General features: G+C 34.4%; 1 protein-coding gene and 5 pseudogenes across 1 annotated transcript; 2 read left to right on the forward strand and 4 right to left on the reverse strand.

Annotated features, from left to right (window-relative positions):
* The first annotated feature begins 17,784 nt into the window (after positions 1 to 17,784).
* Positions 17,785 to 19,462, forward strand: LOC143574799 (putative calcium-transporting ATPase 13, plasma membrane-type pseudogene; annotated as a pseudogene).
* Positions 19,463 to 20,606: 1,144 nt separating this feature from the next.
* LOC143574800 (calcium-transporting ATPase 12, plasma membrane-type pseudogene) lies at positions 20,607 to 23,667 on the forward strand (annotated as a pseudogene).
* A 7,557-nt stretch (positions 23,668 to 31,224) lies between these two features.
* Positions 31,225 to 34,654, reverse strand: LOC143574806 (calcium-transporting ATPase 12, plasma membrane-type-like; annotated as a pseudogene).
* A 1,048-nt stretch (positions 34,655 to 35,702) lies between these two features.
* Positions 35,703 to 39,240, reverse strand: LOC143574801 (calcium-transporting ATPase 12, plasma membrane-type pseudogene; annotated as a pseudogene).
* A 4,411-nt stretch (positions 39,241 to 43,651) lies between these two features.
* On the reverse strand, positions 43,652 to 46,814 carry LOC143574794 (calcium-transporting ATPase 12, plasma membrane-type pseudogene; annotated as a pseudogene).
* A 6,318-nt stretch (positions 46,815 to 53,132) lies between these two features.
* Positions 53,133 to 54,404, reverse strand: LOC143574807 (uncharacterized). Its single transcript, XM_077059331.1, has 4 exons — positions 54,139 to 54,404; positions 53,862 to 54,019; positions 53,569 to 53,646; positions 53,133 to 53,281 (listed from the first exon to the last, which is right to left on the reverse strand). Exons 1-4 carry the CDS (start codon positions 54,212 to 54,214, stop codon positions 53,144 to 53,146), a joined length of 450 nt encoding a protein of 149 aa, XP_076915446.1. The 5' UTR covers positions 54,215 to 54,404; the 3' UTR covers positions 53,133 to 53,143.
* Positions 54,405 to 60,948: the final 6,544 nt, after the last annotated feature.

The raw sequence follows: 60,948 nt of genomic DNA on the forward strand, positions 1-60,948 counted from the left end.
GGGCGTGAAGGGCGGGGAGTGCTATCCCATTCTTAAACGTCATCGCTATCGGGACGACGCGAGCGGAGATATAAAAAAACTCCCTCTTCCACGACCGAAGACTGCGCTCGGTTGCGCAGATCTTCAGCCCCTTGATCCAGTTGACCAAGGTGTACCACCCCTGGATGCACCTCCAAGAATAGAAGGTCATCAACCGGTCAACATGGGGCTCCACGCCCAGAATGAGGCACACCCACTCAAAGTGGCGGATCTTGGCGATCGCCATCGGGTGTACCTCCGTCAAATGCACCCCGTGCCTCTCCAAGACACGGTATACAAACTTCGTTAATGGGAACCCGAGATTCCCATAAACGAAGAATGCAGCGTACACCCCTATCTTGCCCTTGGGGGCATCGTACACCGTCTGGTGTGGCTCCGGAAACTCAGGCTCGAACGGCTCGAGCATGAACTTCCGGACGATGTACTGAAAAAGCTCAGTGGGAAGAGCACACTGGCATTCGCCAGCAGTGCTCTTATCGTCTTTATCAGACGTAGACGTCGGGATCTCGACGTGCACGTCAGATTCCTCGGCAGCAGCTTCGAAATCGTGAGTAGAAGACATGGTTTGGAGGTAAAGGAATGATTTCAGGAGAATGCTTGGCAGAAAGTATTCGCCGGAAATCGTTTACAAGAAGAAGAGTGAAAGTGTGAATTACAAAGGACCCTCTCCCCCTTTATATACTCATCGCAATTAATGCGATGAATTTAATGCGGAAGAGAGAGAAATTACAGGTGCAATGAAACTATGACACGTGGCAAAGTGCAAGCTGGCAACAGCTGTTGAAAGGACGCGTGCCATTAATTTCGCGGCCACGCGCCCGAAAAATCGCGCCCACGCGCCTGAAAAAGCGTCTGGAATGACCATGTACTGTCACGTTGCCATAACTTTCTGCACGTCCTGACACAGTCAGAAGAAACCGTCGGACGACATTTCAACAGTTTGGACTGTTCTTATCCTTTCACCAACTCTTCGAATTTCAAAATTTCAAAAAGATTCAAAAGTAAGCGGGAAAATACCCCTTACCTCGGCGACCAAGTAACTATAAGACGGGTGCGGGTACAGTGTTAAGGCAAAACCCTTCACATACTTAGCACCCGCAGGGAATTGACGCCAGGAATACCTTGGAAGTAAAGTAACCGTAAGACGAGTGCGGGTACAGTGTCAAGGCAAAACCCTTCACATACCTAGCGCTCCGCATGGAATTGAAACCAAGAAGGATCTTCTGGGCCATGCTTGCGGAAACGGGAATAACATCCCCGCATAGCGGGAACGTCGAGAACTATATTGTTTGAAGCTCCAAGATGGAATTGGTGGTTTTAATATAATTGATCACTATGTTCAAAACTACCAAAACCCATGGAGAATCCACACAAGTGGGACTCAACGCTCCTGACTTGCGAGGGGGTTACAGACCTACCCGCATCATACCCAAAGATCAAGCAGGAAAGTCGGGAATTTCTGCAAGTGACATTAGGACTTCCGCGGGAAGAATCCCCATGGAAAACCTTAAAACTAAACCCTTTTCAAAAACCCTTTGCTTAAGTCCAAAAGTTCACCTCACTTATTTAACATTCATGAGAAGAACATTGGACTGGGAGGACTTGAAGAGGTAGGTCCCAGCAGAGCCCAGTTGGACCCGCAGGACTCACCTTGAAGAGAGACGTCTGCGCAGAAACCAACTGGATCCGCAGGACCCACCATGCTCAGAGACGTGACGTTCTTACGCGCAGTACGCAAGCTGTTCCCGCAGGAAATGCCTCCCAATGGTGAAGTACTCCGCCTGTTCCCGCAGCTGCGGATACAAGCCATCAGGGAAGGCCACCCGCGCAGCAAGGCTACACGCACAAGGCACTTAGCTCTCAATAATTCAGTAGTCACCTGAAGGAATGAGCAAAGCCGGGAACAATCCCGCACAAAGGCGGGAGGGGGAATACTCCCGCCCAAATGAGCCAGTCCGTACGATACTGGAGGATCTTTTGTACTGTACCTGACGAGGTATGGGCAAAAGATCTGACCAGAGATACGACAGCTCATTGACAACAGTATGGCGAGCAGCATGCTCTTGTACTGTAGGTCACTATTAGCCGCTGCCTACTCACCAACTCCTGTCATACCACGTGCATAGCCTGCAGTTGGTGGAAAAGGAATAGTACACAGCAGGCCTGGTCACTGTCGGCCGCTGCCTACCCACCAACTACCAGCATGGCACGTGCGTAGGCCACAGTTGGTAGAACAGGAATACTATTCAGCCGGCTACACCTTCTTGGAAACCTACCTTCGGCTATAAATACCCCAAATGGTATGATCATCTCATCTTATCTTGTATCTTATATCTTATACCTGATATCTGCTCTAGCAATCTCTTAATATACACTTATATTCAAGAGCAATCTAGTCTGATTCTCACGCCGGAGGGTGGTCACAAGGAGGTACCCCCCCCTTCTCAGTGACGAGCTCACGGTGTCTGTTTTGCAGGTTATCAGAAGAACCATCTTTGCCGGGTCTAACCCCTCGTGGGAAACATCTATTTAACCCCCAGATTATCCGTAATCTGCCCGGGGTCAATTAGTGTTTCTTTAATAATAATACCTCCATATTCCTCTAGTCATTCTAAAAATTATATATTTCGCAAACAAACAAACAAATAATGATAATAATAATAATAATAATAATAATAATAATAATAATAATAATAATAATAATAATAATAAACGATGCATGCAGGCAGGCAGTTTGGTGAAGATGCTGTAACAAAGTATATGGTCCCCTCATAAACTCCATGGACGTCTTTCTCATTTATGGGTGTGTTTACTTTAGTAGATGTTACAAAACACTATCTGGGAATCAATATCTTCTTTTCCAACTACTTACCTTACCTGTATTAAGGTTGTCATCTTCAAACTACGTACCATAAACAAATTCATTCTTTTTTTTTCATATCATTAAAATTCCACTAAGACCATATGTATAAAATTCAGTTTTATATAGCTCCTATTGTCGTGTTAACGATTCCTAAAACAATAATAAGTAAATGTTAATTATTACTACACTAAACAAAAGAGTATCGCTGACTGCCAATTCTGTTGATAATCAATCAGTGTAGGCGATTACCGACGAACTCCATTGGTAACAACTAGTTGGAAATATAGCAATGGGTAATCTAGCTCATTTGCAAAATGTTATTGATGAATTTTGCTGAGGGAGTACCAAAATGCATCACTGACAGATCACTAAAAGCATACTAATGGTCGTCTAATGTGGTATTTTAAGCCTAAATTAATACTGATGACTGCAGTAGCAACAAAGTCTTTAAGTTCCTCTAGAGCTACACTCATTAATCCGTAGTAATTAAAATGAAATTTTATAAATTAAGTTAATATTTATTTTTCTTGGTTTGCAAAAAAATGGTTTAGATGTTAATGAGTAAACAAGAGCAAATGCTAGAGAAAGTAACTAAAACATTTACCAAATTTCTCTTATGTTGCAAGACATTTACCAACATTTACCAACTTTCTCATATGTTGTAATATTACTTAGTACATTAATTGTATATTTATATATGTATATTAACTCATCCCTAAGTATATATCCTTAATCTATAGGTTATATAAAACTTTAATTTATAATTTATTAATTAATAATAACTTATTAATTACTATATAAATAACACAAAACTATAGGAACATAATAGAATCATAAATGCTCTCAAATAAATCATGGACTGTTTTTAAATATTACAGCTATGGTCTGTGTTCTGTGGTGTTTTATCATTTATGTGTAAGTATAACTGTACTTTAGAGCTACTCTGTGATTATTTTAAAAATTTTATTGTGCTTTTATCACTTATTTAATTTGTAATCTATCAATAATTCCATTACCAGTTATAACACATACACATGCACATGCACATGCACAGCTGCGTTAGTTTTATAGTCTCCACAAAAAATAGAAAACGAACAAAAAGTATTGCAAGTGACCAGATGGATGACCAATAATGGGGATGTACTTTTATGACCCGTTGTTTATTAAATTTTATAAATTTATTTCTTAAAAGGTTTGTATATGGCTAGGTAATTATATCGGTCATTTATTCGTTGAATCGTTGGTGAAGTCTTTGCCAATAGTTTTTTCTTCGTACTCTCACATGCTAATACTCTCTTTAGTGACGGATAAACGACATATCTCCCCGTTGATGAAAGGCAATATAGTGGCTTTCTTTGTCTATATGATCCTTGTGTAGTACAAATGTACAATTTAATACATGCGAAGAAAGTATAAAACAACTGGAAAGTAGTAAAAGTAAAACATGCCAGTTAACATATATGTTGTCTTGTTAAAACAAAAGCAACAATAATATTATAATTATATATATTTAAATTAATTTTAAAACGTTTATGTTCCTTTTTCTTATGATACTATATTTTTGAAAAGGGAAAACCTTAATAAAAAATCATATTTAGGAGGCAAATCATATGCACAACTTAATTTCTTGATAAATAGATTCATACCTTAAGCATAGTTTTTTTTAAGTTTTAAGGAAATACTATAATGTGTTAAAATACGATCTTTCATATTTAATCAAGAAAACTTTCTTTTTTACATTTTATCATGTAAAGCGGGTTTCCTCATTATAAAAAAAATAAATGAACGTCTTTTCTTTTGTAGTTCCCAATCATGATACATCCTACCACAAACTTACATTTATATTAAAAAATGATTAGTAATTTTATTTTATTTTTTATTTACTCATTTGAGAATCTTCATTCTATATTTAGGAGCATGTCTATTATATGTGATTTGTGAATCCCTTAGCTTAACTTGAAACCTCTTATTTTTTGTCACACATATAAGACTTAAACTTAAGATCTTTCTTTTCTTAAACTTAAATATTTGAATGTCTTACTTCAAGCACTTGAGCTAGGACTATTGACGGAAAAGATAGTTATCTTGTTTTCTCTTCACATTAATTATTATATTAATGTGTATTTATTAAATTTTTGTTTACTAAAATATTAATAAAATATTCCAATTACTTAAGAATATTGTAATTAAGATCAATATTCCAATTACTTAAAATATTCCAATCACTTCAAGCACTGTATATCAACTTAAGAAAATTGTAATCATTAATGAAGGAATAATACTTACAAAAAGTGTGTGAACTTTATAATATTGTTACATTTAGTGATCATCAAAAGTTCTTCTAATATACGATCTGGAAATTAAACTAAATATGTTCTATCAAGTAGAAATGCTATATGTTAAAAATAATTATGTATAACTCTTATCACGATCATCTTTTTTTAACGACATCATGATCATATTTTATTTATACAAATTCTAACATCAAACAATTCAATTACTGTTAAGATCAAATGAAGAAAGACCACAACCATATATAGCTTGTGTATTCTCGAAACTAGTAAGAAAAAAAGATGAAACTATATATCGTTCTGCCTTTCAGAGAAAAAATAGAGTGGACAACGAGAAGAGAGGATATCTGTTATTCATTTATCCTATTGCAGTTTTAATTAAGGCTTTCATTATATTCGTTTAGGGATTGTTTGATACGCTATATCTTTTTCTAATTTGACATGTTTTTTATTTAATATTTGATCTATAAAACAGTTTCAAAATACTTGAACTATAAATAAAGTATTTGAATCCACCTTTATCCTATCATATTATTAGGATTTCCTTCAATATTTTACTTTAATATGATGTATTTAGTTGATTTATAATTATAGATACATCATACATAGATGGTCCCAACTAAAGATGTAAAGATAATTAAAAAAAAGCTGTAATTATAGAGAAGGTCGCTAAGTTGTCTGCATGGGGGCGAGGGTGGCGTGGGTGTGACAATATTCAACTTGTCTCCCTTTGGACCACTGTTTCTCTTTAGTTATAAAAATTCATTAATAAATTAAAATACCTTTTGATAGTTTATATGTAACAGAATATATTTTATTTAAGCAAATTATATTGTTTTTTAGAAGTTAGAAAGCAGAAAGAACACAATATTCTATGTTATGTACATTTTATGACAACATGTTAGGATTTAACTTCTAATATATGAATTATTTGATTTTGTTTTTGATAGTTCAATTATGTGCAAGAGTATGAAAGGTAACCGAGTTTACATTAGTTTTTTAATCTATGCTAATCGATCCATGACGAGTCATAGATGATAAGGTGATCACACAACTATGACTATTGTGATCGGACTCCTTCCAAGTAAGATCATACTTGTTGTTGCCTTTAATCTGAGTGTAGCCACACTAGTAATTACTAAGAATTGGGTTGTCATATAATCATATAAAAACTAGTATATTAACTGTCAATTGGTAAGTTCGGTGATGCACGCATATTGAAATGTAGTTGGGGAAAGGGGTTCATTGAGGAAGAAGAAGACAAAGAAAAGAAGCAGTTAGCGCATGTAAAGGTAACCGTTCAACATAAACGATAACACAATAATCAGTTACAACAAAAAATGCAACAAATAGTGATTCTCATGCTATTAATTCCAAATTACAAACATCCCTAGAAGTGTACAAGAACAAATAAATACAATATGGAACAATAAATAACAAAAAATTGATCACTAACACAATGAATTAGCAATCAAACGAGTACATTGAAATCACATAACCTGACAAGAATCATCTGCTTGAAGAAGCCCTAAATCAAACAGAAACGAAGAAAAGTGATTACTTGAGAGACAAAATGAGATAGCGAGATCCAAGATCATTTTTGGTGGATGTCTTCATCTCTTCCTCTCCTTTTTCTTTTAATAGATCACAACCCAAGATCAAGATGCCAAGCCCACAAGGAGTCTAAGTCAAGTCCACAAGCGCAACATCAAATGCGAGTAAATCTCAAAATTGATTGATAGGTGTTTCCTATAGAAGTTATGTGTAATGATGCAAAATAAATAGCCAAGTTAAATGTTACGTAGACAATGTGGCTAGCTTACTTACCCCACTCTTTAAAAATTCTTTAGTGGTTTTAACTTGGGTTTCTAAAGTTACCTCTAACATCCTCAAATTTTCAATCCAAAAATGAAATGTTAGTAAAACTAAAGAGGTTTAAAAATAAAAATAAAAATCCTGATTAATTGACCCATCGCGGTTTGCGATGGGCATAGCCAAAGAGGCCATCTCGATACGCGATGGTCCTCGATGACTCATCAACACGTGTCACCCGGAGGTGACACGTGGCATACCTGCCACGTGTCAACACGTGGCAGAGTGTAGTTAAGACGGTGACACGTGTCCGCCACGTGACGACACGTGGCACTCTCAGAATAACGCGTGTCATCGCGGTACGCGATGACCAAAAAGAAAGGTTCCATCGCGTACCGTGATGGGACCAAATTTCAGCTATAAATAGGACGTCCCATGGCTCATTTCCATCACACCACCCCACTCTCTCTCTAGAAACTTTCTCTCTCTACCTCGTTTTCTGTGCCACCGACCCAACAATTATAACCTCGTAATCCGCACCCTATACCGACGACACCTCGAAGTTCGTACCGACTATCCCGACAGTCGGCGCACCTCGTTTTGCATGCCGACCTCGTAACGCATGACGACCTCGTAAACCGTGCCGACCCGAGACGACCCGACATTCTGCCTGGAAGTACGTTCACGACCCGGCAACCCCCGAACGTTGCCTCGATTTGCGTGTCGAGGAGTTGTTGATCAAGATTCTCAAAGTACGTGCAAGCGTCGAAGTGCTGCCCGAGAATCTTGAAAATAATAAGTTAAGCAAGGTAAGAGTTTTGTTCGAATAAAATATTAATAAAATAATAAAGGCTTAGACCCTAGTCAGGGGTATAGCCTAAACCTTGATCAAAGAATTATAAATATAATGAATAAATTAAAATAATGTTTCTTTAAATATAGAATTTTTAAATGATATAGTTAATACATTATTTCTTCATTTTTAAGAAATATAAGATATTAACAAATGATAGAGAAAATTGACGTTTCTTCTTGAAGAAGAAACGTAGCACATGGTTAGCAAATATAGAGAAAGATTTCATATAAAAAATATTTCATTCAAACAAAAGATTAATCAAGGTTTAAGTTATCAAACTAGACTAAAGGTCTGTAGCCGGATTAAGAGACGATCCGGATATTTACATAAACCTATTTTATTATAGGTCAATCGTTCAATCAATCAATCATTCAATCAATCATTCATTCATTCACAAAGGTTTTCAAACGAGATCACCACATCATTCAGAACAGACAGTCACATGTGAATACGTTCAAACCTTTTATAACGTGAATACGTTAAACCTTTTTCAATTAGTCAAGATAAACGGGTTGTTTATCTTAAACAAAGACAGTCAAAAAGAGATTTATGGGATTACGTGATCCCTATTAAAATACAAGATAGAAAATAAAAACAACTCAGACCGAGTATACATGTGTCTGGATCCAAACATAATCAATCTAGTCTATCAGTCAAGGCTATGTGGCCGCAGACTAGAGGTCATAACAAAAGTTCTCCAAAGGGTATCAACTCCTGGAGAACCGTAATTGTGTGTGTATGGCAGTGGCACAATCCCAGAAATAACAGACGTTTCTGCTGAGATTGTTTCATGAAAACTATCTAGTTAGTTAAAGAAAGATTTATAAAATGTTTTTAGAGTCAACGATTCACTAGCATATCGCTGACGTATTTCCCCCCCATGATTACAGGAAATAAAAGTTAGTACAGGGTGCAAGGAATTAGAGCCATTCAAGGAGATAGACGCTCACAAGGTAGAGATGGCTCAGTTTTAAAATTATTAAAATATTGTAAACAACATTGAAACAAGTTTTATAAATCAAACGAGGTTTATAAATCAAACTCTCGAATATTTATTATTCGAAAGGCTTTCTAATAAATCAAATATTATTATTGTTATAAATAAAGAATTTACGAATAAACTAATGTTACAAAATATAAATTAATATTTTATTATAAACTAAAGACTTCCGCTAAAACTCTGATATATTTACAAAACATGTACCAACTATTGATCACACGCCTAGGCCCTAAGTGCGGGCGTGACATTACTACACCCTCACCCCAACTTGCCGCCTTTCTTTCTTTCCTTTTCACGCTCATTAAAGCCTTGGCGGAGGAATGTGTGGCACTATTGACGGCCGGTTAGAGGTTTTCACGCCCGTTGGGGCTGACACAGGTGTCACTTGGAGCCTAAGAAGTACTCCACTACACAGTCTAGGTACACACTCACGCACTCGCGCACTGCGCACTGTCTAGGTACATACTCACACGCGCGCACGTACACACACATATATACATATATGTACATATATATATATATATATATGCATATATATAACCATACATATGCCCGGTCTTTTAAGGAGTGGCCCCCACCGTGGGGCCCCGTGGTGACTGCTCCGAACGTCGTTGGAAGGCTCAAATGGCGACCACAATGGCAAAGCGTCATATCGTGTCCAGATTCTCAACAGTGTGGACACGGTTTCTTCAAGTGGGAGGGATTGTTGTGTGCCACGATCTGGCCCCACACCCATGTTTCCATAACTTCAACTTAATGCCATGCGATGCAACTTTTCTATGTTCTTTGTATTTGTTTAGATTGGTAATTGTCCGTTTAATATCTTTGTAGTGGCCTAGTGGGTAGTTAATTAAGTAGTGGGTTTGTATCTTGGCTATATAAGCCACTAGTTTTATGTGTTAGGATTATGAATGAAATATTATGATTTGATTAAATCAAAGTCTCTTCCAAAAATCTATGAATTCTATTCTGGTTTCCGTCTATTTTCTTTGAACCATTTGATTAACGAACGAGGTTCGTAACATGTGTGTGTATATATATATATATATAATATTTGTTTGTTTGCTTATTTGAATTAACAAAGTTCCCCATATACCAACAAAACGAAATCAAAAATTGTACAACTATCCTACCAAAATGGAAACAAAATATTGGGAGTATCTTCTTTCTTTATTTCTCAATATTTTATTTTATTAATAATTACAGCCAATTAAATTAATTTCTTTATTATTTTTTATCTCTATATATACCCCTCAATCCTTTCCACCATCTTACATGCTCTCTATCTCCTCTCTTTCTGTATCGTAACACAAAGTCACAAGAAGATCAAAAGTGAATCACTAATTGATGAAGCTGCCAGCATGATCTAAACTTTTCTTATAACGAAATGATCAGATCATGTGGTATCTTCATCTGTTGCTATGTTTCACAAACACTAAAACTACAACATTCCTTCTAATATCTTCATATGAATTTATATGTAAGTCACATCAATTCTTCATCCTTTGCTACATATTTCACACGCGCTCTAATACTACAATTACATTCATCCATACTAAATTCTTGTATCGTCTAAGTTTTATCTGATTGAGTATTTAGAGAACCACCAAATAATTTTAATTTAAAGGTACTGTACAACTCTCAGATTATCCAAGAGTTTATCATGAAATTCCCCAACAATGTTTTCATATAAGTCATACACCTGTAAATTATTTTATACATTATATTATTTTTCAAGTTGATAAAAGAATTATAAAAGTTAAATATTTTGTAAAAAATGTGGAATGGAGGAGTGCAAGTACATGAATGGCGTGGGAATCTTAGTTGTTGATGTTAGAGTTATTAGTGACAGGATTTCTCGTAAGTCTCAACACTTTCATCCTGCTTTTAAGATTCTCCTTTTCACATTATTATTATATTTAATAACTGTCATTATTATAATTAATAATTGTCATTATTATTTTATCTTCAAATTATTGTTATAGCCATAGTATATATATATATGTTTAAGTTCAAGAAAGAAATGAAATTACTGCAAAAAATACGAGAAATGAATATGAGCCACTAGTTTTATTTTAGGTTTTAAAATTTTAAATATAAATGAAAAGCATATAAATGTAACAATAAATGCACACACTCTCTCCAATTAATACAACTAATATAACCATAATAAATCTTTCTTTAATTAATATATCTACATAATTTAACTAATATAATTAAAAAGATAAAAACACTAATTTAGTTTTCACAAATAATAAAAAAAATGTCATACAAATGTGTCATTAAATATAAACAATAAATATACAACATACACATAATTATATAACCTACACTTGTTTTGAGAAATAATCACGTACAATATACAAAAAAGCATACAACTTATATATTAAATTCGACATCGACAATTATATAAACTACTCAAATATACACATATTCTACACGTGTGTAGGTTATATGTTTTTCGTGTAGGTTATCTTTTCTTATTCTTAGAACAACTGTGAGTTATATGTTATTGTGTAAGTTGTATATTTCACATTTAATGCAAACATATGTAAGATAGGTTTTTGTATTATTCATCACAATGTAACTATGTGTTGATGGATATTGATAAGTTGAGTTGAAAGAAATTTGTTTTAAATAGAAATTTTTTTAATGTATGAATAAATTATATTTGTGTAGGATAAAGTTTTCATGTGTAGGTTATATGTTTTCGTGTGCGTGTATATTTTATTGATGATGAATTTTGTGTATATGTTATATGTTTTTTTATTGTTAGAACAAGTGTAGGCTATATATTTTTGTGTATGTTGTATTTTTTGTTGTTGATATTTAATGCTAACACATGTAAAATAGTTTTTTATATTATTTATCACAACGTAACTATGTGTTGATGGATATTTATATATTGAGTTGGAAGAAATTTGGATAGAAAGAAATTTTAACGTATGAATAAATTGTACTTGTGTAAGATAAATTGTACTTGTTTAGGATAAAAATTTGGATAGAAAATAAATGAATTCTTAATATTTTTCAATTACAGTAATTTGATTAGTTATATTAATTTAATAGATATATTAATTGAAGAGAGAGATGCATTTATAGTTTCTTAATTAATCTTGAAACTTTTAAAACCTAAAATAAAACTAGTGACCCATATTCATTTCTCGTAGTAATTTCATTTCTCTCTTGAACCATCCCATATATATATATATATGCAGGTGTATAACATGCGACTAGACGTGTTATTCATATAAATGATATATTCCAAGGATCGATAAAACCCAGGATAATCTATCTACTTAACCATTAGTATTAATAAATACTTCATCAAATGGTTATATAAAACAGGTTAAGCTACGTTAGGATTATATATTTGTACGTCTGGGGAAAGTTAACTTATGAATGAAATTAACGTGCTAAACGTGTGAATCAAGTAGAGTAATTAACTAATTATACATACAAATAGAGTAATTATGTAATATAATCATTGAGTAATATATACAAGTATAGTAATTATGTAATCACATCATAGAATAATAATTATTTTATGATGTAATTACATAATTATCCTAGTTGTATATATAATTATTCTGCTTGATTAGCACGTTAATTTCATTTACATTTGATCCAAACCCTATATATTTATATGTATATTTGTATTTGTTTATGACATCTAATATGATATTGGTCGTTATTCTTTTCATTTATATATCTCGCTTTCACCTCACAACTATCAAATCTTACAAGTTACAACAAACATTCTGCATTGATGTCCAAATCGACTTTTGTTATCGTATTTTAATTTAAATTTAACATATATGTATTTAATAATTTTACCTACAATTATTTGACAAGTCTAATTCTTTTACCTAAAATAACCTTCAAAACTCTTGAAAATCAAATTTTACTTTCTTAGTTTCTTTATACAGTTATACATTTATTACCATGGTCTACATATATTGTTTGCAAAATTGTGAATATATTACTATGGTCTATGTTTATTACTTTGGTCTACTTCGGACGGCAGGTTTTTCTCGAAATAGGACATACTTTTCGAACCCCACATGAAAATCGTGAAAGTGATTAGGACAACTTTATGCTGTCATGATGTATTTGCAAACCCCATGTGATATTTAATTTAATTGTAAGTTTAAGACCAACAATTTGTTTAGTAATTTGTAGTACTTTACAATCAGAGATTATGGATGGTTAATGATTAGTAATTATTGAACAAGTTTTATTTCTCTATTGATTTATTCTTAACAGTTTATTAATTAAAACAATAAACAAATGTTAGAATCCTGTGGTTGTAAATTAGAATCTGAGAGTAGAGGCTGATGAAGATCTTAACTCTCACTAACATCAAGTACAACTTTTGATGTCACATTAATTTAAGTCATTTTATATTGTTTAAAATATTTTCTTACATATTTTAAATATTTACATAAAAAAGCCTAAAAACTATAAATATACATAAAGTTAATAATAATACAGAAACTTTATTATTAACACACTCATTTTTACATGTTGCTGAAAACCCTTAAATAAATGTGCCGACTTTGCGTATATCGTTCAAAATTTTAATTTGTGCGTGAAGATTTGGCTTTTGAACGAAAATATACACAACACGATATATCTAAACTTATGATTATACTTTCACAATTACTAGTTCGCGTGTGATATCTACAAAGAACTAGAGAATTAATAATGAAATATGAGTTTTGTTGAATTGTTTACACAATATCAAATCGATCAAATTTATACGTTGGTTCATAATCAAAGTTATGAAGAACCTTACTTTTTGGTTAATTTTGACCCAAATAATTACTTTTTCGTAACTATACCATAACTTATATAAATGTTATACTTAAGATAATATATCAAATATATTTTATATTTATTTATGTCATTGACATTATAACGTGTTGTAACTTTAGTATAAAAATTGACTTATGGACCTATGGACTATGGTTGCATAGTGTTTAGGCTTCGGTCTGTATAGTGTATACGCTCCTTTCTTTTGGGCTCATGTATGGTTGTTTTCTATGGGCTAATAGTTAGCCGCTAATATACTTAATAACTTATGGAGCGTAGATTTTATACCATATTGAACATCAGACCATTTTAGAAAATTAAAACTTAATGTAGCTTAGGGATGAGCTCGGTATTGTACCGGTACTGGTACCGAAAATGCCGATCCCGAAATTTGCAAATTTTCTTGGTACATGTACCGAAATATTCTGTTCGGTACCAGTATGGTACGCCGGTACGGTACCGGAATAGTACCGGTACCGAAGGTAAAAATTCAGTAAGCTCCAACAAATGTGTAAAAGATTAACTCGTTTAGTTAACATCAAGATCCTAAGTTTATCGTTTTAACCACAACGAAACCTTCATTAAACATCATTCTTAGCATAACCTGATGTTATCATGCTAAAGAGAACGTAAAGTTCTTATCTTTTTGTCTAACCAAACCCTAGAGTTTGACGATGATGACGATGATGATGATGCTCGGTGTCCCAAACGTGCTTTCGACCTCTACGCAATCACCACAACATGATCTTTTATTGACCTAAGTTAGAAAAAACCGAAACTTGGAGCTTTGCCCAATTTCTATCTCTAACACACTCTCTAAATGTTGCAAAGTAAGGAAATGAAAAGATTTGAGTTTGTGACCACCAAATGATCCCTTCTTGTTGCCCTTTTAACCCTACACAGTTCCATCTTTCATTTCTAACCTAAGATTTTATTATTGAATTCTTTCTTTTAGACCTTGGGATGTTGCATAGGGTTGGAGATGATAAAATGTAGGCAAATCATGCTTCTATGATTCTATCTCAAATGATAGGTATGTTGCCTTTGGAGAGATGCACATATCCAAAAGGCCTACATGAAAATGAAAGTATGATTGAAACATAGAGTTCTTCACATGAAATCTAAACAACATTAAAAAGAACTAAACAGATTAAAAAAATTATTAATAAGTGACCAATAATAATAATAAAATAAAAGAACGTATCTAGTGTACTGGGCTCCAACGTTTGCGTAGGGTCCTGTGACAGGCGGGGCCGCTTCACAATCCAATGTACGCAGTCTTACCCTACAATTTTTGTGCAAGAGGTTGTTTTCACAGTTTGAACCCGTAACCTCTAGCTAGGTCACAAAATAATAACCTTACAAGTTGCTCTAAGGCTCGCCCTCAATAACAATAATAAAACGACGGAAAAGTATAATAATAGTATGGATAAACATTCTATAAATTGGTTGTCTTCTTGCAAAAAGGGGTGTGGGGAAATGGTGGATCCTTTCATATAAAACATTCTTGCCGTATGTCCGCCGGTCACGAATGAAAAATGTGTCGTATGTCTTTGGAATTTGTTGAAATTTATGTATCACACAATACTTACTATGGTCAGATTCCTTATAGTTGAAGTGGCGATGAATAATTTGAAACAATTATACTCGTAATGTGGACAACTTAGTATGAAATTGTAAAGAAAAAGTGACAATTTAACTAAAAAGGTAAAAAACCATATATTTTGTTGTTACACGGCTTTGTTGTACTACACATTTTTATATCATCTATTATTTTTAAAAGCCACTACTAAATATTCTGTTATTGAAACGATCAACTATGGTTAAGTTTTATGGATTTTTATATTTTAGATTTTGTCATTTTGAAATTTAAGAATTTTATTAATTTTAATGCATATTTATGGTACAACACTTTATGCCTTTATTTTAAGAAATGAAAACTTTTTCAAAAGGTAATAGCCTTTAAGTTGTGTTTTCTTTTGCATTGAGTAAGCTCCTCTACATGTATATATTATGTAAACCTAATAAATTATCTAATTCAATCACTATCATCTATTACTTTTAAAAGTTACTACTAAACATTTTGTTATTGAAACGATCAACTATGGTTAAGTTTTATGGATTTTATTATTCTAGATTTTGTCATTTTGGAATTTTAAGAATTCTATAAATTTTAATCAGCGGGGCTTGCCCCAATGGCCAGGAACATGATGGATGACCCGTTATCCCGGGTTCGAATCCTGATTCTAGTCGAATTTTACCAGAACATTAAAACCTGTCGTGCCTTAGGCGGGGTGAGCCAACTGGGTTTTACCGGGAACGTCAGGCCAAACTCGGATGCCTGCGTGGATCCCGATCATGTCAACATAGTTGGCCTGGGTGGGGTGGCGGGTGCGACGTGTTCACACATTGAGATAACTTAATTGTGAAAGTTATCGTTTAAAAATAAAAAATAAAAAGAATTCTATAAATTTTAATGCATATATATTGTACAACACTTGATGCATTTATTTTAAGTAATAAAAACTTTCTCAAAGGGCAATAGCCTTTAAGTTTCACTTATGCGTCGCGTAAGCTCCTCTACATGTATATATTATGTAAACCTAATATTTATCTAATCCAATCACAAAAAAAAAATTTCTACGACGACTTATTTCAAGCAGTGGGTGGGGGTGGATGGCCGTATTATTCAAACAACTCGTATTGACCTGAATTTGTTTTGCTTAGAGCTCATTTTAATTGAAACTCAATTTGCTTAGAACCGTTTTCACCAGAACCTGTAGTTAAGGGTGCAAACGAGCCGAGCTGCTCGCGAGCTACTTGGGATCGGCTCGTTAAAAAGCTCGAACGAGCTGAGCTTAATCGAGCCCGAGCCCGAGCTCAAGCCTAAAAGTAAGCTCGTTTAATAAACGAGCCCGAGCCCGAGCTTCACCTATCGAGCTCGAGCCGGCTCGCGAGCCTAAACGAGCCTGTCCTTTATATAATTTTTTAAATCATATATTTAATAATTACTAATTAATATATATATATATATATATATATATATTGTTAATAAAAATAACTAAATAATATATATATATATATATATATATATATATTATTTTATACAGAAAATTATAATAGAAAATAATATATAAAAATAATTATATTATTTAAAAAATAAAAAAATAAATGATAAACGAGTCGAGCCCGAGTCGAGCTCGAGCTTGAACATCTACTCACGAGCCGAGCTCGAGCTTTGGAAATAGAGCTCGAAACAAGCCGAGCTCGAGCTCTGTGTAAGTTAAATGAGCCGAGCTCGAGTGTGGTCGAGCTCGGGCTTGGCTCGGCTCGGCTCGGCTCGTTTGCACCCCTACCTGTAGTGTCCCATAGCCCGACCCATCCAGATTGCCAAACCTAACGCTCATTAATGTTTGAAATCATCAATATTAATATATTACCCACCGACAAACACTAAACTATATTTGTAATTTCCAGAAAATATGCATCAAACTTATAATATGGATGCCAGGATGTACCACATAGGCCAAATGACTAATCTTAATATCTTTGTCAATATTACATATTATAATAATATTTCTCAGTCATACTAAATCCATAAACTAATGAGTTTCCATGTTGTTTCTAGGCAGTTTCCTAGAGTAGTTAATTTAGTAATTAGTATATAAGTTAAGTAAGGTGCTTCATCAAGCAGGACATAAATCGATTCTTGTATCATTGAAAACATTCGTATCATGCTTACCCTTACCAAAGCCAAGAAACGATGGCAGTCGCGCATACTTGATCATATGTTTCACAAAAACCATTGCCAAAAACGTTATATCACCCGTTACTCAAGTCCCGACATGTTCTGTTATTGATATCATCCCTTCTAATTGTTTAGCAAAAACCTTTGACACTGATCTTGATCATGGGATCACAGTCAGGTGTTTAAACAAAATGAGATTAGTTGTGTTCGGTTCCAGTTTCTGTGAGATATCGAGTCCAGTGAGTTTGTTTTATTTTAAGGTCGAGACTCTTTGCAAAGATGTCAAGATTCGCAGCCCACAAACTGCTGTTCCTCTGGTTGGTATTAATATTGAACAGATGTCTGGCAATCAAGCATACAATGTTGATCAAACACAACTCAGTACTCACGGAAATCATACGAAGCAAAGACGTGGAAAGGCTTAACAGGTTCGATGGTGTCACGGGCTTAGCAAACGCCCTTCACACTAATCTTGAAGATGGAATCAATGGTCAAGATTTAAATAAAAGACGAAGTGTGTTTGGTTCGAATACTTACCAAAAACGGCCTCCAAAGGGTTTCTTTTCCTTTCTTACCGAAGGTTTCAGCCACAAATTGTTTCTTATACTAATGGGGTGTGCGGTTCTTTCTCTTGGTTTTGGTATCAAACAAGATGGAATCAAAGAAGGATGGTATGAAGGCGGAAGCATACTTCTGGTTGTCTTTATGGTTGTCGTTGTATCTGTGGCTAGTAACTTCAGACAGGCGAAACAGTTTCACTGGCTCTCAGAAATACGAAATGGTATCACGATTTTCGTTGTTAGAGAAGGAAGGAGACAAAAGATATCGCTATTCGATATTGTTGTTGGAGATGTTGTGCTTTTGGATGTTGGAGATCAGATACCAGCAGACGGGTTGTTTATTGATAGGCATTCTTTGCTAGTTAGCGAGTCGAGCATGACGGGTGAGAGTGGGCATATAGTCGTAAACACAATCAATAATCCGTTTTTGTTCTCGGGTTCTCAAGTGGTTAGTGGACATGGCCGGATGCTAGTGTTATCAGTCGGAATGAACACCAACTGGGGCATGTTGATGAGTTCTAAACCCAGTGATTATGATGAGGAAACACAATTACAATCATGCGTCAACGAACTAACTTCTTCAATCGAAAAGGTAGGTCTTGCAGTTGGTTTCCTGGTTCTACTAGCTATGTTGATTCGTTACTTCACCTGACACCCAGAATACGAAAACGGTAACCAAGAGTTTTATGGGAAACACACGAGTTTATGCGAAGCACTAGATTCCTTGACGGGTATCTTGATGGCAGTAGTATCCATCATGGTGGTGGCCATACCTAAAGGCCTGCCTCTAGCGGTCAGATTCACATATGCATATTCAATGAAGAGAATGATGGGTGATCAAGCCTTGGTTCGGAAGTTGTCCGCCTGTGAGACCATGGGTTCAGCCACGGTTATATGCACCCATAAAACCGGAATCTTGACTATGAACCAAATGACCGTAGCAAAGTTGTTTCTCGGTCTCGAGTTCATGGAACCAAGTTCTTCCAATGTTCCTATTCAAGTACTTGAACTTCTCCACGAGGCAATCGGGTTCAACACTACTGTTACGGTTTTCAAACCCGCTTCAGGATTTGTCCATGAATACTCCGGAACCCCAACTGAAAAGGCGATTTTATCGTGGGTGGTTGATGTTTTGGGAATGGATATGGGGAAAGTGAGACAAAGTTCGACTGTTCTTCATGTCGAGCATTTTAATTCCGAGAAGAAATGAAGTGGGGTTTCGGTTAGGAGAAAAAATGACAACAGGATTCATGTTCACTGGAAAGGAGCCGCAGAGATGGTACTAGCAATGTGTTCAAAGTATTATGATAGCAATGGGCGTAAAATGATAATCGATAGCAATTCAAGGACACTGTTTCAGAATATAATCGAAGGAATGGCTGCAAGTGGTCTCAGGTGCATTGCTTTCGCGCATAAGAAGGTTCCAGAAGGCACGAGCTACCAAACATTTCCAGAAGAAGGGTTTACTTTGCTCGGGATAGTCGGGTTGAAGGACCCATGTAGACCCGGCATCAAAGAAGCTATTGAACTTTGCAAGTTTGCTGGAGTTCAAGTCAAGATGATAACCGGAGACAATGTTTTCACAGCAAAAGCCATAGCCACCGAATGTGGGATACCAACTACAATACCAATCTACATAAACAATGATTTATAATAACAAAGAAAAAAACCTAAAATTACAACAAAAGAATCAAAATCAATAACAAGATAATAACAGCAAATACCATCAAATACTTATAACAACAAAAGAAAAAAAAGTCTAATATTAACAACAAAATATAAATTAACAAATATTTATAACGTCTTATAATCGAAAATTAGCAAATACGAACCAAAAATAACAGCAAACACCTATAAAATAAACCCTAATCATAACAGCAAATTGATTTTTACTGTTTTAATGTTAAGAAAAAAATGTATTTTTTCATGTTTTTATAAAAGCATGCTACTTTCTAGTATATTTATATAGAAGTGCATATTTTGCTCAGATTGACTTTTACACCTATAATTATATATATATATATATATATATATATATATATATATATTAATAGTTCATGTATATGACAGTAAACTGAGTGGCCCGAAGGTCTTTTTTACCTAAGAAAAGCATTTGTAATAGAGCCCTATGAAAAAAAATTGCAAACACATAATGCTTAAGGGACTTGAGCATGCTATCATGAGACAAAATAATTTGATAGAAATCCTAGAGTGAGTTAGGTTTCAAAAACAAGAAGAAAAAACGAAAAACTGCTTTGAGGCAAATTTTATAATTATTTTTCTTTTTTTTTTCTTAAACGAAGAATATTGAAAAACTAAAGCATATAAAACTAGGAAAATATAAAACAATAATGAAATCTAGTTAGAATTTACCAAGGAAACTAAATAATAGATAAACTTAATTCATATATATTAAACTTATAAATATTTAATAATTTATTATATATAAAAGAAAACTAGATATTATAGCCAACTCAGTCTTACGATATTACAAAGTTTCCCTCCTTTTTATGTATAAAATGAGGTTGGCGCCTTTGAACCACAACATAAACATAAATCGTTACCAGTTTTAGTTACATTAATAATATCTGTTCTTACTTTGCAAAGACACCAGTACTCGAAAATGGTTGTAGAAGTTCAACCCTTGCATGATATTGGCAACATGTTCTACAACATAAGCACTGCAACCTTTACCACAGCTAAGAAACGATGGCGTCGCGCTTACTTTACTATACATTTCTCAAACACCATTGCCAAAAACATCATCTCCAAGGCACTACTACCCGTTTCCGAATTCCCCAAGTATTCGGTTATCGAAATCGTCCCAGATATCGATGTTCCTAAGGTGTCTGATAATCAATATTTCCATGGTATTGATCAAACACAACTTGTTAATATCGTACAAAAAAAAGACTTGGAAACGCTACACATGTTTGATGGTGTCAAAGGTTTAGCTAAAGCACTTGACACTCATCTTGAAAATGGAATCGATGGTCAAGATTTAAACGAAAGGATAGCCGTGTTTGGTTCCAACACGTATGAGAAACCCTGTCCCAAGGGGTTGTTTTATTTTGTGGCCGAGGCTTTTAAGGACGTCACGATTCTTATACTGATAGGGTGTGCGATTCTTTCTCTTGGTTTTGGTATCAAAGAATACGGGATTAAAGAAGGATGGTATGAAGGTGGAAGCATACTTCTCGCGGTGTTTCTAGTTATTGTTGTGTCAGCGATTAGTAACTTTAGACAGGAAAAACAGTTTGACAGTTTGTCAAAGATAAGCAATAATATCAAAATTGATGTTGTTAGAGAAGGAAGAAGACAAAAGATATCCATATTCGATATAGTCGTTGGAGATATCGTGGTTTTGAATGTCGGAGATCAAATACCAGCGGACGGATTGTTTATTGACGGGCATTCGTTGCTAGTAGATGAGTCCAGCATGACGGGCGAGAGTGAGCAGATAGAAGTTAATTCCAACACTAATCCGTCTTTAATCTCGGGCGCTAAAGTGGCTGACGGGCACTGTCAGATGCTAGTGTTATCGGTCGGGATGAACACCGCGTGGGGGAAGATGATGAGTTCCATCACCGGTGAAAATAACGAGCAAACGCCATTACAGTCACGCCTCAACAAACTAACTTCCTCAATCGGAAAGGTAGGTCTTGCAGTTGCTTTCCTAGTTCTTGTCGTTATGTTAATTTGTTATTTCACGGGAAACACGGAAGATGAAAATGGTAACAGAGAGTACAATGGAAAACAGACTAGTGTAAACAAAATACTAGATTCGGTTACAGATATATTCTCGGCAGCGGTGACCATTGTTGTGGTGGCCATCCCAGAAGGCTTACCGCTAGCTGTCACACTCACACTTGCATATTCTATGAAGAGAATGATGGCTGATCAAGCCATGGTCCGGAAGCTATCTGCTTGTGAAACAATGGGTTCAGCAACGGTTATATGCACTGATAAAACCGGGACTTTGACTATGAACCAGATGACAGTAACAAAGTTCTGGCTCGGTCTCGAGTACATGGAACAATATTCTTCAAATGTTATCTCCCAAAATGTCCTTGAGCTTCTCCATGAGGCGGTCGGATTCAACACCACGGGTACGATTTTCAAACGCTCCCCACGGATGGAACCCGAATACTCCGGGTCGCCAACTGAAAAAGCGATTTTATCGTGGGCGGTTGAGGATTTGGATATGGATGTGGAGAAGCTGAAACAAAGTTCAACCATTATTCATGTCGATACTTTTAATTCAAAGAAAAAACGAAGTGGGGTTTCAATTAGGAGGAACGACAACACTATTCATGTTCATTGGAAAGGAGCTGCAGAGATGGTACTAGCAATGTGTTCAAAATATTATGACAGCAACGGGTGTAAAATGATAATGGATAACGATTCAAGAACACAGTTGGAGAATATCATCGAAGGAATGGCAGCAAGTAGTCTCAGGTGCATTGCTTTCACACATAAGAGGGTTTTAGAAGGCACCGATTATCAAAAGTTAGCAGAAGAAGGCTTAACTTTGCTCGGGATAGTCGGGTTGAAGGACCCGTGTAGGCCTGGATCCAAAAAAGCTATTGAAACTTGCAGGTTTGCAGGAGTTGAAGTCAAGATGATAACTGGAGATAATGTTTTCACAGCAAAAGCCATAGCCACCGAATGTGGAATACGTGAATCGGGCCAAGAAGTACGTGAAGACGAAGTGGTGGAAGGTGTTCAGTTTCGTAATTTCACAGACGAAGAAAGAATGCAAAAGGTTGATAAAATCCGTGTGATGGCAAGATCTTCGCCTTTTGATAAGCTTTTAATGGTAAAATGCTTGAAACAAAAAGGACATGTTGTGGCAGTTACCGGTGACGGGACAAACGACGCACCAGCACTCAAAGACCGGATATTGGACTTTCAATGGGAATTCAAGGAACCGAAGTGGCGAAACAGAGCTCAGATATTGTCATCTTAGATGACGACATTGCCTCTGTATCAACTGTATTAATGTGGGGCCCGATGCGTGTACAATAATATCCAAAAATTCATCCAATTTCAGCTCACGGTAAATATAGCAGCTCTTGTTATTAACTTCATTGCAGCGGTAACTTCTGGTTCGGTCCCTTTAACCGCGGTTCAACTCTTGTGGGTGAACTTAATCATGGATACTCTGGGTGCACTTGCACTTGCAACAGAAGGGCCCACTAAGGAACTCTTGGACAAACCGCCTGTGGGTCGGGTCGAGCCACTCATAACAAATATCATGTGGAGAAACCTACTGGCACAAGCTACTTTCCAGATTACTGTTTTATTGACGTTCCAGTTTAAAGGTATGGCGATATTTAACGTGGATGAAAGGGTGAAGGACACGATAATTTTCAATACCTTTGTGCTATGTCAAGTGTTTAACGAGTTCAACTCGAGGAAGCTGGATAAAAGAAATATATTCAAAGGTATACACAAAAACAGACTGTTTGTTGGAATAATCGGGATGACTATTATCCTTCAGATTTTGATGGTGGAGTTTTTGAAGAAGTTTGCGGACACAGAAAGATTAAACGGTGTGCAGTGGGGAATTGGTATTGGTATTGGTATTGCAGCTTTATCGTGGCCTATCGGATGGGTTATGAAGCTGATACCAGTACCCGATAAACCATTTCTAAGCTACATTAGACTAAGATACAGTTAGCACATATATATATATATTATTCATATTGGTTTTTCATACATATCATTATAGTCTATAGCAGTGTTATAATTTGATTTTTTTTTTCATCTGTATGTACTTTATATATATATATATCAGATTCTTATTTGTTCTTTATTAATTGTTTTTGGGCTTCATCTTTAGTTATCAAGGATCAAACAACTGGGATGTACAAATGTACAATCACTTCATTTACAAATGTACAAAATGTACAATCACCAAATTAGTTTTGACATTAAATACATTATGACAGTTTATGAACTCATATCACCATTAAGAGTTTGTATGCATTAAATATAAACATATTTGCAACAATCATCTTGAGTCATGACAAATTTAGCGCTATTCGTATTGCAACTATGAACACAAACCATATTCTATTACCAACACTGTTTTAATACGAGTCTGCCATTTGAATATATTTATGTGTGTGTATGTAACAATAAATACCTATTTTGAATACATTTAAACCATTGACCATTCAAATGTCAAGGGTACATATTTGCACCAGCAAGAACACAAAGGCATATGTGGAATATACAAAGGGGTCATAAGGAGTCTCAAAATCAATACATATTTGACATAACAAATCAATCAATTATTGATTTTATTCCTACCATTGTAAAAAACTTAAGCTTCCAACTCAGAACTTTAGCTTCCAATTAATGATTTTACAAGCCACATTTTGGAAAATCCGGATTCAGGGCATCGTAAAGATACTACTGTATTGTCTCATGCACAATTGATCGCCACAATGTCGAACTTTGTTTTTAAATAGGAGAAAATCACATGCTTTTGTAGTTTTCTAGAAGAGAGATGAAAATGTTTTGGCTTCTAGGCGATCCACCATTTGAAATGGCAGATCCTAACGTCGTTGCAGATCATGTGAATGTTTGTCTGGTGAGTTGGAGGATTCCTTCTTTTCACACTATTGCAGATATGAAAATAATCGGAAAAACCGGATTCAATTGTCAATTTTCCCTATAAAATATTGGATTTTTTATTGATTTTCAACTTGCCAACTGTTCCTCCATTCCAAATGAAGGAACCACTATCAATCGCACAGGCGGTGGATCGTGAACTGCAAAGTCATGTATGATACTCAATGGGATATGACTTGTACAATCTAATAAATGACTTTAGTGGTTCCTCCATTTGAAATTTGAACATGTGTGAATTGTTCAACTCAGCAAACAATCCATCACACAGTCAGCAAACCAGGGCCGGCTCCAAAAGGCGAAAACATTTTTGGGCCGAAGGCGAAATTTATTTTGGGCCTTAAGTAAAAAAAACATTTTGTTGAGTTTAAAAAATTTAATTTTAAATGAGCTTACTTGATTATGATTTGAGTTGTGTAAAAAACTTTTGTACAAAAATAAGCTTAAAATTGTCTCAAATAAAACTAGAACCCACAATCTTTTGGTTAGATGTCATACCCCTTTACCACTAAACCAAGCTAGTGGTTATGTAATTGTGTTGAAACATTAATTATACATATTCTTTTGATAAAAATACATATAAATTTTTTTGAAAAAAAAAAATATTTCGGGCCTAGCGGGGTGTCGGGCATCTGGCCGTCGACTACCCCGCCATGCCTCAAGGCCGGCGTTGCAGCAAACGCTAGGATCCACAATTTCATAGACGGATCGCCTAGAAACCAAAGCATTTTTTTCTCTCCTAGAAACCATTTCATTGTCTCCTATTTCCCAAGAAAAATCTTAGATTCACGAAATCATCAATTTCTATATGTCACCATGAGTTTTAGAGTTTAAAGGTGCAACAATTTATCAAAATTCAAATTCTAGCAAATATTAGTTCCTACACGTTAATTACAAAGTAAGTTTGGGTGTACCTTCATTTCTGTTACGATAGGGCATTAGTTTGAAGACAATACACATAGCATGTATATTCACAGTTAGGTTTGTATAAGTGATATTGTATAGAGTTAGCTTTTGAGACATAGGAATGAGATTGACACCGGAAAAAGAACCGTTATGAATGACGAGAGCCAATTTAGTGTTGCACTTTTTTCTTATCTTTTGGGATTTTTACATATAGAGCTTGTATTAAATACATAAATACAAATGACTAGTTATTTTTATATTTAGTATGTTAATTTTATTTGTACCATATTACATCCCTTACATATATCCCGTTGTTAAGATCTCTTATTACATATTTACCCAAACTTTATCATTCAAATACCACTTTATCAATCTAAATGAACTTTTTGGTTTTTAATCTTTTTAAATAGTTTAATATATTCAGTACTAAAAATGAGTATATTCTTACATTTAGTGGAAAATTTGTTGGAAAATCATTTTTCAACAATTTTCCTACAAAAATTGTGAGAAAAACGCATGTTAGGGAAACCGTTTCTTCTAACAACTTTTCCAACATAATTATTACAAATATAAATTGTTGCAAAGTTCATATAATTTTTCAATAAAGCCTACTTTATTTTGGATTATAATACAAAGTATGTGATATTCTCGGTAGCTTCTTTATCATTATGTGAGAGAGTTCTCTAAATTTTTTAAAGAGTGTTATATTAATCATTGTAAGAGTATTCTCGGTAACTCCTTTATCATTATGTGAGGGAGTTCTCTAAATTTTTTAAAAGAGTGTTAATGAGTGGAGGAGAGAGATTTTTGAAAAATGAGTAAATTTTGAGCAAATTTAGAGAAACAATGTTCATCATCTATTTATTTTTTAATATACTAAAAAGTGGTTGTGAATGGATGAAAGATAAAAAATAATAATAAATATGTAAAAAATATTATTAAATTGTATATAAGAGAGAAAATGTAATATTTTTTTTAATGTAATTATAAAGATAAAAATAGAGAAAATGCTTGGAATGCTCTAAGTGAAAAGTAGAGAACGAATTTTGTTCTAAATAATTTAACACATAATTAATATTAAAATATTGGTAAATTAAATCACGTTACCCAGCCATTCCCAAAAATGTATCGAAACAGTAGTTTGGTGGTAACCTAGTTCATTGGACCTTCGCTAAAAAAACAAAAAAATTACGGCATTAAGTTTATTCAAATTTTAAATTGATGTTTTAGGTCTTTTAATCGGAAAGAGGATACGAGTTGATTGATGCAATACTTATGTCAAAATGGTGCTCCAAACGACTTAATTTTTGTTAACTGAAAATTCAAACACCCAAATTGAAGCATTGTTTCATCGTTTAGAGTATCGTTTCGAGGTAAATTTTACTTCAATCGACTCGTATTCTCTTTCTGATCAAAAGCCCTGAAACATTAATTTGAAATTCAGATAAAACTTAACACCGTTAAGTTGTTTTTAATGGAGGTCCAATGAGAGTAAATTTGTTAAAACTTTGGACCGTCAGCAAGAATATTCTTACTTGAGAATATTATCGGCCAATAACATTTAATTGTAATTATTAAAATATAATTTCCCTTTAAAGCATGTACATATTTAATTTTAAACATTTAAGTTATGTGTTCATTTTATGTTCAAAACTAAATGAGTTGAAATTTAAGCTTAATGTGTTAGCGAAACTAGACGGGTGTCCGCGCGATGCGACGGGAAATATAAACTTGGTAATCACGTAACAAGTTTATGGGTGTTCATTATTTGGTTTGAAGCCGTAAAACTGTTAAAATCGGTCATTGGTATGATTTCACGGTTGATTTTTTTTTAGCTTTTGGCCGGCCGTTTTCAACTGTTTTCAATTTTCAATGGTTTGGTTTCGGTTTACGATGACAAAAAATTGTTACTAACAGTTTGGTTCACGGTTTAAGTTGAAAACCATCAAAAACATACCTCAAACACCCATACGCAAGATGTTATTTTTTAAAACTAAAAAAAATTATAGCAATATCATACTCAAATTAAAGAGAAAAATATGTTCGTTTTATAGTGTAATTTTTTTAAAAAAATATTAACGTACGAAAAGGTTATTAAAGTTTAAAAATCATGTGAGAAATTGGGTTAAAAGTGAAAATATAAATAAACATTAGTAAAAGATTAAGGGTAATAATTGTAAAAATACATTAACTTTACAAAAAGTTTTGAGGAGAAAAAATTGTAACTATTTTAAAAGAAGTTAATAACACGTGAGGTTTGATGTTGTACTGACTATTTTATCTTTGTTTAAACTTGTACTATGTGCATAATTACTTGTAAACTACTTAAAATATGATATCTTAATGGATTATATATGGTATAGATTAATTACTTGAAATAGTTTGGTAACTGAAAATTAGATTATAACATTGGGTTTTACAAGTTGGACCGCCCATAATTAGTTAAGGGCCGTTTTCTAACCCTAACTCCATCTTTTACTTGTTACTTTTTTTCTTCTAACCTCTGCTTGAACCGTTGGACATGTCTTTTTACGGTGTTGTATGCCGATTACCAAGGATTTACATAATTGTAAATGGAGGGCCTGATGATCGCGTGGATGTATTACTTGACGTCAAAGATAAAGGCGCGAAACCATCATCAAAGCTTCATTATTACACCGAAGATATTTACAACTGCTTGTTGTTCGATGGAGGGCCACCTTATAACGTTATCCGGTTGCGCTTCACAGAGAATAACGGGTCGGTAGTCTACGCAAGTTACGTGTATCATAATGAACATGGACAACTATTGCATTATGTTTGACATTGAACATAATCATTATTCAGCTATGCATATTGCAATGCTTGTATTACGGGTAACCTGGGGGTTAGATAGCTTCGGGTCCCACGGATGGCGCCAATGAAGAAACACTAACCGGACCCCGGGCAGATTACGGGTAACCTGGGGGTTAGATAGATGTTTCCCACGAGGGGTTAGACCCGGCAAAGATGGTTCTTCTGATAACCTGCAAAACAGACACCGTGAGCTTGTCACTGAGAAGGGGGGGTTCCTCCTTGTGACCACCCTCCGGCGTGAGAATCAGACTAGATTGCTCTTTAAATATAAATGTATATTAAGAGATTGCTAGAGCAGATATCAGGTATAATATGATGGTCATATGATAAGATGAGATGGTCATACCATTTGTGGTATTTATAGCCGAAGGTAGGTTTCCAAGGAGGTGTGGCCTGCTGAATAGTATTCCTGTTCTACCAACTGTGGCCTACGCACGTGCCCTGCTGGTAGTTGGTGGGTAGGCAGCGGCTGATAGTGACCAGGCCTACTGTGTACTGTTCCTTTTCCACCAACTGCCGGCTATGCACGTGGTATGACAGGAGTTGGTGAGTAGGCAGCGGCTAATAGTGACATACAGTACAGGAGCATGCTGCTCGCCATACTGTTGTCAATAAGCTGTCGTATCTTTAGTCAGATCTTTTGCCCATACCTCGTCAGGTATAGTACAGAAGATCTTCCCGTATCGTACGGACTGGCTTATTTGGGCGGGAGTATTCCCCCTCCCGCCCTTGTGCGGGATTGTTCCCGGCTTTGCTCATTCCTTCAGGTGACACTGAGTGATTGAGAGCTAAGTGCCTTGTGCGTGTAGCCTTGCTGCGCGGGTGGCCTTCCCTGATGGCTTGTATCCGCAACTGCGGGAACAGGCAGAGTCCTTCACCATTGGGAGGCATTTCCTGCGGGAACAGCTTGCGTACTGCGCGTAAGGACGTCACGTCTCTGAGCATGGTTGGTCCTGCGGATCCAGTTGGTTTCTGCGCAGACGTCCCTTTTCAAGGTGAGTCTTGCGGGTCCAACTGGGCTCTGCTGAGACCTACCTCTTCAGTTTGGGAGCTCGTTCGTAATGACTTACCAAAGGCTATAGAAATTTATGCTGTGAAGACAAGTAGAATGGGTAAAGAAAAACTAAAAGATGATGAAATTTGTCCAATATTTATGGAAGAATATCAAGAAGACGATATGATTGGAACAATGGTACGATGCAAACACAGTTATCATGACGAATGCATCAAGAAGTGGTTACAAAGGAAGACTCGGTGTGCGATTTGCAGGGCTCGTGCCTTTTATATAAAATCTTATGCATCGTGAAGTGGTTAGAAAGGAAGACTCATGACATGACTCAAGCCATTGGTATATATTACTGCATCAAAAGAAATATTAGATGATTATTTCACAAGGATTTGCATTTATTTTTTAATACTTTTTTAGCTATGCAGTTGACAAATTCACAGAACTTAATTAGTTTATTATGTCCAACATGTTATTGATTTTGAGTGCCATTGTAACCCCTTTTTGTATATCACATATGCCTTTGTGTCGTATGTGTGCCTTGTTAAACAATAAGAGTTTTCACAAGTGATTCACAACACAAACGAGGACCACAAGATCGCACCTCTTTACTAATCTTTGATGTACGAACAAGAAGTAAACAAAATACTTGGGTTGCAACATGTTAGACATAATATAGCCGGCCCTATTTATGTTACCTAATATAGATTAGGTTCAAAATTATCTATATATATCATTGTCATCTATTGTAATTCTATTAAGAGATAATATTCCCATTACATTGGTTTGATTTGGTATCAGAGCCAATCATTCCTAAACCCTAGAAAAAAACCCTGCCGCACCAATCATCTCCGATCAATAATGGCGATGATTCAACCCTTCACCACAGTCGAAAAGACTGCACATAACTCCCATAAATTCGCTTTCAGCCTTTCCCCAACCAACTACCGCTACCAAGTTTACATAATGACACTCTAGACCGTAGACTTTACATGCATACATATTACATAATAAACACTCTACATAATAATGGCACTATATATGACCCTTGTACTTTAGATGAGAGTGATTTACACCACATAATAAATTATACATTTGAAACTTTGAGACATGTTTTTTCTTAAACGAGCCCTTTTTTGTCGGAACCCATTTTAACCCTAACCAAATTAATATTTTTTCGGAATGGTACGGTTTAGCTAGAATCCATTGTCTATGATTATTCGAAATGTAAGTTGTTTTCAGCACGCCGCGTTTTCGAAAACGTTGCAACAACTTTTGGTATAATTCTACTCGGTTGGGCTTCAAGTTCGCTATAGTTTTCTTATAAAGTTGCTCTTGTATGTTTGTGTATTAGCAACAATGGTGTAAGAGTGTTCTCATGAGTCATGTATCGTGTTTATATTCACTGCGTACAAGCTCTCAGTCGTAATATGAACTCAAACTATCATAATGTTGTAATTTCATAAGTTTATCTCAGTTTTGATTTTCATCAACTCCATTGATATGTGTAGGAAGTAACGTTGATCGAATCCACGACTATAATTTTTGTTTGGACGAATCATTTAACCCTAGAACTCATACTATTTCGTGAATTTGAAATGAGTACTCTTGATTTGAAGTTTACAGATTTTAGCTTAAAATTTCATTAATTGGAAACTTGAAAAAGTTATTATATATAACACAAACCGAGCTACATCTGGATAATGGGTAAGCGAGCAACAAGCTGCACCGCTATCCCCTTTTGAATCGCAAAGCCTATTCTACTAAATATAAATCCTTGGTTCCTCAGGCTCTGCGAGTCACTGTGGACCACTTTCTGCACCCGCTCCAAGAAACGAACCGCCTCTTGGAGACTTAAGTTTTGTCAATGGTAAAAATAGAACAAGGGTTAGTTTATCATTGGAAATTGCCTAATACTTTTTTACTTTGTCACTATACCAAAGTTTTGAGTTCCACAGCTCATAATTTCAATAAATAAACTTGATTAGTTTATAAGTATGTCCAAGCCATTAGAATATTCTTATATAATCATAATTTAAGTTTATTACAATGGAGATGACAAAAAAGTAGATCATAACAATGTTCATGTATTGACAACTGTTATTGTATATTACTCTGTAATCCAGCTTAGAAATGGTTTATTAGGCACCGGTATTAACTTCGTTACCCATCCAATAGGCCACGATAAAGCTGAAATACCAATACAAATACCACATTGCACACTGTTTAATCTTTCTGCATCCGCAAACTTGTTCAAAAACTCCACCATCACAATCTGAAGGATTACGGTGAACCCAATTATTGCAAAAAACGATCTGTTTTTGTGTATTCCTTCGAATATATTCCTTTCCTCAAGCTTCCTCGAGTTGAACACATTAAACACTTGACACATCACGAAAGTATTAATTATCATAGTATTTTTAACCCTCTCACCCACGCTAAATATGGCCGGACCTTTAAACTGGAACCTCAATAGAATGGTAATCTGGAAAATAGCTTGTGCCAGTAGGTTTCTCAACATGATGTTAGTTATGAGTGGCTCGAACCGGCCCACAGGCGGTTTGTTCATGAGTTCCTTAGTGGGCCCTTCGCTAGCAAGTGCAAGTGTACCCAAAGTATTTGTGAATAAATTCACCCACAAGAGCTGAACAATGTTTAAGTGGACAGAAACACCAATTACTGCGGGAAAGAAGCTAATAACAAGAGCAGTGGTGAGTTGAAATTGGATGATTTTTTGGATGTTACTGAACACGCATCGTCCCAACACTATAACGGTTGAAACAGAGGCAATGTTGCGATCTAAGATAACTATATCTAAGCTTGGTTTGGCTTCTTCGGTTCCTTGATATCCCATTGAAAGTCCAATATCAGCTTCTTTGAGAGCTAGAGCATCGTCTGTCCCGTCACAGGCAACCGCCACAACGTGTCCTTTTTGTTTCAAACACTTCACCAGCAAAAACTTATCAGAATACGAAGCTCTTGCCATCACACGGATTTTATCAACCTTTTGCATTCTTTCTTCATCTGTGAAATTACGAAACTGGAAGCCTTCCACTACTTGGTCTTCACATACTTCTTGACCCGATTCAAGTATCCTGCATTCAGTGGCTATGGCTTTTGCTGTGAATCTGTTCTCTCCTGTTATCATCTTGACTTCAACTCCAGCAAACCTGCAAGCTTCAATAGCTTTTTTGGATTCGGGTCTGCACGGGTCCTTCAACCCCACAATCCCGAGCAAAGTTAACTCTTCATCAAGTAATGTTTCTCTGATTTCCATAACCTTCATATGCGCGAAAGCAATGTACCTAAGACTACTTTCAGACATTCCTTGGATTATATTCCCCAACTGTGTTCTTGAGTCTCTATCGATTATCATTTTACGCCCATTACTGTCATAATATTTTGAACACTTTGCTAATACTCTCTCTGCAGCTCCTTTCAAGTGAAGATGATCAATGCTTTCATTCTTTCTCCTAATTAAAACCCAACTTCCTTGCTTCACCAAATTAAATGTCTCGGCATGACGAACAATCGAACTTTGTCTCGTTTTCTCCATATCCATACCCAGATCCTCAGCCGCCCACGATATAATCGCCTTTTCAGTTGAGGATGTGTGATTGACCAACGGATCCATAGTGTTGAACCCGACTGCCTCGTGGAGAAGTTCAAGGACTTATAGGGTGATAATACTTGAAGAACGTGGTTCCATGTACTCAAGGCCGAGCCAGAACTTTGCTACGCTCATCTGGTTCATTGTCAAAGTCCCGGTTTTATCAGTGCATATAACCGTGGCTGAAGCTATTGCCTCGCATACTGATAACTTCCGAACCATGGATTGATCACCTAATATTCTCTTTTTAGAGTATTCAAGTGTGAAGTGGAACGCTTGATGTAGACCTCTAGGGATCACCACCGCCACCATGATCAATGGCAGCATGAAGATACCCATAATCAAGTCAAGTGCTTGGTATACACTGATGTGTTTTCCATTATGCTCTCGGTTATAGTTTTTGTATTCTGTCATCACAACGAGAAATGCAAACCAAATCAAATAGCCTATGGTAGCGACCTCAAAACCTACATTTCCAATTGAACCAATTAGTTTGTAGAGGTGTAGACTTGCTATTTCGTTGCTAATATCATTCGTGATGGAACACATCACCTTCGCCCAAGCGGTGTTCATTCCGACTGACAACACGAGCATCCGACAATGACCATATGCCACTTTGGCACCCGAGAATAAGAATGGATTATTGATGGCATTTACGTCTTTTAGCTCACTCTCACCTGTCATGCTCGACTCATCTACTAGCACGTAATGCCCATCAATAAACAACCCGTCTGCTGGAATCCGATCTCCTACATTCAAAACCACAACATCTCCAACAACTAAATCGAATATCGATATCTTTTGTCTACTTCCTTTTCTAACAACCTCAACCTTGATATTATTTCTTATATTCGAGACACTGCTTCTCATTTTTGAGGCAGTGATCGCATTTGCAACAATAACTAGAAAGACAACGAGAAGTATGCTTCCGCCTTCATACCATCCATCTTGAATTCCATCTTCTTTAATACCCCAAAAAATAGTAAGAGTTGCATACCCCATTAGCATGCAATGGTATATGTTGCTAAAACCGTTGGCAACAAAATAAAAGAAACCCCTTTTAGGCTGTTTTTCGTAAGTATTTGAACTAAACAAGCTTCTGCGTTTGTTTAAATCATGACCGTAGATTCCATCTTCGAGATTCGTGTCAAGGATTTTGGCTAAGCCCTTCACACCATCAAACCTATGAAGCGTTTGCAAGTCTTTGTTTTGCACGATATTGGTGAGTTGTGAGTTGTGCTTGATCAATACAGGATAAATGATGATTAGACACCTCTTTTGCATCTTTAAAATAGGACTCGACCACAAAGTAAAACAAATCCACTGGTTCGTAAGTATTGGAACCAACATGATTCTCATCTTCTTTAAAACCCAACCATCCATCATTTCCAGGTCTTTGTTGTTTACGCTATTAATGAGCTGTGTTTGATCATTACTAACCTTAGGAACAACGATTTGTTGGATGATATCAATAACTGAATATGTTGGTGCCTTGGAGATGACATTTTTGGCGATAGTTTTTGCGAAATATATAACGAAGTATGCGCGACGCCATCTTTTCTTCGCTTTGGTAAATGTGGTGGTGCTTGTGCTGTACAACATGTTATCAAAATCGAACATGGCTTGGATTTCTGCAACCATTTTCAGTGTGTTTTGTTTGAAAAGTGAGAAGAGAGGATTTGTGTTCTATATAAGAAATTGCTGACGGAGCATCCAATTAAATATTACTCCTAGGAATTTGCGAAGAGAGCATTGTCCAATTATGTATTACTCTAGGAAATTGCTAAGAAATTAATAAAAATTGTAAAAACATTATGTTTTATTCAAACCCCTTGAATAATATATACTCCAAAGCAATGGATACATTTGGACGTTTGAGATCAACCCAAGAATTTCAAATCCAAAATGGACCTGAAGTGTTTGTGAGATTAGTTACATGAATGATTCCATGATACATAAGAATACGGTTTTGGTCTTAAACTTTTATAGCTTATACTTCTACTCTTTACTATTTGAGGTAACACTATTGGTTTGTTAGAAATGGAAATAAATTGTAAACGTTTTCTAGAAATAGAATTAAATTGTTGAGTTTGGATTGGTTTGTGAAGCTATCTAAAGTTAGAGCTTCCGGTTATTTTTTTGTAAAACAACTATTTTTTACTAAATTATTGTGCTCATTTACTTTTAGGGGCGAAACTAAGGGAGGATCACATGGTCCGTTGACTCTTAAGTCATCATAAATTTGTCAACTTTTTATATGTGTAAGATGAGATTTTTTTTAAGAAATACACGAGTTATACCCTTTAGTTGTAGTTAAAAGAGAAAAGTCATTCCCACTTTAATGGGGTGGTAAAGTGGTTACTGGTTAGGTGTAATAAAAAAGATTGGATGTTCAAACCCCATTGAGTACACAAATTTAGTCGTTCAAAAAAGAAAAGACCTTTATGATGGCCCTATGACCCTATACTTAGTAAGTTTCCACCATTAAGTTTATGAATTTGTTAAGAGATTATGTATTAGTTGATCAAAAATAGTTGTTGAGAGAGAGGGTGTCAGGGATGCTTTAATTTTTTTTTTTTTGATAAATGATATAGTGTTAATTTCCAAAAAAAAAAGAAAATTAAGATGAATTTGATAGTAATATAGTGGCAGAAACCCATGGACTATGATTTCGATCCTAGCGGAGAAAGCGGTAACAGTGGTGGTGATCATGAGGTTGGTCTTAGCGATAACGTACAGTGGTGCCAATAATGGTGTTGTAGAAGAGGTTTGTGGTCGGCGAGTATGGTGGTTGCTTGTTGGTGGTTGCGGTGGAGGATGCGGCAATGTTGGTGGTGTCGGTAGCATCAATAACGTTGGTTGCGGCGTTGACACTAGATCAACATATATATACAACACGAATCGTTATATTCATTCAGGGTTGCAACGTTCGGTCGTCCCTTATAGTTTGACACGTTCACATAATGACACTCTAGACCATAGACTATACAATATATTTACATAATAAACATACACAAAAGTAGATCATAACAATGTTCATGTATTGACAACTGTTATTGTATATTACTCTGTAATCCAGCTTAGAAATGGTTTATTTGGTACCGGTATTAACTTCGTAGCCCATCCAATGGGTCACGATAAAGCTGCAATACCAATACAAATTCCCCACTGCACACCGTTTAATCTTTCTGTGTCTGCAAACTTCTTCACAAACTCAACCAAAACAACTTGAACGATTATAGTAATCCCGATTATTCCAATAAACAGTCTGTTTTTGTGTAGTCCTTCAAATATATTCCCTTTTTCCAACTTTCTTGAGTTGAACATATTAAACACTTGACATAGCACGAAAGTATTAAAAACTATTGTGTTTTTCACCCTCTCATCCACATTAAACATCGCCTTACCTTTAAACTGAAACGTCAACAGAACGGTAATCTGGAAAACAGCTTGTGCAAATAGGTTTCTCCACATGATATTCATTATGAGCGGTTCAGCCCGACCCACAGGCGGTTTGTCCAAGAGTTCCTTAGTGGGCCCTTCTGTAGCAAGTGCAAGTGCACCCAGAGTATCCATGATTAAGTTCACCCACAAGAGTTGAACCGCGGTTAAAGGGACCCCACCAGAAGTTACCGCTGCAATGAAGTTGATAACGAGAGCCGCTACATTGACTGTCAGCTGAAACTGGATGAATTTTTGGATATTATTGTACACGCATCGGCCCCACATTAATACAGTTGATATAGAGGCAATGTCGTCATCTAAGATGACAATATCTGAGCTCTGTTTCGCCACTTCGGTTCCTTGAATTCCCATTGAAAGTCCAATATCCGATTCTTTGAGTGCAGGTGCATCGTTTGTCCTGTCACCAGTAACCGCCACCACGTGTCCTTTTTGTTTCAAGCATTTTACCATTAAAAGCTTATCAAAAGGCGAAGATCTTGCCATCACTCGGATTTTATCAACCTTTTGCATTCTCTCTTCATCTGTAAAATTACGAAACTGTACACCTTCCTCAACGTCTTCTTCACATACTTGTTGACCCGATTCAAGTATTCCACATTCAGTGGCAATGGCTTTTGCTGAGAATACATCGTCTCCGGTTATCATCTTGACTTCAACTCCTGCATATCTGCAAGTTTCAATAGCTTTTTTGGATCCGGGTCTACATGGGTCCTTCAACCCAACAATCCCCAGCAAAGTTAACCCTTCTTCTGTTAATGTTTGATAATGGGTGCCTCCCGGAACCTTTTTATGCGCAAAAGCAAGGCACCTGAGACCACTTGCTGCCATTCCTTCTATTTTGTTCTCCAATTGTTTTCTTGCATCTGTATCCATTATCATTTTACATCCTTTGCTGTTATAATACTTAGAACACATTGCGAGTAGCATCTCTGCAGCTCCCTTCCGGTGAACATGAATAGTTTTGTCATTTTTTCTCCTAATCGAAACCCCACTTCGTTTCTTCTCAGAATTAAATGCCTCGACATGAAGAACAGTTGAACTTCGTCTCAGCTTCTCCATATCCATACCCAGATCCTCAACTGCCCATGATAAAATCGCCTTTTCAGTCGGAGATCCAGAGTATTCGGGTAATCTTGAAGTGTGTTTGGAAATCGTACCTGTCGTATTTAACCCAAATCCCTCATGGAGACGTTCAAGGACTTGCAAGGGGATAACATTGGAAGAATGTGGTTCCATGTACTCGAGACCAAGACATAACTTTGTGACGGTCATCCGGTTTGTTGTCAAAGTCCCAGTTTTATCGGTGCAAATAACCGTGGCTGAGCTCATGGTCTCACAGGCAGATAAATTCCTAATCGTGGCTTGATCGTCCATCCTTCTCTTCATAGAGTATGCACATGTGAGGGTAACCGCTAGCTTTAAGCCTTCAGGGATGGCCACCACCAAACTTGCCAATACCAACATGAGCACGCCAATGACTGACTCTAGTATTTTGTTTACGCTTGTCTGTTTCCCATTGTACTCTCTGTTACCATTTTCGTCTTCCATATTCCCCGTGAAATAACGAATTAACATAACTACAAGAACTAGGAAAGCAACTATCAGACCTACCTTTCTGATTGACGAAGTTAGTTTGATGAGGCGTGATTGTAATGGTGTATGCTCGTTATTATCACCCATGATAGAACTCATCTCCTTCCCCCAAGCAATGTTCATCCCGACTGATAACACGAGCATCCGACAATGCCCGTCAGCCACTTTAGCACCCGAGAGTAAAATGGATTAGTGGTGGTGTTTACATCTATTAGCTCACTCTTGCCTGTAATGCTTGACTCGTCTACAAGCAATGAATACCCATCAATAAACAATCCGTCCGCTGGAATCTGATCCCCTATGTTCAAAACCACAATATCGCCAACAACGATATCGTATATCGATATCGTTTGTCTTCTCCAATCTCTAATAACACCGATCTTGATATCATTGCTTCTCTTTGACAAACTTTCAAACTGTTTTTCCTGTCTGAAGTTACAAATCGCAGACACAACAATAACTAGAAACACTACGAGAAGTATGCTTCCACCCTTATACCATCCGTCTTTAATCCCATTTTCTTTGATACCAAAACCAACAGACAGAGCCGCACACCCCATTAGTATGAGAAGCAATTTGTCGCTAAAACTTTCGGCAACAAAAAACGTCAAACCCTTTGGAGGCGGACGTTTTTGGTAAGTATTGGAACCGAAGACGCTTCTCCTTGTGTTTAGATCCTGAGCGTTGATTCCATTTTCAAGATCACTTTGATCCCATCAACAACCCTGTGAAGCGTTTGCAAGTCTTTGTTTTCTACGATACAAGCGAGCCGTGTTTTATCAATACGGTGTAACTGATTATCAGAGGCCTCTTCGGTATTGATCATACTAACAGCACTTTGAGGGATGGGCATCCTTATGTCTCCAAAAACACCCCCGACCATAAAGTAAAACAAAGCTACCGAAGTCGTCTGTATTTCGTAGGTATTGAAACCAAACATCATTCCATTTTTGGTCTTCACATCCAGATCTTCGTTTGGTATGATATCAGTGAGCTGCTTTTGATCACCAGACACCTCTTTGATGTTGATAACAAACCTTAGGAACAACAGTTGCTTATTGGGTGATGTCGATAACTAGATCCTTGGCGTTTTTGGCGATGGCGATGGCGATGGCGTTTGCGAAATAGATGGTAAAGTAAGCTCGGCGCCATCTTTTCTTGGCTTTGGAAAGGGTGGTGGTTCTACTTGGAAGCTGATTCATGTAGAAATTAATATGGAAACTGGCTGAATAATTAGGAGTGAAAGATCTGTAGTTATATTTTTCAACGCCATTTTCATACCGTATCCTCTATAGTAGTTGAAAAGAAAACGAAGAGTACAAGCTGAAAATGACACGTGAAAGAAATTTCCAGCCTACGATTTTAAGCAATAATAATAATAATAATAATAAAATGATTAAAAGCATTGCATTCTTAGAGGGGATGAGGCACTTATGGATAGCATCTATAATTACCTACAAACTAGAAAATAACTGGAAACACATATCTATAAGTACTCTAAAATTCTTTTTGTTTAAATTTAAAAATAAATAAACGATTAAATGTAATTAAAATTAAAATATCATTGAAATATTAATGGGTGCATAATTTTTCAAAAATCTCTAATGGGTTTGCCATATGGTAAACATTTGGCACAAATTATAATTTGGCAAACTACCCACATAGTTAAGGGTGGGTTTGCCATGTGATAAACAACTCATAAACCTTACCCACACTGGTTTGTCATGTGGTAAACAACCCATAAACCTTACCCACACTTGGGCTTGTGGTAAACAACTCATAAACCTTTCCCGCACTTGTACTTGTGCCCAAGTGTGGGTAAGGTTTATGGGTTGTTTACCACATGGCAAACCCACCCCTAACTATGTGGGTAATTTGTCAAATTACAATTTGTGGCAAATGTTTACCACATGGCAAACCCATTGGAGGTTTTTGAAAAATTAAACACCCATTAATATTTCAATGAAATTTTAATTTTAATTACATTTAATCGTTTATTTATCTTTAAAATTTAAACAAAAACAGTTTTAGGGTACTTGTGGGTATATGTTTTCAGTTATTTTATGGTTTGTGGGTACATAAAGGTATAAATGAAATAAAAGTGTATGATTGGTCGGTGCATGGGTACCAACCATGAGTGCCCCCTCCCCTCTTATAAATTACTCTACTAAATTCTCCTTACCGCTCTGTCGTATAATTCAAATTGACTTTACTGGGAATTTTTTTTTATTAAATACCCCTTCGGTCGTAAAAGAACGGGTTTTGAATCTAAAAACAAGTACGAACCAGCCGATTGAACCGGTTACACTGGATTCAAGACAGACAGATGGTATTTAAAGCCCGGTATTTTATGATGATTTGCAAGAACATTGAACTGCAGTTTAAAAAAATATACTAGTTTAAACCAACAAACTGGTTTTAAGGCCAATAAACTTTTGATATTTTTTTACGACCCATATTTTTCAAAAATGACTTTAATCAAGCGGATAAAACTGAAACAAGTGTTTTTGGATTATTTTTATTTTCAAAAAACTTCGTTTAAAAATCGAGTGCTTTGGATTCTTTTTTTATTATGAATTTCCTTTTGGATTATTTTTTTTATGAAAGCACATAATTTTGGGTTATTTTTTTAGTTGAATGTAGTCATATGAGATTACATGGTAAACTCCCAGTTGAACCTCCCAGTTTCAATCAAAGTTGTCATTTTTTAACCTAATCCAATATGAGTAAGAACATGTTTTTAAAACATTGGTTTTGATTCCACTAAATTCATTGATGTATAAAGTAAACAAATATAAGTGCAAATGTCATCATACCAAATGATCTAACAACTTAGAGCCCGTAAAATGAAAAGAAATTGTTGTAACACTTTCACTTTCTAAAACGTATAACATTACTTTAGAGAAGTTCGTATTAATTTTGTGTGAGAATTACTAATAGTGGACCTAGAAAGCTTGGACGTGCCAATAATAATATAATGGAATGAACACGCGTACGAACTATTCTTTGATTTATTCTTATTCCATGCCTTTATACAATTTATACAAATAAATTTAGATTCCACTTTTTTAGGTTTCTAAATTCATGAATCTTAAAAGGGTATTACGATTTACGAGCTATTTTATTTGACCTTCAATAGGGTTTTTAGATTTGAATGTTTTTCTAAAGTGCACGTGCAAAATTACTTTTAATATTTAAATTGTTGAAAAATTAAACCTTTTTCATGCATATGCAACATGCATGTCAATGCAGATAGAGGTGCACAAATCGGGTTATTTAAATATCCGGGTTCGGGTATAGAATCGGGTTCGGGTATGACCGGGTATTGGAAAATCGGATATTGGTAATACACGGGTCGGGTTCGGGTCTGGGTATTGTCTCTAAAAATCATACCCTATGCATCGGGTTCGGGTCGGGTATAGAACCGGGTATTCTAAAACCGGGTATATGAATACCCTATTTTCTAGTTTTATCGGGCTTTTTCTGGGTATTTTTTGGGTATATATAAGATTTTTTTAAATGTTGCACTTTTTAGGGGGATTTTTCGGGTATGTTTAGGTATCTTTCGGATATACATCGGGTATTTGAAATACCCGGTTTCAGGTATTGGAAAACCCGATTTCAGGTATGGAACCGGTTCGGGTTCTGAGTATTACCGGGTATAAATCGGGTCCGGTTTGGGTTCGGGTTTTACTATCGAAATGCATACCCTATCCGTACCCTACGGGTAGGGTCGGGTACGGGTTCGGGTATCAGAAACCCGGGTACTAAAAAATCGGTTTCGGGTTTTTATTTTGGGTCCGGTTCCAGGTTCGGGTTTTTTGTGCACTCTAAATGCAGGCCCATGAGTTTGCATTATGACAAAAGCAACACTACTTTCAACCCAAGTACTAACAATCAACTAGTCTTGGGCCATTAACTTAATCTAGACCAGAACCAAAGCCCATATTACTTTTTTGTCAGAGCCCAGAAGCGTAATTACAATTGATGGATTTATATTTTTATTAGTCGGATAAGATTAGGATGTCTAACAAGGAGTAAACCCTTACTGCTTCAACTTATGCTAAAAACTAAATTATATTAGAAACTCTTAATGAGTTGAATTTATGCTTAATTTGACTCGGTTAAAGTGTTGACGAAATTAGTTACTTGGGTCACCAGTTTGGTGACAAAATTTTATTAGAATTCAAACAAGTTGGTTAGAGTCCTAATAGATTTGCAATTTGAGTTGTAGACTTATAAGCATAGGTTAGTCTATATATATCGAGCTATTATATAAGTTGTAATTCAGCTTTCGAGTTATTTTCTGCATTAAGTCTACACGTTTGGGAGATATCCAATTTTGTGTATGTGTTCATATTATTTTTTGAGGTTATGATCAGGTTCGACTTCATGACGAAACTCAAAAGTGATCTATCAACGGTAGTGAGTTGTGTAAAACGATGTTGATTCAAAACTTTATATATACAATAAAATGCAAGTAGGAAAGTTTAGTTCTATATACTTTAGCCACATAAGTTTTAAAAAATTTACCTTTCGGCCTCTCAACTTTATTTATAAACTTTGTTAATTAGCGTTTTGTCACAAAAGTTTCATACATATACTTTTTAGCCCATCAACTATATATATACAACTAAAATGCGCGTGTGAAAGTTTATTTCTTTATACTTTATCAACATAAGTTTTAAAATTTACCTTTTGGCCTCTCAACTTTATTTTTAAACTTTGATTAATTAGACTTTTGTCACAAAAGTTTCATGTATATATTGTTTAGTCTCTCAACTTTAGTTTCACATATTTACTTGTTGGCCGCTCAACTTTGGTAATGAAACTCTTGCCACAACGTATTGAACCGATGACAACCAACTTTCCACCGTGTTTCCGTCGCGACGCACAGTAGCTTTCGAACATATAATGTAATTAACCCACTATGACTCAACACGCGGGTAAAAATTCTTGTTAAAATTAAAGTGTATATCTCGTTTATGAATGTTATAATACATTTTTAGTCCGGCCCACTGACGAACTCGCCCAAGCTTCGCCACTTAGGTAACCACGCACTTACTCTGTAATATTGTTGAATCAACTTACTACTACTGCATTTTGTGTTTGGATGAATCGTTCAACCATAAAACTCGTAGTCATTGAAATTAACGATTTCGTGTATTTGAATTGAGACACCCCGGTTTGCTTCCGATTTGAAGTTTATATATTTTTGGCTTAGAATTTTATTAATTGGAAGCTTAAATTTTGATATTAATGGTAGTAATAGAATAAGAATTATATGTTTTTTGCAGATTTTCTAATACTTTTTTTCCTAGTTATAATACAGTTTACAAATTCAATGAACTTGATTAGTTTGTTATGTCAAACATGTTATAAATTTTGAGTGTCATTGTGACCCCTTGGGGTACACAGTAAGCCTACATACATACATTAATATATTCAAATTGTATTTGTTGTTACATCATACACATACAAAAATATATTCAAATGATGTACCTTCTTTGGTTTAAAACAAAGAAAGTTTATATGCTTTCAAAGATCAAACTGTCATATTGTGTTTACTTCATAACTAAATATGAAAGCCAGAAACAAACCATAATAATATTCTTATTTAATCATAATGCAAGTATTTACAATGAAGATAACATACCACTGCTATAAAAGTTCATGCACTATTAACAACTGTTATGTAACTTAGTGTCTAATGTAGCTAAGAAATGGTTTATCAGGCACCGGTATCAACTTCATAACCCATCCGATAGGCCACGATAAAGCTGCAATACCAATACAAATTCCCCACTGCACACCGTTTAATCTTTCTGTATCCGCAAACTTCTTCAAAAACTCCACCATCAAAATCTGAAGGATTATAGTCATCCCGATAATACCAATAAACAGTCTGTTTTTGTGTATACCTTTGAATATATTTCTCTTCTCCAGCTTCCTCGAGTTAAACTCGTTAAACACTTGGCATAACACGAAAGTATTGAAAATTATTGTGTCCTTCACCCTCTCGTCAACATTAAATATCGCCTTGCCTTTAAACTGGAACGTCAATAGAACAGTAATCTGGAAAATAGCCTGTGCCAGTAGGTTTCTCCACATGATATTCGTTATGAGCGGTTCGACCCGACCCACAGGCGGTTTGCTCAAGAGTTCCTTAGTGGGCCCTTCTGTAGCAAGTGCAAGTGCACCCAAAGTATCCATGATTAAGTTCACCCACAAGAGTTGAACCGCGGCTAAAGGGACCGAACCAGAAGTTACCGCTGCAATGAAGTTGATAACGAGAGCCGCTACATTGACTGTCAGCTGAAACTGGATGAATTTTTGGATATTATTGTACACGCATCGGCCCCACATTAATACAGTTGATACAGAGGCAATGTCATCATCCAAAATGACAATATCTGAGCTCTGTTTCGCCACTTCGGTTCCTTGAATTCCCATTGAAAGTCCAATATCCGCTTCTTTGAGTGCTGATGCATCGTTTGTCCCGTCACCGGTAACTGCCACAATATGTCCTTTTTGTTTCAAGCATTTTACCATTAAAAGCTTATCAAAAGGCGAAGATCTTGCCATCACACGGATTTTATCAACCTTTTGCATTCTTTCTTCATCTGTGAAATTACGAAACTGGACGCCTTCCACCACTTCGTCTTCACATACTTCTTGACCCGATTCAAGTATTCCACATTCAGTGGCTATGGCTTTTGCTGTGAAAACATTATCACCAGTTATCATCTTGACTTCAACCCCTGCAAACCTGCAAGTTTCAATAGCTTTTTTGGACCCAGGCCTGCATGGGTCCTTCAACCCGACAATCCCGAGCAATGTTAACCCTTCTTCAGTTAATATGTGATCATCAACGCCTTCTAAAACCTCCTTATGCGCGAAAGCAATACACCTGAGACTACTCGCTGCCATTCCTTCAATTATATTTTCCAAATGCGTCCTGGAATCGCTGTCGATAATCATTTTGCGCCCGTTGCTGTTATAATATTTTGAACACATTGCCAACACCATCTCGGCAGCTCCTTTCCAGTGAACATGAATTGTGTTGTCGTTCCTCCTAATCGAAACCCCACTTCGTTTTTTCTTTGAATTAAAAGTCTCGACATGAAGAACAGTCGAACTTTGTTTCAGTTTCTCCATATCCAAATCCTCAACCGCCCATGATAAAATCGCTTTTTCGGTTGGGGATCCAGAGTATTCTTGGATCATATGTGACGTGTTTTTGAAAACCGTACCAGTAGTGTTGAACGCGACTGCCTCGTGCAGAAGTTCTAGGACTTGTTGAGCGATAATATTGGAAGAATGTTGTTCCATGAACTCAAGACCGAGCCAGAACTTTGTTACAATCATCTGGTTCATAGTCAAAGTCCCAGTTTTATCGGTGCATATAACCGTTGCTGAACCCATTGTTTCACAAGCAGATAGCTTCCGGACCATGGCTTGATCAGCCATCATTCTCTTCATAGAATATGCAAGTGTGAGGGTAACCGCTAGCGGTAAGCCTTCTGGGATGGCCACCACCACAATGGTCACCGCCGCCGAGAATATATCGGTAACCGAATTTAGTATCTTGTTGACACTTGTTTGTTTCCCATTGTACTCTCTGTTACCATTTTCATCTTCCGTGTTTCCCGTAAAATAGCGAATTAACATAACTACAAGAACTAGGAAAGCAACTGCAAGACCTGCCTTTCCGATTGAAGAAGTTAGTTTGTTGAGGCGTGCTTGTAATGGCGTCTGCTCGTTGTTATCACCCGTGATGGAACTCATCATCTTCCCCCAAGCAGTGTTCATCCCGACTGATAACACTAGCATCTGACAATGCCCGTCAGCCACTTTAGCACCCGAGATTAAAAACGGATTAGTGTTGGTGTTAACTTCTATTTGCTCACTCTCACCCGTCATGCTCGACTCATCAACTAGCAACGAATGCCCGTCAATAAACAACCCGTCTGCTGGAATCTGATCGCCTACATTCAAAACCACAATGTCCCCAACGACTATATCGAATATAGATAGTTTTTGTCTTCTTCCTTCTCTAACGACATCAATCTTGATATTATTGCTAATCTTTGACAAACTGTCGAACTGTTTTTCCTGTCTGAAGTTACTAATCGCCGACACAACGATAACTAGAAAGACAGCTAGAAGTATGCTTCCACCTTCATACCATCCTTCTTTAATCCCGTCTTCTTTGATACCGAAACCAAGAGAAAGAACCGCACACCCCATTAGTATGAGAATTGTGACGTCCTTAAACGCCTCGGCCACAAAATAAAACAAACCTTTAAGACAGGGTTTCTCATAATTATTAAAACCAAACACGGCTGCCCTTTCGCTTAAATCTCGACTGTTGATACCATTATCAAGATGAGTATCAAGGGTTTTAGCTAAACCCTTCACACCATCAAACTTGCGAAGCGCTTCCATGTCTTTGTTTTGTACGATATTAACGAGTTGTGTTTGATCAACACCATAGAACTGATGATCAAACGCATCAATAATATTGATACTAGCCTTAGGATCAACAATATCTGGGATGATTTCGATAACCGAGTATTTCGGGATTTCTGAAACGGCTAGTGCCTTGGAGATGACGTTTTTTGCGATTGATACCATGGTGTTTGAAAAATATATAGTGAAGTATGCACGTCTCCATCTTTTCTTGGCTTTGGTAAGGTTTAAGGTGGTTGTGGTGGTGATGTCATACAACATCGTACCAATGTCGTGTGGTTGGATTTCTGAAACCATTTTGAGTACTTGTTGTGTTTGCAAAGGTTTTGAAAGTGAGATGATTAGACCGAAGGAATTTAAGATGGTGTGGATGTATGTTCTCAAATTCTGAGCTTATATTATATACTAAGGTTTTAGGAAAATGACAATAAACTTCATAGAAGCTCATATACAATTACCTAGGAATATAACATACACATGACAAATCTACTTTACGTTACATAAAATAAATAAAACATATCAGGCTAATATATTTATTGGTTTTGAAATTTTAAAGAAAGAAATAATAATTAACATTACATTTATATCGTTCTTTTTTATAATTTTTAATATTTGAAAAATAAATTGTTTATTTTATTTCATGTATTCATGCAATAATCTAACAACATATGTATTCGTCGCGTAATACTTATAAATAAATTTGTTATACACCGAGTTACGATTATTAGTCTTGTATGTGAACACCAAAAGCGTATATGTATATCGTATCATTAATGTTCGAATGTGAAATATCATATCATTGTTCAAAAGTCAAAACAATAAAACGGTATGTCGGTATATACGTTGGTTAGATTATTTTTGAAACATAAGGGATGTCAATGTCCTGTAAAATTTATTTAAAAAAACTATATGTATATATGTATAGTATTTTTATTTTTTTTTTATTTCCAGATGTTTAATGTTGAGCATTTTGTGTTTGCACCTCATAAAATTGTTTTTACACGACAAGAACAATTTCCTTTGATGTGACCTACTTGAGCTTTTGTTACATCTTTCATTTTCTATTTTATATTTAAATATAAGTATTTATATAATTATATCATGTTCAGGAAACTGGAGTATATAGAATTTAACACCTCTTTAACGAAAAAATTTAACTTATTTTAACAATATATTATACATAAAGATTAAAAGGCATTGTCGGTGTCATAATTTCTTTTTCTATCAGCTTTTTAAGTGTTTTTTTGTTATATGGTAATTTGACAAAATTACTTTTAAGGTTAAGTTTTGCACGGTAACAAATTAAACGGATACCGGCCGACTGAATACAAATGGACTCGTCACCGCAGCACCGGTGTTTTCTTTTTTTATTTGTTTTAAATATGACCATTTTACAAAATTATTTTTCATTTTAGTTCCAAAAGCGTAACGAACATAGCCGATACCGATCAAATTCGCGTTAGCTCGCCGCAACACTTATATTATTGAATTAACATCGTTTTAAATATATTATTCTTATGTTATAAGTTATACGAGTGTCACTATTATTCTGAACATCTACTAATTATTTTTTTGGGTTTAGTACCAGCACGAATCTAATCGATGCCGATCAAATTCGTGCCGCTTTAATCACAAGTTGTATGTTTAACACTGTTTTAGACGTTCACATAATTAATTTTCTAATTTAGTGTCAATACCGTAGAGAACTTAACCGATACCGGTTGAATTCGCGTTAGGTTTTGTTATCTAGTTATTATATTATAATATAATTATAATCTACATTGTGTTTATGACAAAAGACTGTTTATGAATATTCGTGGAAGGTCGTCATTAACAACCTATATATTAAGTATATGTCCTTGTACATTACGTTTTCTTAGCCGCGTACGTTGTTTTCCTCATCAAGTAATGCAGCATTAAATGGGAATGTGAAAAGTATATTAAATAACTAACTAATATAATAAATTAGGTTGTATTAATTAGTTTTTAATTAAACACGGAAGCTTAAACCAAACAGATAACCCGTGACTCTTGTTTCATATGTGTACTATGAGTTATGATCATGGTTATCACATGACAAGTCATTCAAATGCGTGTGACCCGTGATTCGGAACTCTCGATGGTCCTTCCATTTCGTTTCTCTTGTATTGCTCTTATAAATGGGAATATCTCATAGAATAGTAACAAACTTTCAAAAGTGTTCTAATTGGGTCACTCATACATATTTTCATTAAATCGGGTCACTAAATCTTCAAATCGAGTCTTAACGATTTTTTGTGCGTCAAGAAAGAAATGGAAAATAAGATGTGGGGTCGGAATTTGCAATATATGTAGTTAAATTTAAAAAACGTTAATTATATTAAAATTCAAAAATAAAAAATAAAATTCACGTCGTCACTCAACGTCAACATAAAAAAAAAGATAAAAAGCTTTCTTATGTGAAACAAAAAAGAAAAACACTTAAAAAACATGCTAAAACATTTAATTCAATAATATATGAAAGTTTAGTAACTTAATTGGAACACATTTTAAAGTTGAGTGACATAATTGAAACACTTTTGAAACTTGTTATTATTTTATGAAGTTGTCCCTTCTTACATTGTTAAGAAGTTGTAGTGTAGATATCAATTTTGACGTACTGACGAGACTGTGTGACCTACTTGAGATTGGTTCGCTAAGAACTTGAATTGAACCGAGCTTTAACGAGCAATAACCAAACTTTAACCTAAAATAAAGCTTACAAAAAATAAACTGATCCAAACACGAACTTCATATACAGAGTTTGGTTGGACTCAATGATCTTATTATTTATGTAAATATAATGACTTTTATTTAATGTAAAAAGAACATATTACATGATAGTTATTATATAGTTAGCTATCATAAAATAGTTAAATAATATTTACTATGTTTTCTATAGATTTTTACACACATGTAATATGTTTGTGTTGCTGTGTGGACATGCTTGTAAATGAAGATAACTAAATAGTAAACGAGCAAAGGCGACTTTGGAAATTTAATTACAAGCCGAGCTCAATCTTTGAATATAATACTCAAAATAAGAGTCATTGTTCCATATTTTGAAAGTGTTGTAGCCTAAATACAAGAAAGTCGTCGTTCTAAAATATATCGTTACATAAGCAGCTTTCTATATCTTTCACATTATTTTTCAACTTATAGGTATCTTTCGTCTGTCACCCTCTATCAAACTTTAGAGAATTAAAATATTTATCAATCTTAGTATCTTAATGCAAAATTTCATTATAATTATTAAAAGAATTTGATATCTAATAATCTAATATTTACAATACATTCTGCTTGCCCATGAAAAAAGAAACCTTTTATATTAATTTATGTTTCATTGATTTTCCCATGAACCTGCTTGTGTCCTTGAATACCAGAAAGCTCGTGATATGTAACTTCTCCGAAGAAAAACAAAAGTTTGGCTTAAATTACGCGTCACGCGGTGTTAGGTACTTAAGTTGGTACGGGTATGGTTCACCATAAAGTTACATCGATGTCGCTATTACCTACTCTTTTTAAGGAAATCAAATGACTACGTATCGAAAATGGGATAATTTTGTATGTTGTGATATTTCTGCATTTGATACAGTATATATAATCTGGAACCAGTATGTTAGACGGGTTCGTTTGGACATTTCTTTTAGAAAATGATCTGATCTTAAACCAATTATAATACTGATTTGATTGAGTCTGTTTGAACCGTCTTCATTTGAACGCGCTATTAGACCAAACTTCTTTCGTTTTTCCTTTTTATTTTTCTACTTTTTGGTCTTTGAAAATCTCATATATTGATTCATTCATATTTTATGCACCTTTTTTTAAATCCTCTACCTAGGAAATACCAAACTCCACCAAAATTAAATCTATCAATTTAAAATAACATTTATTGTGTTGAACTGTTTTTCTTTTATCTTAAGGACAACGTTAACAATAAGAAATTTTGTCTTATAAATTGTATATAAGAAATTCAAACATTTTTGCAATTTCTCATCAAACAAAGCAATATGAGTATCAATAAAAGCAAAGAATATTGCTTTCTAAAAGAGAGATTAGATGAGTGAATAACAAGCTACAATCATTTTGTTCTTCCAAACTTGTAATATCCTTCAAGTCACCAAAAAGAAACATCCTATCTTTCTACGAAATTGTTTATAACTAACTCGGGGCCTATTATATCGTCATAACACTTACGATTGTCTTAACACATATCATCGCTTTAAGAAATATTGCTTCAGTTTCGTGTGAAATGACCATGTGTTGGAAATTACATAAAAAGATCGGTCGGGCGATTCCTTGTATTAATATAATGAAACCAATAACGTGTGTAAAGGATTTTTCTTTTTTTCCCAATTCTTGTGTCTTTATGCAAATTTAGTACATTTAAATGCCACTTTATTATTAGGTTTATAATTTTCAAGAATCTTGAAAGTTGTTGAGATCTCTTTTAATTGGGCCTTTAAAGGGGTTATAATTTATTTTAATGCTTAGAAAATTTGATGTGAATGTAAATGAGTCCGTTACAAGTAGAGGAATACTATTTTGAGGCCCAAACACTGACCCTTAACTTGTCTTGGATCAATCACTTGGGCCATACCTGAACCAAGGCCCACATTCATTTAGTGAAAGGAACAAAGTATGACGAGTCTAGAGTTAACCGGTTTGTACCTGATTTCGTAACCAGTCCAATCCTAACTGGTTACTAACCGATCCTAACCGCCAGTTAGTAACCAGTTTATATTATTGATTTCAAAACCGGTTAACCAATTTTTTTTATTATTACTTTATTAAAAATCGGGTTTTTTTTGGTTATTAACTGGTCAAGTCTAACCGGTCAACACCGTTTCTCTAACCGGTCAAAACCACTTACTACCCTACCCCCAAAAACATGTCTAACCGGTTAATTCCCGCCAAAAAAACCGGTTAGCATATTAACCGGTTAATGATCAACCGATTTGTGCACCTCTAAACGATTCAGATCGGGAATTCCTTTGATTTCATTTAACTTTGTTTTTTAGACCAACTTTTAGAGTTTTAAGTTTATTTTAAGAGTAGGGATGAGCGGGGTACCGACACTGACTTGCTTTTCATGTTATTATTTACGATAATTTAGAAATGAAGAATGAAATATGGAATCAAATGGGAACGCTCTAAACCTCTAACAGGATCAAACCCTCCGAGCATCAGCCGTCAGACTGCCCCGACTTAGTTAGTGTTTGCAGTTACATATTTTGTAGTTGTCGATGTAACTCGGTTTTTATATCTCACTATAAATTTAGTTTTTAGTATCATGAAATTGTTTAATACGCCATAAAAGATGAAATTTGCGCATCACATAAAACATTATTTTATTTTAAGTAATATTACTAACAAATGATACAATAATACACAAATAAATGTGTATAAAAATAAAGTACTTTTATTTTATCATCTACAAATCACATCTCTAATTATAAACTTATTCCAAATTGCATATAAAGGCCACTTTATATAATATGCAATTTCTTCGTACCAGCGTACTACGTACGGAAGTATCCAAGATTCAACACATGTACTTTAAGACAAGGTTATACCGTATACGTGTGTGTCTACCATTGCTTGTTTTGCATTAATTGGTTGTTAAAAAGAAAAAAATGTCATAAATTGACTTTTGAATTTTTAGGCTCCTTAACAAGAACGACACCCACTAAAGTCTACCATCATATTAACGTGGATGCATCGTACAACATTTCAAAAACAGCCAACACCGTATACAAACCACCTCATTCAACTAAAATTTTTTTTAGACACAAAATTATGAAAGTATATTGTTAATTTTGAATGATTTTTTTTTCCTTTATAGTGGCTTAAGTTTAAATGATAGTTTACATTTTTCATTGAACAATGATTTTTCAGTTTTGTTTTTAATCTTTTGTTACTAAAATTATTACTTTTATTTCCAAACACGAAACTCATTGATCTAGGTTGAAAGTCGCTTGAGTCGCATGCAATTATTTACGATTTTTTATCACACAATTTTTATTTTTTGAACAACCAACTATATTACTCTTAAATTACACTATTTTTCCTAAATAACGTCATGCCAATGAGTCAATGACTGAACATGAGACTTCCCATCATGATGCATAAATCTCTACCTTGTTTATGATCGTATTAATTTTGTAAATACTTATTATGTCTAGAAACTTGAAGTTTGAGGAAAAACTACTTAACCTAAAGTTATAAAATCTGTCATCTTTGAATTGTGTTGTCGATTTTATAATTCAACCAATATTATGCAAATAATTGTATCATGGATGTCATTTGTTATGATACACACAAAAATAATTGAATATAAACAAAAATGAAGATATATATGTTTATTTATGTTTTTTCTTCATTTCACACACCGTATCTCCACCATATGAAACTAATGACTGGGAAAGAACTATGATCCCACAAAATACACAGAAATAGAATAATACAACACACTATAGGAGATTGATGATGAAAAAAAATTAAAAATAAAAATAAAAAAAGAAAGGAAATGTTTATTCCACAAGGAATGTCTTGCAATATTAAGTTAGATAATTATTTTGTGTTGATAAAACATAATGCCACCGTTTACTTTCTTCATGAAGCATTCACCATAACTCTAACAAATTCTTCATAACTAATAACCCCATCTCCATCCAGATCAGCTTCTCGCATCATTTGTTCCAACTCTTCATCTTTTAATCGCTCCCCCAAGTTTATCATCACATTTCTCAACTATGTATCATAATAAACATCGAACAGTGGTTACTATTATTTTATACATTATTCTAAATGATTTATATATTATTTTTTATTTTTAAACACATAATCTATTAAAAAATTCCTTTAGATTTACTATTCATGTGTTGTATTTGACATTTATGTCACATAAATATAGTAGCACACACGCTATCGTACGCTTAAAATCTTTAATGCATATATTACTCGTATAGTGAGATAGCATATCGAAGCTCATTAGAATAGAAAAGTATAATCAGACTTAGTCCAATGGTGAAAATTACCTCCTCTGGTGAAATGTAGCCATCTTGATCCCTATCGAAGACTTTAAAAGCTTCTTTTAGTTCATCACTCACATCATCCTGTAAATCACGAAACCTTAAAGACATCGACACAAAAACCGAATCTTAACAATTGAACGCCACAATATTGTTATTACTAGAGTTATACTTGTATATTTTTGGCGTCAACATTATAAACTATGTGTCTCATAAGTCTTAACCAACATGACATGATTTATATGTAAAAAAATATAATTTCAAATTTTGTATTTTCTAAAAACAGTTCGAGTACGTACTTTCATTCTCTTAGACATGATACCGAGAAATTCATGAAAATCAATAGTGCCTTCTTCATTAGCATCAACTTCACTCATCATCTCTTGAACCTCTTCATTAGTAGCATGTTCGTTCAATGTTTGAATCACGCTTATGAGATCATCCGTGCTAATTAACCCTAATAACATTAACAAAACAATAATCAAACAAAGTTAACTAAAACTAATATCTAACATCTTAGATGATGTTAGTAATTAAGCAAATTAGTAATAGCCAAAGAAAATAACATAAACGTACCATCAGAGTCTTTATCGATCATCGAAAATGCTTGACGAAACTCCCTAATCTGATCATCTGTTAGTCTTTCGGCCATCTTCGATAAATAGTAACTATGTTGTGGCTACTTATTTTAGAGAAAAATATAAGAGGTGTTTACAAAGAAGTTATGGACACATTTGGTTGAATAAATACCAATAAATTGCGTAGAAAATGGGTGAGAGTTCATAAATGTCCAAAAGAGAATTCTACGTTCAATAAATTAAGAGGCAAAAGAAGTCCTTTCTTTGAAATTAAAAGACACATTTTTTATTTTCAAAGTCAACACATTAAACTTTCAGCTTTTGGACGATCTTGACTTTTGTGACTTATGAGATTTCAAAATCCAAATAAACCTTGAAAATAACTAAACGTTTAATTGAATATTAATACGGCCAAGTCAAAGAAATATTTGAAAATATTTTCCTCATTTATCATTTTAGAAAATATAAATATTTAAATATTTGTACGCTTGATGAGAGTGACAACGGACAAAAGGTGATGGGTGATAGAGATGTGCACAGTTCGTTTTGAAGCTAAAACTAAACAAAAGACCGAAATATCGTTCTTTGAGTTTTTTAAAGACCATTTGGTTTCGGGTTTTTGGTTTTGATTTTTTGGTTTTGGGTTAACTTCATTTTAGTTTCGATTTTCCCATATGAGCTCAAATATATTTGGTTGAACAAAAAGAATTTGGACCAAAATAATGAACTTGTGTCCAAATTATTTTTTAATTAATAACTAGTTGATTTTAGCTAAAATATTTAAGCTACATATTTATTATTTTTTTATAAATAACTTTAAATATAAATAAATGAATATCTACACATTTTGTTCCATTCATTTTTTTCATTGTTTTCTTACATGCAAAACCAAAATCAAACCGTAAGTTTGGTTTTTACAAAAATATGAAACCAAACCGTTAGCTTTTATTGTGGTTTAGTTTTTTTAGTCTTTTATTTTTGGGTTTCACACATATCCCGTAATATGGTTGAGCAGTGTTGCAAGGGAAAAGATATGACGAGGCGTTAGGGACAATCAACAATAGGTTATCTTTTTTCCTTTTGAGAATTCTTTTCAGAAATAGATTTGCTATATTTAGTTCGTTTAAAAACGTGTGTTATGCAGATCTTGGTAAGTTGGTATAAGATTGAAGTATTGGACATGTTTTGTCTTGATTTCACGCTAATGATTATTATTTTAGCCACATAATATAATAGCAAGGAATTAAGTTGGCCAAGTCAAAAGAAATCTTTGAAATTAGACCAAAAAATTCATTAGATATTATCAATAGAATTGTAATTTTACTTTTCATTTTATGAAATATACATATATTTAACACTTGTGACTTGTCACATGATTTCATTACAACACAATATGTACGAACAATACACATTATATATGTTTAGTTTAGCTATATAACTGTGAGTGGTTTGTTGTGATACTAATTTTTATCTGTATGTTGTAAGATAACTAACTATAAGCCTATAATGCATTCCTGTTTATAGATGAAGTTTTAGATATGTTGATTCGACGACCTATATAATAAACTTATGTTGCTTTGAAATGAAATGTGAAATGATTTGTAAGGTAAGTAAAAATATAAACCGGGTGAAATGATTGGAGACATAAAGTCCTCTTCCTTCCTTTGGATAAAGAACCCGATAAAATTGAAGTCACTTGAATGAGAGAAATAAAGCCATTTTAATGTTGTAAATTTCTCTTTGTAATTGTAAGTGTAAAACCATGTATAGTTATAAAGCTCCACTACCAGGCATTATGCGTCACGTGGCGTCCAGTCAGAGTTATGGTTTTTTACAAAAATAGGCTGTAGTTATAACTTTCCACATCCAGGCATTATGCGCCACGTGGCGCCCAGTCACTTTTACACTTTTTGCTTTTTTTTTTAATTTTTAATAAGAATAATCAAATAACAATAATATTTTATTAAATAAATATTACAAGAAAATAAAAAAAAAATTATTCGTCTGAATAGCCGTGAATCCTAGCGTCCCTCGAGCGTCAGGCTTTTGCTGAAAGTAATCAAACTCACGCTCCAAATCATTGGTGATGCGCATAAATAAATTTTTAGACATCCGAAAACGACGCCTAAAGGTCTTCGGGTTCTTGTATCTCGGCGAGTCGCAGAAGTAATCCGCCATCAACCAGTTGTTGGCTTCGGCACGATCTCGTTCGATATATGCTCTTTATGAAACGGGGGGTGGAGAGCTAATCGCACCCGTAACGGAACTCATATACTTTGTCGTGAGCATAATCGCACTCGTAACCGCCTGTTCCTCCTTCACGTCCTCGGCTTGTTGGTCGGGCCCGAAAAACTGTTCATATATAGATGGAGGATCCATATATAGTGAATTTTGTGTAAAGGAATTATAGAGTTGTAGAGTTGAAAGAGAAGTTTTATAAATTTGATGAGTTTTGATTGGGAATTAGTTGGTTTAATATATAAAGAAATAAATTTTTTTTTTTTATTTTCCAACAGTAACATACAACGGTCATTTTTTGATTTTGTGTGTCATTTCTGCGCGTTTTGTATACAACGCACCAAAAAAAAAATTAACATAACGCGGGGGGGGGGGGGGGGGGCTTTTCGTTGTACTTGGCCTAGTTTCTTGCTCATTTTAATACATCACCGCTTTTCAAAAAAAAAGTTTAATATATAAACGTCTCAAACGCAACATGACTTATAAGTAATATCAACTTATCATATATGTTTCAAAATACAGGGGCTATTTTTTTTAATAACTGGATATCATATAAAATATTTAAAAAAAACTGTGTTAAACATGCATTCAACTTCAAAAACAAATTTTATCATATTATAACATGTAATATTATCATTAAACTATATGTGATGATCAACTTAGATCTCACAAACTCGGTTAGTCAATGATCATTAAGGTAGTCATAGGTGGAAGTGGTAAAATGGCAGTATTATTATTATTATTATCAACTTTATTCTAATATCTGACTACCTGAATGTTTTTTAAATTGCAATAAAAGAATTATCGACAGTCATGCGGTGGACAAGTTACATGACACATTGATAGGTGTGTTTTGCCTCCACCCTTAATCAAAGGATTCAAAGCATTGAACGAGTCACCTTATACTTTAAAAAGTAGTTACAACCATTAATGCTTAACATACAACTCGTTACAGCAATTGTTATAAAGTTTGGTATACTTATTCTAAACATTTTGAAATGTATAGGTCAATAAAAGGTATTAAGTAGCCTTTATTGTGGAAACATGTCTATTGTCATTATTAATTGAATAATAATAGGTTGTGATAATATAGCTTTAAATTACTTGTTCATAAATTATATTATAAGACTAGGTTAGTTATCCGTGTAGCACACGTGTTAGAATAAGTAATTGTTTTTAAATAATAACATAATGTGAAATACAAAAAAAATGTATCACATATATAAAAATATATATTATACAGTAAAAAAATTACACATTACGCAATTTGGAAATAAAAAGTTGTTTGAAAATTCATAAATCATAAATTATTTCTTTGTTATTTCTATATCAAAACTTAGTTGTAAATGACAACTTTTTTAAACCAACCCGTAGACCAAAAGTCATTCTAATCTTAAACTGTTTTGACATGAACAATGCTTGATACTTTAATCGATTAAAGAAACTCATCCGTTTCGTATTGGTTACTTATAAAAATCTAATATTAATAACTAATTCAATGTCTTTTATATTAAAAAAAATTAACATATTTATGATGGTATTAATTCTTTTAAATTATAATGGAATTATTAAAAAATGAAAATGAAATATTAAAAAGAGAAATGTAGTTAATATGAGATATGAGGAAAAATTTTGTAAGGATCAACATAGTTAATATGAGAGAAATGAAGGAAAACTATTGGACTAAAATCGTATATTTAGACAAACCATATGAACGAAACCGCAGTTCACTCAATAATAATATATTAAAAAGAAAAAAAAGAATAAAATATAAAACTATTAATAAGAAAAAGAAATATATATTTAAAAGGAGAGATATGAGAAAATTTTGTAAGGATCACTCATGTGTAATGACATATGACATTAAGACCCGTGTAGAACACGAATTAGAATAAATAAATTTGTTTAGATAATAACACAATGTAAACATGTTCAAATGATATAAAGATATAATATATGGTATAATGAATTACATATTACGCAATATAGAAATAAAAAATTGCTGAAAATTTATAAATCTCTAAATATTTTTTTGTATAAAATATTTGTAATTTTAACCTACATATGAAATTAGTAGTTTCGTTTTATTCTTTGTTTCAACTTTAGATAATGAAACACATAACTTACCATGCGTTAAAACATGTTGTCTCAAAAACAAATCAAACCATCTATAGCGATTGACTTTAGTTTTTATAATCTTTATTGCAAAACAAACATAAAGTTAAAATTTCTTTATTTGAAATTAATTATTTTATCTAAATTAACGTGAAAACTCGTTACTTATAAAAGCTTAATATTAATAACTAATACAACATATTTATATAAAACTAAATAATATATCTATGTATTAAAATTTTATATTAAAAAAGAGAAAGCAATTGATTAAGAAGAAATAAAAAGTTAAATATAAAACTATTAATAAAAATGAAAATGTATTTAATAAGAGAGAGAGGTGGAAAGTTTTGTAAAAATCCTTCTTGTGTGATTTCATGTGGCATTAAGAACCTTTATTTATTATATAGTATAGATAGTTTGTAGCTAATAATAATTGAATATATGTAATTGTGAGTTAGTGAACCGAGTCAAAAAGACATCACATGAAAACACCGACTGTGGTACTTTGGTACAATTAGATTTGAATGATTTTCATTTTAGTCTCCATCATATTTGGATTGAAGGAAATTGATTACTTAGTGCATATTGTAATGTGAACAAATATGTCTTAAAATTTGTCTTCTTACATACATTCTTTTGTATATCATGACTATAATAGTTTGCAACACTTTGAAATCAACATGGTTTTAGTTTTCACTAAATAAGATTTTTGTTTGAATCTTATTTAACAAAAATAATGTATGACATGTTTTCAAATGCATGTTCCAACTTTGTGATGTTTGTTCATGAACCGTTAACCGTTCCTCATCTTCTCTATGAGCTTCATTTAAAGCATTACAAGAACACAATTAGTATTCATAGTATATATAATATCGAGTAAATTACAGGTTTGACTTACGTGGTTTTCTCTTTAACAATTTTAGTCCAAAAAATAAATCTTTTAACAAAACAATATCCTATTTTTAAATTAACCAAGTCCGGAAGACAGAAATTCGCGTTCAGAAAGTATATATATGTAAGGGCACGTGGCATTGTTTATCTAAAAAATCAAAAAACGTATATGAGTTAAGAACATGAACCAAAGTGGTTATAAAATGTAAACCTTATGCCCTAATTTGTCAAAAATATTATTTTTGGACTGAAATGATTGATTAAAGAGGTCAAACCATGGGGACAAAAACCGTAATATACTCTAAATTTTATATGTATGAGCGCACATACACACACACAAAACACCTAACAAGCCTAGTGTAAACAACACCACGACCAACTCAATTCTTAGCGTAAGAAAAAACTCAGTCAACGTATGTTATGTTGGATTCAACATAAGCTCAGTTACCTACAGCTAAATTTTCATTTATGATGTCTAAAGGTTTCACGTTCTTGAGCTTCACGTACCTGCTTCTAAGCAATTTAGCTGCAATAATGAATATAACACATAATTCTGACTACCGTCCAACATTGTTACAAATCGTTGTAGACAGTTATATCAGATTCTTTGATACATAAATTAATGTTAACCTCATGTCCCCTCATGTATAAGCCAAAGTTACGGTTCTTGTGAAACGTTAATGGCCTCCAATATGTCACAATAGGTGTGGTTCATCATTCAACTCCACTAATTCACTTCATAGTCCATTTATTACCACTTAATTTCAACACTCAAGGGATTACTACTCAAGATGGAAACAAATATAAATGAATAAACTACCAGTTGTCTACAACTATTTTATTGATAAACTACCCACATAAACATAACAAACAAATCAAGAAAAATTACCAAAAGTCCATTGTGATTTTAATAAAATTCCGAAAAAAAAAACATACAAAAGTTAAATTAATCAGACCTTGAAACAACCTTTGCAACTAAGGTGATGTAGTTGTTGTCAACAACTATCTTATTGATAATCAAGTGCAATAGCACATCAAGAAACTTCATATGAATATATAAAATGCAGGGCCGGCTCCAAGAATTCACGTACTCTGGTCGAGCTGGAAACAATATGTCATTTAAGTTTTAACGAACTAAATAATGTAAACAATTTTTTTAAACGACGATTAAAGTTATAGCAAGTAACATAACAATCAAACAAAATCATGATATTAAAATGAGTTTCCTAATATAAAGTGTGCGGGCATTATGAAACAACGATTGGGTATTCTAAATATACATCTTATATATAAAAAAATTTAAAATTTTCATGCCGCCGAGAAACACGTGCCCTCTCAAAGCCTCCCATGATAAAATGCACATAAAATCATTTATGAATTATGATGTTAACTAACTCATGAACAAAATAAAGGCTAAAAATAGAATGGACAAGACTTGCAAGTGAGGTGTTCTGGTTATGACAATAGGTATAAATCGGTTTTGCAAGCATTGCATGACATCTTAATCAAACCCATTTTGATTTGAAACATTTTGCAGGACTTAAACAAATGTGTTAGCGATGTT

This window comes from Bidens hawaiensis, unplaced genomic scaffold (assembly GCF_021521415.1).
Source record: "Bidens hawaiensis isolate Kalapana, Puna unplaced genomic scaffold, B.hawaiensis_p1.1 tig00027112_1, whole genome shotgun sequence".
Lineage (NCBI taxonomy): Eukaryota > Viridiplantae > Streptophyta > Magnoliopsida > Asterales > Asteraceae > Bidens > Bidens hawaiensis.

Coding starts and splice junctions, on each gene's coding strand:
- LOC143574807 (XM_077059331.1), bottom strand. CDS start 54,214: ATGGCCGAAAGACTAACAGATGATCAGATTAGGGAGTTTCGTCAAGCA. Junction 54,020..54,138: donor GATCGATAAAGACTCTGATG/GTACGTTTATGT, acceptor TAATGTTATTAG/GGTTAATTAGCACGGATGAT. Junction 53,647..53,861: donor TCATGTCTAAGAGAATGAAA/GTACGTACTCGA, acceptor CGTGATTTACAG/GATGATGTGAGTGATGAACT.